The sequence below is a fragment of the Panthera pardus genome, unplaced genomic scaffold (assembly GCF_024362965.1).
Source record: "Panthera pardus isolate Hobbes unplaced genomic scaffold, ASM2436296v1 HiC_scaffold_1, whole genome shotgun sequence".
Classification (NCBI taxonomy): Eukaryota; Metazoa; Chordata; class Mammalia; order Carnivora; family Felidae; genus Panthera; species Panthera pardus.
In genome coordinates, this window is record NW_026526654.1 from 6,879,595 (window position 1) to 6,951,683 (window position 72,089).

The 72,089-nt window shown below is 36.4% G+C and overlaps 2 pseudogenes; both read left to right on the forward strand.

The window, feature by feature from the left end:
* Positions 1–15,520: 15,520 nt before the first annotated feature.
* Positions 15,521–16,395, forward strand: LOC109257151 (olfactory receptor 2M3-like; annotated as a pseudogene).
* Positions 16,396–23,629: 7,234 nt separating this feature from the next.
* On the forward strand, positions 23,630–28,032 carry LOC109257152 (olfactory receptor 2M3-like; annotated as a pseudogene).
* Positions 28,033–72,089: the final 44,057 nt, after the last annotated feature.

A 72,089-nucleotide genomic window follows, 5' to 3' on the forward strand; every position in this document is an offset into this window, starting at 1 on the left:
GTGTCAGTTATTTTTTTCTAATTTTTATCTGTTCTGGAAAATAACTGATAGTATATAATATGGAGTTCAATTTTCATTTTCCCAATGACTAATAATGTTGAGCATCTTACCTTATTGATCATTTGTGGCATTGATTTATATTTCCCTAATATCCAGTTATGGAAAACCTACCACCCTTGTAAGGCATGCAGCATAATTTATTTAACTCTTTATTTTTTTTGTCATAGAATTTACAGTATACATATTATATGCATTAGAATTTATCTTTGACTAACATTGTATCATTTTGCATGTAGTAGAATAACTTTATAACAATATAATTATTTTTATGAAATTACTTATACTAACTGTGTTGGTTAATTTTATGTGTAAACTTAATGGAGTTAGGGATGCCCAGATAGCTGTTAAAACATTTGTCAAAGTGTCTGTGTGTTTCCAGAAGAGAGTACCATTAGAGTATGTGAACTGAGTAAAGAAATTTCCCTTACCAATGCAAATGTACTTCAATTCAGGGACTGAATACAATGAAAATGCAGAAGGGCACATTTGTATGTGCATACACTGGTATATTCAATATCTCTTACCCGTGGACATTATTGTTCCTGATTCTCAAGCCTTCAGACAGAGACTTACACAGTTGCCTCCCCCTGACTCTCAAGTCTTCATGTTTGAACTGGAAGTACAGCATCTGCTATATTGGGTGTTCAACTTGGAGACAGCAGAACTTGGTACTACCATAGTCACATGAGCCAATCACACATAATAAATTTATTTCCATCTAAGTATGTATCTATATTTATGTTGATATATTCTATTGAACCTGTTTTTATGTAGTACCCTTACTTACATTATAAACTGTGAAATGCATTATTTTTGCTTTAGGGAATCAATTACATAGAGTAACTAAAAATTACATAGTTGTCATAATATACTTACATTTATTTTTGTCCATTTCAGGAGATTTTGTGTTTTTTTTATATGGACCCAAATTCTCATGCTTCTAGGAGGTATTAAAGTAGCAAGTGTGGGACATTTCTTGAGTGATTACTAGAGTGTTATGTTCTGTGTCCCAGTAGAGTGTTTTGAGTTGTTAAACACTCTTATTGGTATATATTTTGCCTTACTTGAAAAGCATGCTAAGGATCCAATTCCACTTGTAATCTACCAGCTCCTGGTGATAAATACAGATCAGAGATTGCAACTCTATGGGGTATATTTGCTTTTCACTTTTACCAGATTCATTTCCCCCCTCAAGTTACACTATAACTTAAACCCATTGATTGACCTAATTTCCAAGAGGGGAAATTGAGGTATATCATAAAGAAGCATATGACATTTTGGGCAGTAGAAGCCTGTGCAAAACCTCTGATTAAGGGAAGATTGATAGGTATTGAAGGAGAGTGGACCTGTTTAGTACCTTAAGATGGTTTAAACAAATATAGGGACACAATAAATTCAGGAGTGTTTTCCTGTAATGTAGGACTCATTTTTTCCTACCCATGGCCTTGGTATAGCAGACCTTCCTTGATTGATAACACAACTTCATTGGAGCTCCACTACTTGCTCTATTAGATACTTGGCCTTGGCTTCAATTTTCTCTGATCTCCCACTGCAGAAGATGAGCCATTCCAAAGGAGCCCCTCTGGCTTTCACATTTAGCTTTCAAATGATAATTAATTAATTTCTTCTTTTGCTTATTCTTCCAGATCATCAATTGACTTAGTGATAGATATCCTATTCAGTTACAGTTACTATTTTCCCCATGTTTCTCAAAAACCTGATACATTGCACAAGTTATTGAATGCCCTTCTATGTATTATCTCACTTCTCCATTCCCTGTTCTAAAACTTGGACCCCTACTTTGAAGCAAGGAACCTGTGCTCTACATACATGCAAGGATGTAGCCCACATTAACTTCTGCATGGCAAGTGACCCAATTTCTAGTTTTATAAAACAGTTTTGGCTTACCCAGTAAGGAAGTACACAGTTGGAATAGCCCTTTGGATTTGGCCTGAGTTGGTGGACATGAATGGATTTTCACATTCCCACACTGATCATGAATTATTCCCTTCCTTAGGCAAATAGAGAGAGAGAGAAGAGAGAGAGAGAGAGAGAGAGAGAGAGAGAGAGAGAGAGAGAAAGAGAGAGATAGGTGGGGGGGGTTATAATTTTACACTTTAGGAGTTTGAGCCTGAGGGTGGGAGGAGTCCCTCTCTCTCTCCTCTCTCTTCTCTCTCTCTTTCCCCCCGCTTGCTCTCCCTCTCGCTCTCCTCTCTCTCTCTTCCTCTCTCTCTCTCTCGAGAGGAGAGTGAGAGGGAGAGTGAGATCTCTCTCTCTCCTCCCCCCCCTCCAGTCAGTTTACTGTCCCACTTCAGCGCAGGTTATGATCTTACAATTCAGGAGTTTGAGCTGGGGGGGGGGAAGCTTATGAGTTTATGGGTGAGGGGGGATTATGATTTTACACTTTAGGAGAGAGAGAGAGAGAGAAAGATCTTGCTCTCTCTCTCTCTCTCTCCCCCAACTTGCTCTGCCTCTCGCTCTCCCTCTCTCTCTCTTTTCCTCTCGAGAGAGGAGCTATCTAAAGGTGAAGGAATCCCTGAGGGGGCATATAGATGAAAGCTGTCTGCTAACAGTACTTTTAACAGCTGAACCATTAATTATTTAGGAAACAGAAAGCCACCAGGTTCACATCATCAGTGTTCCATTTTCATTACTGAGAGAAAAGTCTGCTCCAAGTGACATCTCACAGATGGAGGAAGTTTGAGGAAGACTGCATAGGGATTCATCTGGACTCTGTCTTTTCTCCTCAGTATCCTACTGTGTATCCTATTTCATTATAACAAATCTTACCTGTGAGTAAGTTCTATGATGAAACCTCTGAGTAATTCTTGAGAAATTCTGAAAAAATGGATGGTTTTGAGGACACACAAAACAAAAATTATTTATGGTAATAACACAAACAAAAAAGCCGTGGAATTTTGTTCCATCAGCACTCAGAATATAAAAATGGATTGAACTGGTTAGGTCATTCTCCAGCAGGTGCAGGACAATGGAATTTACAGCATTGGAAATGAAAAAGATTGAATATGTATCATGAGTATAAATTTGTTAATAGAAAAGAGTTAAGTCAGGAAGGGTTGATGAGGGCAAGTAATGAATGAGAAGTACTCATGAGATTAAATAAAATTATAAGTATGCTTGGAGAATGTTTAATATTGTCAATTTGGAAAAGTAGCTTTTGGGTTTTGATGAATAAATCAAATGTCATAATTTTATTTTTATTTTCCTGATATTTTCTACTATTTAATGTGTGCTTAATTTTGGAAAAGAGGATTGAGAGTTAAAAGCATCAGTTCATTAGGTCATTTCCTAGAACTAGCAAGGGCTAATCAGATTTATGTCAAATAAAGAAGCATGGAGCTTCAATCTGATTTATCAAAGAAAACAAACCATAAAAATACTGCTTTGTCCATATTAATGCACCAATTTAAAATAACAGATAAGAAGTTTTCATTAATAACAATAAAACTTGTACTTATTTTTAGAATGTTATCATCAAATAATTCCAGAAGTAGTAGTGGAAGTAACCATTTATAGTATCAACAATATCCTGTATTACAGAAAATCCAAATGCATATTTGGTGCTATTAATATTTTATTGAAATAGAGTATGTCAATGCATATTTAATGATACATTTCCATTGTTACAAAAAGGATAGTTTTTGTTTGTTACAATTTTTTATTTAAATTCTAGTTAGCTAACATGTAGTGTAATATTGGTTTCGGGAGTAGAATTTAGTCATTCAGAAGGAGGTGCCAAGATGGCGGAATAGCATATAAGTTTTTTGTGTCTCTCGTCAATGAAATACAGCCAGATCAACACTAAACCATCCTGCACACCTAGAAAACTGATTTGAGGATTAACACAAAAATCTTCACAACCTGAACCAGAGAACTTAGCAGGTATGCAGCATAGAGAAGTGAACTGGGGGAGAAAGCTGCGGAGGGCAGGGAGCTGGTTTTGCTTGCAGAAAGAGGACAGAGCCAGGGGTGGAGAGTGTGGAAAGCATTACCCCCGCCTGAAAGCATCTGGAGAGAAAAGAAAGAGTATGCAAGGGATTGATCAAAAAACGGAGAAAAGAGAGTGTTTAAGTTCCATTAAGACTTTACAAACAGGAGGAGTGCAGAGTCTGAAACTGTAGATCCATACCTGGTGGTGCTCTGGTGGGAAGTGCAAATCCTCACAAGCAGAGAGGGAGGTCCTTGGGGTCCTTGAGAAACAGGGGGAGAGACAGTTCTGCTGGGAGGACATTTGGTAGAGGCTGTGTGGTCTCCCCATAGGCAAAGGTCCTAATGGAGCCCAGAGAACAACCACATTCACTGGTGCTGGAACAAAGACATTAAGGGGGAAGCCTGGCACCAGATGTGAGTTGTGATTTTCCATAATCCCTGAAACACTGATGTTACACAATTGTGTGAACTTTTTCTGCGGCGGGCTGATGCTCTGGGCATCAGCAGCAGCACGGTCTCCCAAACATTCTTGGGAATGGGCCGGCACCCAGCCATTGGTCAGTGAGACATTCGCCAAGAATGTTTGAGCGGGACAAAGCCACAGTCCCTCAGAAGTGAGGGGTTGGGAAACACAGCCACGTGTGAGATAAAACTCAGGAGGGAGGTGCCACCTGGAAACTTGATTGGTTGGTCACAGACAGTGTAAAAGTGGGAGTGGACAGAAGCTGGACAGAAAGGAAAGGTGCAAGATTGCTAATCAGGAAGAGCACAGAGTTCTGATACTAGAGACTGGGTAGCTGGGTGATGCCATTTTCACCCCTCCTGTGCATGTGCATACACACCTATAGCTGCCACAACAATCCACCCCAGTAATCTAAGCACCACCATCTAATGTACAATGGTGCCATTACACTAAGCCATGCTCAACTGGGCCAACCTCCCTCTTCAGGAACAACACAAGTCTTTCTGCTTACTTAGTTTACAGACTATAAAGTGCTTCATAGTTCGACTTGTAGCAGAAACCGATGTAATTTCAATCATACTTCGGTCTGTTTGCTTGTCCATCTATCCATTTTTTTTTCTTTTCTTATCCTTGAATACAGAAAGAGGAAAAATTATTTTTACTTTCCATTTATATTAAAAATAATATTATTTAATTGTTTTCTACTATATTTTTATTGTTTGTAACTTTTTAAAATTCTATTTTTTACTTCCATCATTTCATTTTATACTATTTCACTGTATTCATTTTTTCAAATTTTCAGAAATTTTCCTTTCTTTTCTTTGCTTTTCTTTTCCTTTCTTTTATTTTATATCTTTCCCTTTTTTCTCTAATTTCTCAAGCTCCTTTCAACAAACACCAGGACACACCTAGGATCTAGATTACTTTATTTGATTTTTGTGGAGTTTTTAATTTTTCAATTTTAAATTGTTTACCTTATTAATTGCTTTTCTCCCTCAAAATGACAAAATGAAGGAATTCACCCTGAAGGAAAGAATAGGAAGAAATGATATCCAGGGAATTTACAACACAGATACAAGCAAGATGTCCGAATCAGAATTTAGAATCACGATATTAAGAATATTAGCTGGGGTTGAAAACAGATTAGAATCATTTTCTGCAGAGATAAAACCTAGTCGGGATGAAATAAAAAATGCTATAACTGAGCTGTAATCTCAAATGGTGGATGAGGCAGAACAGAGAATCAGCTATATAGAGGACAAACTTATGGAGAACAATGAAGCAGAAAACAAGAGGGGATATAAGGCAAAAGAACACAATTTAAGAAATAGAAATATCAGTGACTCATTAAAAAAGAACAACATCAGAATCATAGGGGTCCCAGAAGAGGAAGAGATAGAAATAGGGTAGAAGGGCTATGTGAAGAAATCATAGCATAAAACTTTCCTAACCTGGGGAAAGATGCAGACATCAAAATCCAGGAAGCACAAAGGAATTCCATTAGATTCAACAAAATCCAACCATCAAGAAAGCATATCATAGTCAAATTCACAAATACTCAGGCAAGGAGAGAATCATGAAAGCAGCAAGGGAAAAAAAACAAAACAAAACAAAACAAAAAACAGTCCTTAACCTATAAGGGAAGATAGATCAGGTTTGCAGCAGACCTATCCACAGAAACTTGGCAGGCCAGAAAGGAGTGGCAGGGTATATTCAATGTGCTGAATCAGAAAAAATATGCAGCCAAGAGTTCTTTATCCAGCAAGGCTGTCATTCAAAATAGAAGGAGAGATAAAAAGTTTCCTAGACAAACAAAAATTAAAGGAGTTTGTGACCACTAATCCAGCCCTGCAAGAAATTTTATGGGTGACTCTCTGAGGGGACAAAAGATGAAAAAAATAAAAATAAATAATAATAAATAAAGACCAAAAGCAACAAAGCTTAGAAAGGACCAGAGAACACCACTAGAAACTCCAACTCTACAAGCAACATAATGGCAATAAATTCACATCTTTCAGTACTCACTCCAAATGTCAATGGACTAAATGCTCCAATAAAAAGACATAGGGTAACAGAATGGATAAGAAAACAAGATCCATCTATATGCTGTTTACAAGAGACCCACTTTAGACCTAAAGTCACCTTCAGATTGAAAATAAGGGGATTGGGAACCATCTATAATGCTAATGGTCGACAAAAGAAAGCTGGAGTAGCCATGCTTATATTAGACAACCTAGACGTCAAAATAAAGACTGTATCAAGAGATGAAGAAGGGTCTTGTACTATAATTAAGGGATCTATCCACCAAGAAGACCTAACGGTTGTAAACATTTATGCACCAAATGTGAAAGCACCCAAATATATAAATCAATTAATCACAAACATAAAGAAACTCATTGATAGTAATACCAGAATAGTAGGAGACATCAACATCCCACTCACAGCAACTGACAGATCATCTAATCAAAAAATCAAGAAAGAAACAATGGATTTGAATGACACACTAGACCAGGTGGACCTAACAGATATATTCAGAACATTTCATCCTAAAGCAGTGGAATATACATTCCTCTCCAGTGCACATAGAACATTCTCCAGAATAGACCACAGACTGGGACACAAATCAGCCCTCAGCCAGTACAAAAAGACTGAGATCATACAGTGCATATTTTCAGACCACAATGCTATGAAAGTCGAAATCAACCACAAGAAAAAAAAAATCTGGAAAGGCAACAAAAATTGGAGACTGAAGAACATCTTACTAAAGAGTGAATGGGCCAACCAAGAAGTTAAAGAGTAAATTAAAAAGTATATGGAAGCCAATTAAAATTATAACACCACAACCCAAAGCCTCTGGGACACAGCAAATGTTGTCATAAGAGGAAAGTACATAGCAATCCATGCCTTCTTAAAGAAAGAAGAAAGACCTCAGATACACAACCTAATCTTGTGCTTTAAAGAGCTGGAAAAAGAAAATCAAATAAAACTCAAAACCAACAGAAGACAGGAAATAATAATGATTAGAGCAGAAATTAATGCTATTGAAACAAACAAAACAAAACAGTAGAACAGATCAACAAAATGAGAAGCTGGATCTTTGAAAGAATTAACAAAATTGATAAACCACTAGCCACTTTGATCAAAAACAAAAAGGAAAGAACTCAAATAAAATAAATCAAAAAGGAAAGAGGGGAGACCACAACCAATACAGCAGAAATAAAAACAATAATAAGAGAATATTATGAGCAATTATATGCCAATAAAATGGGAAATCTGGAAGAAATGGACAAATTCCTAGAGACATATATACTACCAAAACTGGAAAAGGAAGAAATAGAAAATTTAAACAGACACATACCAGTAAATATATCAAATTACTAATCAAATACCTCCCAAAGAACAAGTCCAGGGCCAGAAGTCTTTCCAGGGCAATTCTACCAAACATTTATGGAAGAGTTAACACCTATTCTCTTGAAGCTGTTCCAAAAAATAGAAATGGAAGGAAAACTTCCAAACACTTTCTATGAGGCCAGCATTACCTTGATTCCAACACCAGAGACCACACTAAAAAGAAGTATAGACCCATTTCCCTGATGAACATGGATGCAAAAATCCTCAACAAGATATTAGCCAACTGGATCCAACAATACATTAAGAAAATTATTCACCACGACCAAGTGGGATTTATGCCTGGGATGCAGAGATGGTTCAATATCCACAAAAAAAATTAACATGATCTGTCACATCAATAAAAGAAAGGACAAGAACCATATGATCCTCTCAATAGGTGCAGAGAAAGCATTTGACAAAATACAGCATCCTTTCTTGATAAAAACTTTCAAGAAAGTAGGGAAAGAAGGATCATACCTCAAGATCATAAAAGCCATATAGGAATGACCCAACGCTAATATAATCCTCAATGGGGAAGAACTGAGAGCTTTCCCCCTAAGGTCAGGAATAAGACAAAGATGTACACTCTCGCCAGTGTTATTCAACATAGTATTGGAAGTCTTAGCCTCTGCAGTCAGACAACACAAAGAAATAAAGGCATCCAAATTGCCCAGGAGGGGGTCTAAGTTTCACTCTTTGCAGATGACATGATACTGTATATGGAAAACTCAAAATATTCCACCAAAAACCAGCTAGAACTGATTCATGAGTTCAGCAAAGTTGCAGCATATAAAATCAATGCCAGAAATTGGTTGCATTCTTATTCAACAACAATGAGGCAACAGAAAGAGAAATCAAGGAATTGATCCCATTTACAATTACACCAAAAACCGTAAAATACTGAGGAATAAATCTAACCAAAGAGGTGAAAAATCTATACACTGAAAAGTATAGAAAGCTCGTGAAAGAAATTGAGGAAGACACACAAAAAAATGGAAAAATATTCCATGCTTCTTGGTAGGAAGAACAAATATTGTTAAAATGTCGATTATACCCAAAGCAATCTACATATTCAATGCAATCCCTATCAAAATAACACAAGCATTCTTCACAGAGCTAGAACAAATAATCCTAAAATTTGTATGGAACTGGAAAAGACCCGAATAGCCAAAGCAATCTTGAAAGAGAAAACCAAAGGAGGAGGCATGACAATCCTGGACTTCAAGTTATACTACAAAGCTATAATCACCAAGACAGTATGGTACTAACCCAAGAACAGACAGTAAGATCAATGGAACAGAATAGAGGACCCAGAAACAGACCCACAAATGTATGGCCAACTGATCTTTGACAAATCAGGAAAGAATATCCATTGGAATAAACAGTCTCTTCAGCAAGTGGTGCTGGGAAAACTGGACAGCGACATGCAGAAAAATGAACTTCGACCACTTTCTTACACCATACACAAAAATAAACTCAAAATGGATGAAAGACCTAAATGTAAGACAGGAAACCATCTAAATCCTTGAGAAGAAAGCAGGAAAAATCCTCTTTGGTCTTGGCTGCAGCAACTTTTTACTCAACACGTCTCTGGAGGCAAGGGAAACAAAAGCAAAAATGAACGACTAGGACCTCATCAAAATAAAAAGCTTTTGCACAGCAAAGGAAACAATCAGGAAAACTAAAAGGCAACCGACTGAATGGGAGAAGATATTTGCAAACAACATCAGATAAAGGGTTAGTATCCAAAATCTATGAAGAATTTGTCAAACTCAACACCCATAAAAACAAATAATCCAGTGAAGAAATGGGCAGAAGACATCAAAAGACGCTTCTCCAAAGACATCCAGATGGCCAACCAACACATGAAAAAGCCTCAAAATCACTCATAATCAGGGAAATACAAATCAAAACCACAATGAGATACCGCCTTACACCTGTCAGAATGGCTAACATTAACAACTCAGGCAACAACAGACGTTTGTGACGATGAAGAGAAAGAGTATCTCTTTTGCATTGTTGGTGGGAATGCAAGCTGGTGCAGCCACCCTGGAAAACAGTATGGAGTTTCCTCAAAAAATTAAAAATATAACTACCCTACTACCCAGCAATTGCACTACTAGGTATTTATCCAAAATATACAGGTGTGCTGATTTGAAGGGACATATGCAATGTTTATAGCAACACTATCAGCAATAGCCAAACTATGGAAAGAGCCCAAACGTCCATCGATGGATGAATGGATAAGGATTGGTGGTATATACACTCACACACACACACACACACACACACACACACACACACACACACAATGGAGTATTACTTGGCAATCAAAAAGAATGAAATCTTGCCATTTGCAACTACATGGATGGAAGTGGAAGGTTATGCTAAGTGAAATTAGTCAGTCAGAGAAAGACAAATATATGACTTCACTCATATGAGGACTTTAAGATACAAAACAGATGAACATAAGGGAAGGGAAACAAAAATAATATAAAAACAAGGAGTGGGAGAAAACATAAGAGAGAATAAACAGAAGGTTACTGGAGGGTTGTGGGAATGGGGGATGGCCCAAATGGGTAAGTGGCATTAAGGAATCTACTCCTGAAATCATTGTTGCACTATATGCTAACTGATTTGGATGTAAATTTAAAAAATTTAAAAAAAATTAAAAAGCTGAATGAACAACATTCCATTGTATAAGTTCTGGATGTCCTATGTATAGCATGTTGACTGTAGTTAGTTTTCACAACTGTATTATATACTTAAAATTTACTATGTGTGCAGATCTCAAATGTTCTCACTACACAATAATAATGGTATTGGAAGTGATAATTATGTCAATCAACTTATTGTGGAAGTCATTTCACAGTGTATTCATACATCAAAATATCAAGCTGAATATCTTTTTTTTTTTTTTTTTAATTTTTTTTTCAACGTTTTTTATTTATTTTTGGGACAGAGAGAGACAGAGCATGAACGGGGGAGGGGCAGAGAGAGAGGGAGACACAGAATTGGAAACAGGCTCCAGGCTCCGGGCCATCAGCCCAGAGCCTGACGCGGGGCTCGAACTCACGGACCGCGAGATCGTGACCTGGCTGAAGTCGGACGCTTAACCGACTGCGCCACCCAGGCGCCCCTCAAGCTGAATATCTTAAATATGTGTAATTTATAATGGTTAATTATACTTTAATAAAACATAAAAATCGAACTGATGCTAGCATTGGAATATCCCGTCTTTTGTTCATTAGCTTGAACAGTTTGCCATTACCTTGGACAATTTCCTTAAGCAGTTTTATTATGGAAGAAAAGAAAAAAATAATAATAACAGTACCTGATACATGCAATGTTTGTAAATGTCTGTGAGTTCACATACATCCTGCTCAGTGTCAACCATATAGGAAGCACTCAATATGGTTTTCCTGTTATTGTTATGGATGTGAGGTGGAGCAGAAAATTTCAGTGAGTTCACACTAATACTTTAAGAAGGAGACATAATCATCTACCCAGAGTAACTATTTTCAAAAAGCATAAAAGCTAATTTTTTTCATTGTCCTAGGAGAGGAGATGAAAAACAATGAAAGCTATTATAATTAAAGACAAGGGAATGGAATCTCCAGAGGGGTAACACATTAATTTTCCATCTTCTTCCCATGGTCAGACTGGGTAGGGTTTATCTAGGAATAAAAATTCTTTTACTTTAGACTGATGATTTGTGTCTTCCAGGGAAGTTAAAGAGAGTGAGATTTCAATAAAATAATTCAGAGCAGGTATGATGCCACATTCTATGAGTGCTTCTAGAATAAAGTGAAAATATATTCATAATTTTCTGTTTCAAACATTTTAAAAGAAAGTTATATTTTGACAGGTATATGTGTATTCATGATCAAGGATGTACCATACACATGCAATTAGAGTAATGCTGATTCTCTGGGATGTTAAATAATATAATAAACTGAGAATGATATTTAAATGAGTGCTGTTATGAAGACTTTGGACCCTTTCATGATTTCTATGAGTAGCTCTCATGATTACTAGGGGTTACTACGAGTATCCCTAGATGTGTTTATTTTCTCTAGTTCTTTAGTATGTTTTCCATTTATTAGTAATGATAAAGTTTCCAATTGTGTGTGAAGTGTTTCTTTTTTATTATGTAGATAAAAACATGCAAAACATGTAATTTTCTTTTTCTGTAGTGTAATATCTCATTGAAATTATATGCTATTTAGACTCCTACTAAGAGACAGTATAAATAATCAGGTAAGAGTGTTTGCAAGTTAATGCCAAACGTTCTGTTGAAAATGGAGATCTGGAGATAATTGGTTTCATTTCTTAAGTGATTTTAGTCCTAAGCACTTTATGTGATTCTTTCATTTAATCTGTGAATTTTTTTTCGAGGAATGTGATAGTACTCTGTAAGAATATGAGAATTGTGGCAGGTGTTAAGTACTTGCCTCAGCTCACACATGGAAGAAATTGGGTAAAAATCCATGTTTTATTTTCATATAATGCTGAGAATAAGAATATGAGAATAGAATGAGAATAAGAATATGAGTGCATCATTTGAAATGCAATTTGAGACCTCATTGTCTTTTCTTTTAGTAAGCACAGCTCACACTCACAGAACCTGTACACTTGTTATGTTTTCTTCTAAGACCTTTATATGTATTTTTAAATAGATTCATATAACTTCAGATTTAACAACAAATTTATTATGTATAAAGCACTTTTGTAAAGGCTTTACAATAACATTACCAATGTTTTTTTGGAAATCAGTCTGACACTCTCTAATTATATAACCTCCTGATTTGGTTATAATAATAACCATTATTTCGATACTGCTCTACTTCTTAAATAATGTATCATCTGTATTTAAATTTCATATCATAGAATTTGTGAGTTAACTGTGATCTGTTAATTCAACATTTCATTATTGAGGCTCATTAATTATAGTATAGCTATCAGAGAGTGTAGCTATGCTCTTAAAACGGGAATTAATGTACTTTAAGGCTGTATTTTGCTATTGGAAAAAGGGTTACTATGGAAATTTTTGCTCATGAAATTTTTTTCCTGTTCTCACCTATTTTTTTTCTGACCATTCCTCTACAAACGAGTATAATTAGTTTAGCATCCAGAATTGATTACATCAATATGTAGCCTGGCATCATTTCGCATACTGTTTTGCTTAATTTTTCTGGTCAAATCCTGGCCAGTGTATATATCAATTAATTCGTTCAGTGATTCTTTTCTCAATATCTGGGAATGGTTTCCATGATTTATGGGTTGAACTTGTTATAGACACATACACAGAAAATCACTGTCACGGAATCAAGTCACTCTTCTTTGAGACTTAATGAGATCAAAATACAGAGAAGTCATTCTGGTAGATTAGTATTTGTAGGTCGTGATCATTCATGAATTGAAATTTTAAAATATTTTTAGGTTTTTCTCTTTCTTACTCACAGTATCATTCACAATTTGTATACACGATTACAACTTAAAGAACTACATACCCTCTTTCAAAAAATGAAAAATAAATTCAAACTCATGAGGCTGGATTCAAGGTTCTAGCTTCCTGTCAGCTACATTTTTCCTTGCTACTTAAGTTTTTGCTGTTGTTGTTGTTGTTTTGGTTTGGTTTGGTTTGGTTTGGTTTGGTTTGGGTTTTTTACCTCTTCAAAAAATGTGATGCATGGATTAATAAAAGTATATTCATGTTAATTGTTATATTCATCAGGCTAGTCTTTTTGTTTATGACACTGTTTTTATTACCTGGAATGACCTGCTTCATATACAAACTTTTATCATACATAAATAATCACATCAAAAATAAATTTTAAATGCTACAGTGAACATGAAACATTAACTTAGCAATATCTGTTTTTCTAAAATCTTGTATATATGTAAATTTTTCACCCATGTTCCACTTTGTGGAATTTATGCATGGATTGTTCTTTATTATGATGTGCTGTCTTTTTTTTAACTTACCCCTAGCATTTAGTCAAATACTACCAGATAAGTAAGGTCCCCCTGAGTACTCTCTTCAAAATGGAACACTCCATTTCAATTATGTTTCCACACCTTCATAGTGGTGTCTTTTTTGTTTTTGTTGTTGTTTGTTTGTTTTTGTCTCTATTGGTAAGGGTAAGTTTCTTTGTTGTTGTTTGTTTGGTTTTGTTTAGTTTTTGTGCCTGTTGTGATTGCTGCTTTACTCCCCGGTGCCCAACACATAGAACTTCAGAAACATTTTTTGAATGTTTGGACATTGAGTTTCTGTGAATTTCTGTTTTTGTATGTAGTAATTATTTAGAGGACATTTTGGATATATTGGTTTCCTAGAAAATCATAACAAGGTACCACATGGTGGTTGTCTTAAAATGACACAAATATATTATCTTACAGTAATGGAGACTACTACAAGTAAAAATTGAAGATATTGGCAGGGGTGGTTACTTCTGGGGCTTGTAAGAAAGAAGCCAAACCTCTCTCCTAGCTTCTGGTGAGGACCAACAATAATTGAAATTCCTTAGTATGTAGATGTGTCACTTCAATCTCTGCCTCTAGTATCATGCATTCCACTTGTGTCTCTGTCGTCACATGGCTATCTTCTTATAAAGATACTAGTCCTATTGGAGTGGTATTTGCACAAATCATTCAGTATGATCTCATCTCATCTTTACTAATTATTTTGAAAGTAGTTTACTTTTGGAGATGCTGGGGTTGAGGACTCAACATATCCCTTTTGGAGGGATATCACATTGAGCTAAAGAAAAATTGTACAACAGTTTTATATTTGTATAATTAAAATATTTTCTCATCTCATTCACTTGGTGTATAGAATATTTGTTGTAAGTACAAATGAAACACTCTAAACTGTAAAGAAATTGGGGCGCCTGGGTGGCTCAGTCAGTGGAGTATCTGATTTCAGCTAAGGTCATGATCTCACAGCTCATGAGTTCGAGTCCTGTGTGGGGCTCTGGCTGAAAGCTTGGAGCCTGGAGCCTGCTTCAGATTCTGTGTCTCCCTCTCTCTCTGCTCCTTCTATGATTGTGCTCTCTCTCTTTATCTCTCTCTCTCTCTCTCTCAAAAATAAATAAACATTAAACTGTAAAGAAATTGACAAATGTAAAGGTTTTGTTAACACTGATAGAAAAAAAATTTCTAGCATCTTGAGAGCAAAGGTTCATATTGTATTCTTTATCTCTAATATATTTTTCTTCCACATGCTGACTTAAGCTTAATTTCTCTATCAACATATCTGTAAAGGACTTCTAATATTACCACACACTGTCTGATTTTTTAGGGGAAGTTTCTTTTTCTAAGAAACATTATCAATTATATAAAATGTATATTATTATCTTAATTTTCCAAGGAAGACAAAGCATAGTTAGAAGATGAACTTAAATGTTTCACACTTTTATAAACTAGACAGTACTAACAGAAAATATTTTTTCTGATATTATACATTTTGATCTTTGAAAGTCCTAATCCTGGTGATGTCATCTTAATCATTCACCTGTAGAATTACCACAATCACAAGCTTTTGTAAGCCACTGGGTACATGTTTGCCAAATTAATTAATTAGCATCAATTTTTATTGTAATAGATAAAGAACACATTAATCATAGCATGGGACAATCAGATTTTACCTCTGATTTCATCCTTTTGGGAATCGTTGATCAAAGCCCTATGACATCTTCCTCTTTTCTTTGGTCTTTGGTATCTTCATGGTGGCCTTCACGGGAAACACTGTCATGGTTCTCCTTATCTACCTGGACACCCAGTTCCACACACCCATATACTTCCTCCTCAGCCAACTGTCCCTCATGGATCTCATGCTCATCTGCACTACTGTACCCAAGATGGCCTTCAACTACTTGTCTGGCAGCAAGTCCATTACTGTGGCAGCGTGTGCCACACAAATTTTCTTCTATGCATCACTAATAGGTTGTGAATGTTTCCTGTTGGCAGTCATGTCTTATGACCATTATGTTGCCATTTGCCATCTTCTAAGATATCTCAATCTATGAGCCCTAAAATTTGTGGAATTATGGCTGCATCTTCTTGGATCCTGGGCTCTACTGATGGTATCATTTTCCTTCTCCTATTGTGGGTTCAGGGAAATAGGCAACTTCTGTGATTTTCCTTCCATGCTATTCGTCTCATGCAATGATACCTCAACATTTGAAGTTCTTTTTTACCGCTGTATTGTAAAGATTGTTATCCCTGTAACAACCATCATTGCATCCTATGCTCGTGTCATGCTGCCTGTCATTTGCATGGGTTCTGGAGATGGTCGCTGAAAAGCTTTTGCCACCTATTCCTGTCACCTCAGGGTGGTGGGAATGTACTATGGAACAGTATTGTTCACATACATGCTGCCACTTCAGATCGTTCTCCCATCCAAGATAAAATGATCTCTGTTTTCTACACCATCCTTATGCCCATGCCAAATCCCCTTATCTATAGACTCCACAACAAGTGGCCAGAGTATTCATGAAGATGTGGGGAAGGGCAAGTCTGGAGAATAAATTGCTGAATTATTTTAATGTTTTGACAGAATCTCCTTAGTGTCCCTCTTCTTTGCATTCAGCTCTAACAATTGACACATACACGTTTTTGGAATGTCATTTTCCTGGCCAAAAACACAATTTAATTGTTTGTTTGTTTGTTTGTTTGTTTATTATTTCAATTCTTTAATTTATTTTTTTATTTTTTTAAATATATGAAATTTATTGTCAAATTGATTTCCATACAACACCCAGTGCTCATCCCAAAAGGTGCCCTCCTCAATACCCATCACCAAAACTCCCCTTCCTCCCACCCCCCATCAACCCTCAGTTTGTTCTCAGTTTTTAAGAGTCTCTTATGCTTTGGCTCTCTCCCACTCTAACCTATTTTTTTTCCTTCCCCTCCTCCATGGGTTTCTGTTAAGTTTCTCAGGATCCACATAAGAGTGAAAACATATGGTATCTGTCTTTATCTGTATGGCTTGCTTCACTTAGCATCACACTCTCCAGTTCCATCCACGTTGCTACAAAAGGCCATATTTCATTTTTTCTCATTGCCACGTAGTATTCCATTGTGTATATAAACCACAATTTCTTTATCCATTCATCAGTTGATGGACATTTAGGCTCTTTCCATAATTTGGCTATTGTTGAGAGTGGTGCTATAAACATCGGGGTACAAGTGCCCCTATGCATCAGTACTCCTGTATCCCTTGGGTAAATTCCTAGCAGTGCTATTGCTGGGTCATAGGGTAGGTCTATTTTTAATTTTCTGAGGAACCTCCACACTGCTTTCCAGAGCGGCTGCACCAATTTGCATTCCCACCAACACTGCAAGAGGGTTCCCGTTTCCCCACATCCTCTCCAGCATCTATAGTCTCCTGATTTGTTCATTTTGGCCACTCTGACTGCTGTGAGGTGATATCTGAGTGTGGTTTTGATTTGTGTTTCCCTGATGAGGAGCGACGTTGAGCATCTTTTCATGTGTCTGTTGGCCATCCGTATGTCTTCTTTAGAGAAGTGTCTATTCATGTTTTCTGTCCATTTCTTCACTGGGTTATTTGTTTTTCGTATGTGGAGTTTGGTGAGCTCTTTATAGATTTGGACACTAGCCCTTTGTCCGATATGTCATTTGCAAATATCTTTTCCCATTCCGTTGCTTGCCTTTTAGTTTTGTTGGTTGTTTCCTTTGCTGTGCAGAAGCTTTTTATCTTCATAAGGTCCCAGTAATTCATTTTTGCTTTTAATTCCCTTGCCCTTGGGGATGTGTCGAGTAAGAGATTGCTACGGCTGAGGTCAGAGAGGTCTTTTCCTGCTTTCTCCTCTAGGGTTTTGATGGTTTCCTGTCTCACATTCATGTCCTTTATCCATTTTGAGTTTATTTTTGTGAATGGTATGAGAAAGTGGTCTAGTTTCAACCTTCTCCAAGTTGCTGTCCAGTTCTCCAAGCACCGTTTGATAAAGAGACTGTCTTTTTTCCATTGGATGTTCTTTCCTGCTTTGTCAAAGATTAGTTGGCCATATGTTTGTGGGTCTATTTCTGGGGTTTCCATTCTATGCCATTGGTCTATGTGTCTGTTTTTGTGCCAATACCATGCTGTCTTGATGATGACAGCTTTGTAGTAGAGGCTAAAGTCTGGGATTGTGATGCCTCCTGCTTTGGTCTTCTTCAAAATTACTTTGGCTATTCGGGGCCTTTTGTGGTTCCATATGAATTTTAGAATTGCTTGTTCTAGTTTAGAGAAGAATGCTGGTGCAATTTTGATTGGGATTGCATTGAATGTGTAGATAGCTTTGGGTAGTATTGACATTGTGACAATATTTATTCTTCCAATCCATGAGCAGGGAATGTCTTTCCATTTCTTTATATCTTCTTCAATTACCTTCATAAGCTTTCTATAGTTTTCAGCATACAGATCTTTTACATCTTTGGTTAGATTTATTCCTAAGCATTTTATGCTTCTTGGTGCAATTGTGAATGGGATCAGTTTCTTTATTTGTCTTTCTTTTGCTTCATTGTTAGTGTATAAGAATGCAACTGATTTCTGTAACATTGATTTTGTATCCTGCAATTTTCCTGAATTCATGCATCCGTTCTAGCAGACTTTTGGTGGAGTCTATCGGATTTTCCATGTATAATATCATGTCATCTGCAAAAAGCGAAAGCTTGACTTCATCTTTGCCAATTTTGATGCCTTTGATTTCCTTTTGTTGTCTAATTGCTGATGCTAGAACTTCCAATACTATGTTAAACCACAGCGGTGAGGGTGGACATCCCTGTCGTGTTCCTGATCTCAGGGAAAAAGCTCTCAGTTTTTCCCCATTGAGGATGATGTTAGCTGTGGGCTTTTCATAAATGGTTTTTATGATGTTTAAGTATGTTCCTTCTATCCCGACTTTCTGAAAGGTTTTTATTAAAAAACGGTGCTGGATTTTGTTAAAGGCCTTTTCTGCATCGATTGACAGGATCATATGGTTCTTATCTTTTCTTTTATTAATGTGATGCATCACGTTGATTGATTTGCAAATGTTGAACCAGACCCGCATCCCAGGAATGAATCCCACTTGATCATGGTGAATAATTCTTTTTATATGCTGTTGAATTCGATTTGCTAGTATCTTATGGAGAATTTTTGCATCCATATTCATCAGGGATATTGGCCTGTAGTTTTCTTTTTTTCCTGGGTCTCTGTCTGGTTTAGGAATCAAAGTAATACTGGCTTCATAGAATGAGTCTGGAAGTTTTCCTTCCCTTTCTATTGTTTGGAATAGCTTGAGAAGGACAGATGTCATCTCTGCTTTAAATGTCTGGTAGAATTCCCCTGGGAAGCCATCTGGTCCTGGACTCTTATTTGTTGGGAGATTTTTTATACCGATTCAATTTCTTCTCTGGTTATGGGTCTGTTCAAGCTTTCTATTTCCTCCTGATTGAGTTTTGGAAGAGTGTGGGTGTTTAGGAATTTGTCCATTTCTTCCAGGTTGTCCAGTTTGTTGGCATATAATTTTTCATAGTATTCCCTGATAATTGTTTGTATCTCTGAGGGATTGGTTGTAATAATTCCATTTTCATTCATGATTTTATCTATTTGGGTCATCTCCCTTTTCTTTTTGAGAAGCCTGGCTAGAGGTTTGTCAATTTTGTTTATTTTTCAAAAAACCAACCCCTGGTTTCGTTGATCTGCTCTACAATTTTTTTAGATTCTATTTTGTTTATTTCTGCTCTGATTTTTATTATTTCTCTTCTTCTGCTGGGTTTAGGCTGCCTTTGCTGTTCTGCTTCTATTTCCTTTAGGTGTGCTGTTAGATTTTGTATTTGGGATGTTTCTTGTTTCTTGAGATAGGCCTGGATTGCAATATATTTTCCTCTCAGGACTGCCTTTGCTGCGTCCCAAAGCGTTTGGATTGTTGTATTTTCATTTTCATTTGTTTCCAGATATTTTTTTAATTTCTTCTCTAATTGCCTGGTTGACCCACTCATTCGTTAGTAGGGTGTTATTTAACCTCCATGCTTTTGGAGGTTTTCCAAACTTTTTCCTGTGGTTGATTTCAAGCTTCATAGCATTGTGGTCTGAAAGTATGCAAGGTATGATTTCAATTCTTGTATACTTATGAAGGGCTGTTTTGTGACCCAGTATGTGATCTATCTTGGAGGATGTTCCATGTGCACTCGAGAAGAAAGTATATTCTGTTGCTTTGGGATGCAGGGTTCTAAATATATCTGTCAAGTCCATCTGATCCTAGGTATCATTCATGGCCCTTGTTTCTTTATTGACCATGTGTCTAGATGATCTATCCATTGTTGTAAGTGGAGTGTTAAAGTCCCCTGCAATGACCACATTCTTATCAATAAGGTTGCTTATGTTTATGAGTAATTAATTTATATATTTGTGGGCTCCCGTATTCGGCGCATAGACATTTATAATTGTTAGCACTTCCTGGTGGATAGACCCTGTAATTATTATATAATGCCCTTCTTCATCTCTTGTTACAGCCTTTAATTTGAAGTCTAGTTTGTCTGATATAAGTATGGCTACTCCAGCTTTCTTTTGGCTTCCAGTAGCATGATAAATAGTTGTCCATCCCCTCACTTTCAATCCAAAGGTGTCCTTATATCTAAAATGAGTCTCTTGTAGACAACAAATAGATGGGTCTTGTTTTTTTATCCATCCTGATACCCTATGTCTTTTGGTTGGTGCATTTAATCCATTTACATTCAGTGTTATTATAGAAAGATACGGGTTTAGAGTCATTGTGATGTCTGTATGATTTATGCTTGTAGTGATGTCTCTGGTACTTGGTCTCAGGATCCCCCTTAGGATCTCCTGTAGCGCTGGTTTAGTGGTGATGAATTCCTTCAGTTTTTGTTTGTTTGTTTATCTCTCCTCTATTCTAAATGACAGACTTGCTGGATAAAGGATTCTTGGCTGCATATTTTTTCTGTTCAGCACATTGAAGATCTCGTGCCAATCCTTTCTGGCCTGCCAAGTTTCAAAAGAGAGATCAGTCAGGAGTCTTATAGATCTCCCTTTATATGTTAGGGCATGTTTATCCCTTGCTGCTTTCAGAATTTTCTCTTTATCCTTGTATTTTGCCAGTTTCACTATGATATGTCGTGCAGAAGATCGATTCAAGTTACATCTGAAGGGAGTTCTCTGTGCCTCTTGGATTTCAATGTTTTTTTCCTTCCCCATTTCAGGGAAGTTCTCAGCTATAATTTCTTCAAGTACCCCTTCAGCACCTTTCCCTCTCTCTTCCTCCTCTGGGATACCAATTATGCGTATATTATTTCTTTTTAGTGTATCACTTAGTTCTCTAATTTTCCCCTCATACTCCTGGATTTTTTTATCTCTCTTTTTCTCAGCTTCCTCTTTTTCCATAACTTTATCTTCTACTTCATCTATTCTCTCCTCTGCCTCTTCAATCCGAGCCGTCGTTGTTTCCATTTTGTTTTGCATTTCGTTTAAAATGCTTTTCAGCTCCTCGTGACTGTTCCTTAGTCCCTTGATCTCTGTAGCAAGAGATTCTCTGCTGTCCTCTATACTGTTTTCAAGCCCAGAGATTAATTTTATGACTAATATTCTAAATTCACTTTCTGTTATATTATTTAAATCCTTTTTGATCAGTTGATTAGCTGTTGTTATTTCCTGGAGATTCTTCTGAGGGGAATTCTTCCGTTTGGTCATTTTGGATAGTCCCTGGAGTGGTGAGGACCTACAGGGCACTTCCCCTGTGCTGTGGTGTATAACTGGAGTTGGTGGGCGGAGCCACAGTCAGACCTGATGTCTGCCCCCAGCCCACCGCTGGGGCCACAGTCAGACTGGTGTGTGCCTTCTCTTCCCCTCTCCTAGGGGCGGGATTCACTGTGGGGTGGCGTGGCCCATCTGGGCTACTTTCACACTGCCAGGCTTGTGGTGCTTGGGATCTGGCGTATTAGCTGGGGTGGGTAGGCAAGGTGCAGGGGGGCAGGAGGGGCAGGCTTAGCTCACTTCTCCTTAGGTGGTCCACTTCAGGAGGGGCCCTGTGGCAGAGGGAGGGAGTCAGACCAATGTTGGAGGGGTGGCTCCACAGAAGCACAGTGTTGGGCATTTGCGCAGAGCGAGCAAGTTCCCTGGCAGGAACTGGTTCCCTTTGGGATTTTGGCTGGGGGATGGGCGAGGGAGATGGCACTGGCGAGCGCCTTTGTTCCCCGCCAAACTGAGCTCTGTCATCCCCGGGCTCAGCAACTCTCCCTCCCTTTGTCCTCCAGCCTTCCTGCTTTCCGAGCAGTGCTGTTAACTTAGGACCTCCCAGGTGCTAAGTGGCACTTGCTGTCTAAACACTCTCTGTCCGGCCCCTCTGCTTCTACTAGCCAGACTCGGGGGCTCTGCTTGGCTGGCGGGCTGCCCCTCCGCCCTGGCTCCCTCCCGCCAGTCCGTGCAGCACACACGGCCTCTCAGCCCTTCCTACCCTCTTCCATGGGCCTCTCGTCTGCACTCGGCTCCGGAGACTCCATTCTGCTAGTCTTCTGGTGGTTTTCTCAATTCTTTTATTTAAAGAAAATTATTTAAATATTTATCATTATTTTGTATTTAACTTATTAGTACATTTATGGCATTTTATTGAATAAGGACATTATAGTTTGTTTAAAAGGTATCAGGAATTTTGTGGCATATGTCCACGTAACAAAGATTCTTTTTTCTGTGTTGGAAACCCAAATATGTATTCAGTCACTTGGAGTCACTTTGATTAAGATTTGGTGCACTGGGCTTTTTACATTTACTTAGTGTTTTATATTTTATTTTTATTCTTCATTTTCATTTTTCCAGGCTTGAAAAATAAAGCAATGTAGTACTTGAAATAAGATGATAATTTTTGGGGTGCCTGGGTGGCTCAGTTGTTTGAACACCCAACTTTGACTCAGATCATAATCTCACAGTTCGTGAGTTCAAGTTCCATGTCAGGCTCTGTGCTGACAGCTCAGAGACTGGAGCTTGCTTCAGATTCTGTGTCTCCCTCTCTCTGTCCTTTCCCTGCTCATACTGTGTTTCCCTGCTCTCTCTCTGTCTTTCAAAAATGAATAAACATTATTTTTTTTTAAAAAGGAAAGAAGATGATGTTTTTAAATCACACTTTCTATTTTCTTCATCACAAATATGAAATTTTTATTTAATATTCCAGATCCAAACTCCTTTTCTTAAAAGATTTTTTTAATATTTATTGATTTATTTTTGAGAGAGAGAGAGCTCTCATGCCTGTGTGAGAGGGGAAGGGCAAAGAGAAAAAGCTAAAGAGGAAATTTAAAGCAGACTCCACCAGTCAGCACAGAACTCAGTTCAGGACTGGAAACTCAGTAATACTGATATCATGAACTGTGCTGAAAACAAGATTTGGATGCTTAGCTGAGATAATCACCTAGGCACCCCTTCAAGTGGTAAAGACTCACCTAATCTCCATGCATCAATTCAAAAAAGAAACGACTTTACTATTCAGATCCAAAGGAATTGAAAAATTACCAGCGGTCATCAATTAGGCATGGATACTTGTAAATTTTATTAATGATTATAGGTCTTACGTTGAAATTCAGGATATAAACTTATTGTTTTCTAAGAAAGCATATTATTATGTAATAGTAAGTATAAAATATTTATAACTCTGTTGCAGTCATATTTCTTTCAATGGAAATAATGTAATTCTAATTGCATAGGCTTTATTGGACCACTAAAACACAAGTGTATGAAATGTACTTAAACTGGTGAATGAGCATACCAGTTAAAGAATGGGTCCATTTGACCATGAGAAGAGAGATATTTGCAGCATTGTTTCTGTGAGTCAGATTCTCCCATTTCCCCAGGGAGAGCAAAATATCCAATGGCCCAACTATCCAGATGGGAGTCTCAGCCAAAGATTTGTGTCATACAGCCAAGAAGTTTCATTTGATGGTACCCAATAAATACATAGGTGTTACAATCAATCAGTGCCAAACAAGTCATGTTCCCTTAATATATCAGAATGACTACACAACCCCATGGTATTCATCCCATATTTCTAGTACAGTGGGTTTATTCTGTTTAGAGTGATTGTTCTGTTCCCAACATAGGGATCCCCAGGTACTCAAATGCCCATAACCCAGAGCACCCCACGTTAACCCATCCCAAATTTGAGCACAATCACCAAATCCTCTGGTGGTGGTATTTCCAGGACCTTATTTTCTTTTAAAAACATATTTAAATTCCATTATTTAACATAAAGTGTAATATTATTTTCAGGTGTACAATTTAGTGATTCAACACTTACATACAGCACCCTGTGCTCATCACAAGTGTACTCTAAGACATTTTGGCTTAGCAAACTAAGGACACTTTTTGGGATCGGCACTGGCTGTCATATGTAAGAGATGAATCACTGGGTTGGTTCTACTCCTTAAGCCAAAACTACACTCTATGCTAACTAACTTGAATTTTAAGAAAAAAAAAAAAGATCAACAAACATAAAACACTCAATATATTTCTATGTTTCAGCAAAAACAAAGAAAAAGTAATAGAAAAATACAAAAAGAAAAAAAAATTAAAAATAAAAAATAAAAAAATAAAAAATAAATTAAAAAATACAAAAGAACAATCAAATGTAAAACATTCAGGAGCTTTTCTATCCAACAAAGTGAATAACTTTAAAAACAACAATTTTGTGGGTGGTAAAACACATGGAGGAAAATATTGATGGATTGAGAAGTATGTAGGGAACTTCAAGATATTAAAAAATGTCAATTCTTCCCATTAAGAGACTCACATCTTGTATTATATTGGAAGACAGGAAGCAAGGGAGAGTAAAGTTGCAACATTTTATAATTTCTGGATCTCTAAATGTATAGCATGGTGACCAATGTTAGTTAACACAACTGTATTATATACTCAAAATTTACTAAAAGTGTAGATATCAAGTGTTCTCCCTACACAAGAATAATGTTATTAGAGGTGCTAGTTATATTAACTTATTTTGAATGCCACTTCACAATGTATACATATATCAAAATATCAAGGTGAATATCTTAAATATATGCAATTTTTACTGGATAATTATACCTTAATAAAGCAGAAAAATGGAGCGGATGTTAACATTGGAATATCTTGTCTCCTACTTTTCAAAACCATTACTTTGGACAATTTACTTAAGTAGTTTTATTATTGAAGAAATTAAACAAAAAAAAATTATCGATAAGAATACCTGACACATGCAATGTTTGTAAGTGTCAGTGAGTTTAGACATGTGCTTGCCACAGTTCCAATTTAGTATGTTTTTTCTCTTACTGTTATGTAAGTGATGGGGAGCAGAAGTTTCAGTACTCCACTAGTACTTAAGGAAGGAGATGTAATTATCTACCCAGGGTAAGTATTTAAAAAAAAAAAGTGTTTTCATTTATACTGCTGCTTTTTGTCTTCCTGCGAAATTACAGAGGGTGAGATTTCAATAAAACAATTAACAGCAGGTATGACACAAGTTCTTATGAGTGTTTCTAGAATTTAATTGAAAATACACTCATAATTTTCAGCTTAAAATCTTTAAGAAGATATATTCTCAGAACTATATACATATTAATATTAATGGATATACCATAGCCCTATAATTAGAATACTGATGTTTTTTCTGGGAGGTTAAATAATATAATAAACTGAAAAATTATATTTAAATACATGGTGATATGAAGACTTTGATCCCTCTCATGATTACTATGAGTAACTATCCTTAAATGTGCATCTTGTTTATACTTCATTAGTATATCTTTCCATTCATTTATCAATAATGACACAATTTCCAATTGTGTATAAGGTGCTGCTTTTATTTTTTATTGTGGAGACACAAAAACATGCAATATATGTAGTTTTCCTTTGCAGTAATGTACTATTTCATTGGAATTATATACTACTTAGACTCATACTAAGAGACAGTATAAACAATCAGGTAAGAATATTTGGAAATTAATGTCAAATTTTCTGCTGAACATGAAGCTACAGATATAATTGGTTTCATTTCTTATATGATTTTTGTCCTAAACATTTTATATCATTCTTTAATTTCATCTGTACAATATTATTTTGAGGAAAATAGTAGTACCCTGTTTGTAAGGATATAAGAATTGTGGCAGGAGTTAAGTTATTTGCTTCAGCTCACAGATGGGAGCAGTTTGTTAAAAGTCCATGATTTTTTTCATATAATGCTTGTATTATTAAAAAAATAAGTTTATTTTTGACAGAGAGAGAGAGAGAGAGAGAGAGAGTGGGAGAGGAGCAGAGAGAGATGGAAACACAATCTAATACAGGCTGCAGGCTCTAAGCTGTCAGCACAGAGCCCATTGTGGAGCTCAAACTCACAAACTGTGAAATCATGACCTGAACCAAGGTCAGACCCTTAATTGACTAAGCCACCCAGGTGCCTATCAATTCTTCCAATATCTGCCTCTATTATCATGAATTTTACCTGTGTCTGTCTTTACTTGACCTTCTTCTCATAAGGACATCAGTCATATTGAATTGGGGTTTGCCCAACTCCATCCAGTATGATTTCATCTTAACTAATTATTTTCAAATTAGTTTACATTCAGAGGTGCTGGGGTTGAAGACTTGACATATGTTTTGGTGAAACACAAGTCACCCTATAACACTGGGCTATTTTAGTACAAAGCTTCTACTAAGTACAAAGCTTCCATATTTGTATAATTAAAATCTTTCTCAATTCATCAACTACTGGACAGAATATTTTCTATAAATACAAATGAAACACTCTAAACTGTAAAGTAATAGATAAATGTAAAGGTTTTGTTAATACTGATAAAAAAAGTGCCTAGTATCATGAGAGCAAATGTTCATATTGTATTCTTTATCTCTGTTACTTTTTCTGCCACAGGCTGACTTAAGCTGAATTTTTAAATCAACTTATCTTTAAAGGACTTTTGATATTTCCACATACTATTTAATAGCTTTGGGGAAGTTTCCTTTTTGAAGATGCATTATAAATTATGTAAAAATGTATATTATTTGCTTAATTCTCAAAGGGCGACAAAGGGTCCTTAGAAGCTGAACTTAGCAAATGTTCAACACTTTTACAGATTGACAATACCAACAGACATATTTCTTTTCAATATTATAGTTCTTGAACTTTGAATTTCCTAATCCTGGTGAAGTCATCTTAATCATTGACCTGTGAATTTACCACAATCACAAGGTTTGTAAGACCCTGGGTACATATTTATCAAATTATGAAGTAATGTCACTTTTTGTTGTATTAGGTCAAAAAAACATTCATCACGGCACAGGACTATCAGATATTTAATACTGATATCATCATTCTAGGAATCTCCAGTCACAGCCCCAACCACATCTTCCTCTTCTCTTTGGTGTTGGGCATCTTCACAGTGGCCTTCACGGAAAACAGTGTCATGGTTCTCCTCATCTACCTGGAAACCCAACTCCATACACCCATGTACTTCCTTGTCAGCCAACTGTCCCTCATGGACCTCATGCTCATCTGCACCACTGTACCTAAGATGGTTTTCAACTACCTATCTGGCAGCAAGTCCATTTCTGTGGCAGGGTGTGACAGAAATTTTCTTCTATGCATCATTAATAGGTTGTGAATATTTCCTGTTGGCAGTCATGGCTTATGACCGTTATATTGCCGTTTGCCACCCTCTAAGATAAACTGATCTTATAAGTTCTAAAATTTGTGGACCTATGACTGTGTCTTTCTGGATCCTGGGTTCTACTGATGGTCTCATTGATGTTGTAGCTACACTTTCCTTCTCCTATTGTGGGTTCAAGGAAATAGCCAACTTCTGTGATTTTCCTTCCATGCTAATCATCTCATGCAATGATACTTCAACATTTGAAGAAGTTATTTTCTACTGTTGTATCATAATGATTGTTTTCCCTGTAGCAATCATCTTTGCTTCCTATGCTCATGTTATTCTGTCTGTAATTTGCATGGGTTCTGGAGAGGATACCCACAAACTTTTGCCAGTTGTTCCTCTCACCTCATGATGGTCATAATGTACTATGGAGCAAATTTGTTCATATACATGTTGTCCACTTCGACTGTTCTCCCACTCAGCATAAAATTGTTTCTGTTTTCTACACCATCCTTACTCCCATGCTAAATCCTGTCATCTATAGCCTCTGCAACGAATAATTGGCCAGACTATTCATGAAGGTGTTGGGGAAAGAGAATTCTTCCAAGTATGGAGAATAATTTGCTTAATTACTTTCATGCTTTGCCAATATCTCTTTAGTGCTCCTTTTATTTTCATCAGTTGTAAAATGTGACACTTATGTGCACATTTTTGGAATAACACATTCATGGGCAACACACAAATCCTTGATTTTAAATAAAACTGTTTCAAATTGTTATTATTATTCTATATTTAATTACATTATGATTAAATACAGTTTATGACCTTACAGTTATGACCTTTTCTTGAATAAGGACACTATAGGTTGATTTAAAGTTATCAGGAATGTTCTGACTTATATCTGGGTAACAAACAAAGCTTCTTTCACCATGTGGTAAACCCAAAACTTAATGCAGTCACTTTAGAGTCATTTTAGGTGAAGATTTCATACACTGGGATTTTTAAATTTATACAATGTTCAATATAGAGTGCAAGCAGGGGAAAGGAAGAAGGAGAGAGAGACACAGAATCCAAATCCAGGCTCTGAGGTGTCAACACAGAGCCCATTTGTGGGACTCAAACTCACGAACCGTGAAATCATGACCTGATCCAAAGCTGGACACTCAACCAACTGAGCCACCCAGGCGCCCCTACACTGTCTTTTTAAAATAATGTTAAGAGTTAACTGGGTTTCTGTAATGCCTAGTTGAATTATTTTCAGGATTTTGGGGAATTCTGTTTCCATGAGAAATCCAATTATAATCACATACTAATGTGTATTTTTTTTTATTCTGGATCATCATAGATGGACATATTTTCTCATATATTTCAAGTCACCTTCTTTCTTTCAGTGAATCTTCATAACTCCTAGTCAATTAAGGTAACTTCACATAGATTTTGAACAAAATTGAGGACTTTTCACACATCTTTGCTCTTGTTTCTAATGTTTTGCCATGGAAAAAGAGATCCTGAATTATCTGTTTATTCTGTCTGCTTAACCAAATTGTCTTCGGTGAGTCTGCAGTATATTTATAGAAAAGTCTACAATGGACCTTATATATATAAGCATTCCCAATTTTTTATGTCTTTTGTGGGTTAACATCCTTTAATCACATTCAACCTATGCTCTGATTGCCAAGGAATACTTAACATTATGTATAGATTTATTCATTTTTTTCTTGTCCCTTTTTTTTCAAACAACCAAAACAAACAAATGCACTGTACTATATGTGGAAACTGACAATTCTTCCTGTTTTCTTCCTTCTTCCTTCTATGTTTTCTTATATCTTAAAAGTCTCCAATCTTGTTCATTGATTATCTTAGAACTTTGGCTTGGCACTAATATTCCCTACCCTCTTACAATGGAAAGCAGATCCCTGTGTATCCTGGATGCTGGTGCCTATCCATATTGTCTCTGTAAGCCCTGATATAGGGTGGAAGGAGTTGCCTATGGACCAGAGGTCAGACCAATCACATTCTAAGAAGTTGGGTTCACATTCTGATCCAAGAAAAAATCATTTATATAACAAAAAAAAAATTGCAAGATCTAGCTATTATATATTGATAGACTCCAGGAGGACATGCTTGCCCTATATTCTCTAGGTACTACACAAAAGAGGGGAAAATATGACACTAGATATAGCTAAATTAATTTATATGGGCTCAATGCTATCTTAATTCAACCATTCCCCATTTGGTCTGAAGTGACTATACATAAAAAAATGAAATCTCAACCCTTTCAAGATTACTAAACATTGGTTCCAAATAATTCTGATTTCTAATGACCTCAAATACCAATATGGTTGGCAAGTCAAAGTAAGGCTTATGGTGTTCTTGGGGCCATGACCTATACTTCCTGTTGTTCCTTCAGTACTGAATGTATAATTGGAATAAATATACTTGACAACCAGGAGAATCACTAGATCAATATTTAATCTATAGGATGAGGATATTATGGTTAAAAGAGCAATGTGAAAGGCTTCATTTTATCCAATTTAGCCCATATGGTAAAACAGAAACAATACTACATCCCCGAGGGAAGTGCAGAAATTAATACCATCATCAAAACATGAAAAATGCAAATTAGTGATAACTACTAGATTCCCATTTAATTCATTAGTTTGGCCTGTACAGACTCAGATGAATCTCAGAGTATAACTATGTATTATCAGGAAATTAATCAAGGGATAAATCTAATTATAGCTGCTGTCCTGATATATCATCTCTGCTGGAGACAATTAGCACAACTCCTGGTATTTAGTGTACATCTATTAACATGTTTTTTTTCTTCCTATACTACTTTGTAAATACCGCCTGAAACAGTTTGTTTTTACCTGTTTTGGTCAACAATGTACCTTTACAGTTTTGCTTCAGGGCTGCATCAGTTCTTTGCCAGAACATTGCCCATTGAACCTTGGTTGTTTTGATACTGCACAAATCCTCACACTGCTCCACTTATTGATGACATTGTGCCCATTGAACCTATTTAGCAATAACTAAATAGGTTATTGTATAGCAATATACAATAGCAAGTCTTTTTTTCTTTCTTTATTTCTTTTTTTCCATGTTGAGAACATTTTATTTTTATTTCATTCATCATCATTTTTCCCCCCTCAGGTTTACTGAGACGCAATTCAAACTCAGCACTGCACAAGTTTAAAAAGTACAGCATAGTTATTTCAGTCACACATATTGTGTAATAATTACCACAAATTTGAGTTAACATTTATCTTTTTGTATAAATTGAAATAAAAACCAAAAGAAGAGACTTATTTTTTTCTTGTGATGAGAATTCTTAGGATCCACCCATTTAATTTTCTTTGTCTTTTTTATCATCTTAACTTTCATATATAGCCATAGCAGTACCACAGTTTTTACTACAGTCATTATGTATTATATTGCATTCCTAATATTTATTTGGAAAAAAAATATCTAAACTCTTTATTTTATTTTATTTTATTTTATTTTAATTTATACCCAAATTAGTTAGCATATAGTGCAACAATGATTTCAGGAGTAGATTCCTTAATGCCCCTTACCCATTTAGCCCATCACCCCTCCCACACCCTCTCCAGTAACCCTCTGTTTGTTCCCATATTTATGAGCCTCTTATGTTTTGTCTCCCTCCCTGTTTTCATATTTTTTGTTTCCCTTCTCTTATGTTCATCTGTTTTGTCTCTTAAATTCCTCATATGAGTCTGATCTCTTTTCTAAGATATATATATATATATATATATATATATATATATATGTGTGTGTGTGTGTGTGTGTGTGTGTGTGTGTGTGTGTATCGGTTCACATACAAGGGAAGTCATACAATATTACTTTGTTTTTCTTAATTGTTTTACATAAATGATGTCTTCAAATTCCATTTGTGCTGTAACAAATGAAATAATTTCATCATCATATTATGGCTGAAAAATATTTCAATAGATATATACACAACACAACAGTTTTATCTGTTCATCTATCCGTGGACATTTACATTATTTCCATGTCTTATATATTTTGCATAATGCTGCTATAATTATAGGGTTGCAGATACATTTTTAAATTAGCATTTTCATTTTCTCTGGGTATATTCTCAGAAGCAGAAATACTGTAACACGTGGTACTTCTATTATTTTTTAATTTGTTGAAGTTCCTCTACATTATTTTACATAGTGTCTTTACCAGCTTACAACCCCACCAAAATTCCCCTCTTTTCACACTCATGCCACTTTTTATCATTTCTTGTCTTTTGATGATGACCTTTCTAATAGGTTTGAGGTGAAATGTCATGGTGGTTATAATTTCCCTATTCTTAAACACTGCTGATGCTATCTTTTCATATAACCATTGGTAATTAATATATATTCTTTGGAAAAATTTATAATCAGGTAATTTGCTTATTTTTTAATTGAAATATATTTAGCTATTGAGTTGTATGAGGTTATTTTTTGCATATATGTTGGATACTCAACCCTTATCAGAAATACGGCATGAAAAAATAGATTTCATATTGTGTAGGTTGACTTTTAACTTTGTGTTTACTCATGTTGTTTTGCAGAAGCCTTTTACTTTGATATGATCTCATATTTAAAATTTTTAGTTATTAAGCTTTACGTGTTACATCCAAAAATATCATATCTAAAAGTCAAGTTAAAGAGGTTTATTATTCTGTATTTTCCTTCAGGGGTTTCATGATATGAGGTTTTAGATTTAATTTTTAATTCATTACATGTTAATTTTGGTGAGTGGTAAAAGATAGTTTAATTTTATTCTTATATATGTGAATATCCAATATTCCCACCAACATTTGTTGAAGGTATTGTCTTTTTCCATTGAGTATTCTTGACTCTTTTGTCAATCATTAGGTGAAGGTATATACTTGGGTTTATTTCTGAGCTCTTAATTCTATTGCATTGATCTATTTGTCTGTTTTTACAATAAGACAATAATCTTTTCACTAGCATGATTTATAATATATCTTGAAATGAGGAAGTATGGTGCCTCATCTTTGTTCTCAGGATAGCTTTGGCTACTTCAGGTATTTTGTGCTCTACATAAATTTTTAGATTATTTTTTCTATTCTGCAAAATGTGCCATTAAAATATTGACAGGGATTTCATTGAATCTATAGATGGCTTTTGATAGTATTGACATTTTAACAATATTAATTTTTCTAATTCTTGAAAATGAGTTATATATCCACTTGTCTATCTTAAATTTTGCAACCTGTATAATGTAGTTTTCAAGGTAAAGATCTTTTGCTCCTTTGGTTAAGTTTACTTTTAAGTATTTTATTTTTATTTTTTTGTAAATTGTATGTTTTTATTTATTGCTTTTTTTTCAGATAATTTGTTATAGGTGTGGAGATGTACTACTAAATGCTGTATATTGATTTGTATGCAGCACCATTACTGAAATCATGGATTACACTTAAAAGGTTTTTTTTTTTTGTGGAGTATTAAGGATTTTCTATGTAAATAACAACATGTCATTTTCATATAGAGACAATTTTACTCCTTTTCAAATTAGGATGCATTTATTTATGTCTCTTGTCTGATTACTCAGACAAGGACTTCAGTAAAAATACTGAATAGGATCAATGAGAGTATGCACTCTTGTCTTATCCTTGATCATAAAGAAAAGTTTCCAGTTGTTGATTATTGAGTACGATGTTAGTTTTGGGCTTGTCATATATTGTCTTCATTATGTTGAGATATTAATTATTTCTATACTTAATTATTAAGAGTTTTTAATCACAAACAGATGTTAAGTTTTTTTCAAACTATTTTTCTCCATCTATTAAAATGATCATAAGGGATACAGAAGATGGTGATGGACTAGGAGGACACATAGCTGGTGTCATACCATAAACACAAGTAGGTACCTATTAAATCATCCCACATATATCAAAAGTAGCCCTGAAGATTGAAAAAAACAAACTTCACAACTACAGGGAGAGAAGAGACCACACCAAAGAGGGTAGGAAGCGTGGAGACCGAGTTTAGGGGAGAAACAGATCACAGGAACTAGGGAGGACAGGGAGTCATGGCCACAGAGGAGGGTGAGAGAAATAGAGCAGTACACAGAGACGTGCACAAGGAGATCATTTTTTTCCAAAGCCATTATCTTGGGAAAATAAAGGAGGTGAATATCATGAGTTTTTGCAACATATGTGTTTTATTTTTAATTTTTCTTAATATGAATTTTTTTGTCAAACTGGTTTCCATACATCACCCAGTGCTCATCCCAACAGGTACCCTCCACAATACCCATCACCCACCCTCCCCTCCTTCTAACCCCCCATCAACCCTCAGATTCTTCTCAGTTTCTAAGCATACAGTTATAGAGGTCAGCAAGTGATGACCAGATAGAGCCCAGAGTGCACTCACTGCCCTGCCCCTGGAGAGACTCAAACAACCTGGGGGCAGATTGCATGAAAATAGCAATCTGAAGAATATCTGGGGAACACAGGGTAAAGATTATTTGCTCTTTGCAAGGTGTTTCCCTGAGTGGCAGCTTTCATTGAGATGACTCTCTGGGAACAAAAGAGTTGGTTGGCAATTTTCTCTTCCCTGCCACTAGTGTTAACACAGTGCCACCTGCAGGAAGAATCAGGACCAAACAGGGTTGTCTAACTTTTTACATCAAGCCCTGCCCTCAAGATATCTGATATCTCAGTCAAGCTTGGCTAATACCAACATGGTGAGCCCCTCGTTCAGAAGACCAGCAAAAACATCTCCCCACACCAGGTGTCCTGACCAGAGAGTTCTGCAGAGCCTGAGTCCCAGTGCAGGTGGTGTCAGGTCTCCTTTCACAAGCATAACAGAGAACACCAAGTTAAAACCACTTTTAAGCCAGAGATCAAAAACTCCACAAATCATCCCAGGAGAGCTTTTGCAGATGACTGTCTTGAAGGATAGTGTAGCCAAAACACTATAGTAGAGTGAATACAACTCACACCAGAGGCACTACTTAACCACTAGATCTGGGGCAGTACATGACCTCTTCTTCATATTGCCATTACTTTCATGAGCAGGAAACATAACTCCCTTTCTAAAACAGGGGAAAAGACAGAGAATTAGACAAAATGTAATTATGGAGTAATTTATCACAAATGAAAGCACAGTATAAGGCAACATGAACAGAACTAAATAAATCAGATGTAAGTAATATGTCTGATGGATAATTTAAAACAATGATCAAAGGACACTAGTTGTGCTTGAAAACATCATAAAGGACATCAGTGCAAATATCCCAGAGAGAGATAAAAGATATTAAAAAGAATCAATCAAAGTGGAAGAATGCAAAAGTAGAGATGAAAAACAGGCTTGATGCAATGAGCAGCAAGCTACAAGAAACAAAGGAACAAATTAATGACACAGAAGCCTGGAAAGCAATGAAATATGGAACATGAGAATTGAATTAAGGAATTCAGTGAGTTAATCAAATGTAATAAATTTTATGTTGGAGGCATCAAATAAGAAAGAGCCACCTGGGTGGCCCAGTTGGTTAAGTGCCCAATTTCATCTCATGTCATTATCTCACAGTTCGTGAGTTTGATCCCCACATTGGGCTCTGTGTCATATGCAGCCAAAGCCATCTTGAAAGGGAAGCTTAAAGCAACACAGGCTTACTCCAAGATGTAAGAAAAATCTCAAATAAATGACCTAACTTTACAAATAAAGGAGTTAGGCAAAGAACAATAAACAAAGCCTAAGACCAGCAGAAGAAATAAAATAATAAATATTAGAGTAGAATTAAATGATATAAAAATGAAAAAAAGAAAAATAAAGAACAGATGAATGAAATAAGAAACTTGTTCTTAAAAAAATCAATAAAATTGCAAAAGCTATACCTGTACTTATCAAAAACAAAAGCAAAAGAACTCAATAGAATAACAAATGAAAGAAGAGCAATAAGAACCTACAAAAAGTACTACAACCAATTATAAGAGAGTTTTATGAAAAACTGTATTCCCGTAAATTACACAACCTGGAAAAAATGGATAAATTTCTAGAAATATATATACTACCAAAATGAAAACAAGAAGTAGAAAACTTGAACAACAAAGAATGATAACCAACAAAGACATTAAGTGATCAAAAACTCCCAGTGAACAAATTTCATGAACAATGTCTCCAAGGGGGTGCCTGGGTGGCTCAGTCAGTTAAGCCTCTGACTTCAGCTCAGGTTGTGATCTCACAATTCTTGAGTTTGAGCCCCATGTCATGCTCTGTGCTGACAGCTCAGAGCCTGGAGCCTGCTTCAGATTGTATGTCTCCCTCTCTCTCTGACCCTCCCCTGCTCACAATCTTTCTGTCTCTCTCTCTCTAAAAAATTAATAAACATTAAAAATTAAAAATACAAATAAACTTTAAAAATATTAAAAAAATGGCTTCTAGTGGAAATATTACCAAAGATATAAAGAAGAGTTGATACCTATTACCAAACCGTTTAAAAAATAAAAAAGAAGAAAGAAAAAGAAAAAGAAAAAGAAAAGAAATGCAAAGAAAATCCACGAAATTCATTTTATGAGGCCAGGATTATCCTGATACCAATATCAGAAAATGATGATAATCATACTACTAAAACAACAACAACGGCAACAACAACAAAGGCTAATATCCTTGATAAACTTAGATTTAAAAAAATAATCAATAAAGTACTATTAAACTGTATCCAAAAATGCATTTAAAAAATCCTTCACTACAATCAAGTGGCGTATATTTCTGGGTTGCAAGTGTGGATCAGTATTTAAAAACCAATCAACATGATACATCATATTATTTTTTTAAAAAAGATAAGAACCATATGATAATTTCAATAGATGCAGAAAAAGAATTTGGCAAAACCCAACATTCATTCATGGTAAAAACCCTCAAGAATGTACTTTTAGAGGGAACATACCATTACATAATAAAGTCCATATATGAAAAACCCACAACTAATATCCTCCTCAAAGGGGATAATGTGAGAGCTTTTTCTCTGAAGTCAGGAACCAAGAGAGGGATATGCAGTATCACCGCTGTTATTTAATATAGTACTGTAAGTCCTAAATGCAGCAACCAGATAATAAATACATACATACTTACATACATATATACATACATACATAACATCCAGATTGGGAAGATAGAAGCCAACATTTCACTGCTTGCAGATGACATGATACTCTGTATAGAAAACCTGAAAGGCTCCCCCAAAAAAACTCCTGTATCTGATAAACAAACTCAGTAAAGTCACAGGACGAAAAAAATCAACGTACATAAATGTGTTTCATTTCTATAGACCAATAATGAAGGAGCAGAAGAGAAATTAAGGAATAAATCCTATGTTGCACCACATTGCACCAAAAAAACATAAGAAATCTAGGAATAATCCTAACCAAAGAGATAAAATAACTGCCCTGAAAACTATGCAACATTGATGAAAAAATTGAAGATAACTCTAAGAAATGGAAAGACATTCAATACTCATGGATCAAAACAGATATTGTAAAAATGTCTACACTTTCCAAAGCAATCTGCACATTCAATGCAATCCTTATCAAAAATTCCAACAGCACTGTTCACAGAGCTAGAACAAAAAAAAATCCTAAAATTTGTACAGAGTCACAAAAGATGGAGATAATCAAAGGAAACTTGAAAAAGAAAAGCAAAGTTGGGGACATCACAACTCCAGACTTCAAGCTATACTATAAAGCTATAGGGATCAAGATAGTATGGAACTGGCACAAAACAGACACATAGATCAATGGAACAGGAAAGAAAATCCGGAAATGAATCCCCACCAATATAATCAATTAAACTTTGACAAAACAGGAAATAATATTCAATGGAAAAAGACCATCTCTTCACCCAATGGTTTGGAAAAATTGGGCAGAAACATTCAAAAGAATGAAACTGGAAAACTTACACCATACAAAAAAGTGAAGCCCAAATAGATTAGAAATCTAAATGTGAGATTTGAAATGGTAAAAATGCTGGAGGAGAACATAGGCAATAAATTTGTCCCTTTTGGCAGTAGCAAATTATTTCCAGATGCATCTACTGAGGCAATAAATCAAAATAAAAAAATTAACTATTGGGACTACATCAAATTTAAAAACTTGTGCACAGTGAAGGAAACAACAAAACTGAAAGCAACCTATGCACTGGGAGAAGATATTTTCAAATTACAAATCTGGTAAATGGTTATTATCTAAAATGTATAAAGAACTATTAAACTCAGACCCCAAACTCAAATAATCCAATTAAAAATGGGCAGCATAGATAAATAAATATTTTTACAAAGAAGACCTACAGATGGCCAGAAGACCCATGGAAAGATACTCAATATGATGATCATGTAGGAAATTCAAAAAAAAAATACAATGAGATATCATTTCTCACCAGTCAGAAGGGCTAAAACCAACAACACAAGAAATAACAGGTGTTGGTGAGGAGGTGTAGAAAGAGGAAAATCCCTGCACTATTGTTAGAAATGTAAACTGCAAAACAGTATGAAGGTTTCAAAAAAGTTAAAAATAGATCTACCATATGATTAAGCAATTACACTACTAATTAATTACCAAAGAAATATAAAAACGGTAATTCTAAGGGAAAATGCACCCTTATCTTTATATAGCAGCATTATCTACAATGGCCAAATTGTGGAAATACCAAAAATGTCCATTGACTGATGACTGAATAAACGAGAAGTTTGTATTTCTGATGGAATTTTGCTCAGCCATAAAAAAAAAACAATTAAATCTTGCCATTTGCAACGATATTGATATCCCATATGAATGGCACTTGATCATGGTGAATAATTCTTTTAATGTGATGTGAATTAAAAAGCTAATTTTATTGTTGTTATTGTTGCTGTTGTAGAATTTTTGCACTGAAATTCATTAAGGATATTGTCTGTAGTTTTCTTTCCTGGTAATGTCCTTTTCTGTCTTTAGTTTCAAAGTTAGGTGGGTCTCATAAAATGATTTTGGGAGTCTTATCTCCTTTTTTATTTTCTTGAAGAGATGGAGAAATATTAGGATTTATTCTCTTTTTTTTAAATATAATGTCAAATTTGCTTCCATACAACACCCAGGGCTCATCCCAACAGGTGCCCTCCTCAATGCCCATCGCCCACTTTCCCCTCTCCCTTACCCCCTAACAACCCTAAGTTTGTTTTCTGTATTTAAGAGTCTCTTGTGGTTTGCCTCCCTCCTTATCTGTATGTAACTTTTCCCCCCTTCCCCTCCCCATATTCTTCTGTTAAGTTTCTCAAGATCCATATATGAGTGAAAACATATGGTATTTCTTTCTCTGAATGACTTATTTCACTTAGCATAATACCCTCCAGTTCCATCCATATTGCTTCAAATGGCCAGATTTCATTCTTCTACTTGCCAGTTAGTATTCCATTCTATATATAAACAATATCTTCATTATCCATTTGTCAGTTGATGAACATTAGCCTCTTTCCATGATTTAGCTATTGTTGAAAGTGCTGCTATAAACATTGGAGTTCATGCACCCCTATGCATCAGCACTCCTGTATCCCTTGGGTAAATTCCTAGCAATGCTACTGCTGGGTCATAGGGTAGTTCTACTTTTATTTTTATTTTTTTTAGAGAAACTTGCACACTGTTTTCCAGAGTGGCTGCACCAGTTTGCATTCCACCAACAGTGCAACAGTGCAGTGTTTCTCCACATTCTCACCACCATCTATAGTCTCCTGATTTGTTCATTGTAGCCACTCTGACAGGCATGAGGTGGTATCACAGTGTGGCTTTGATTGGTATTTCTCTGATGATGAGTGACATTGAGCATCATTTCATGTGTCTGTTGACCATATGGATGTCTTCTTTGGAAAAGTGTCTATTCATGTCTTCTGCCCATTTCTTCACTGGATTAGTTTTTCAGTGTGGAGTTTGGTGAGTTCTTTATAGATTTTGAATATTAGCCCTTTATGTGATATATCATTTTCAAATATGTAATCCCATTCCGTTGGTTGACTTTTAGTGTTGTTGATTGTTTCTTTTGCAGTTCAGAAGCTTTTTATCTTTATTAGGTCCCAATAGTTCATTTTTGCTTTCAATTCCCTTGCTTTGGATATGTGTCATGTAAGATGAATGGGAAAAAAATGTGGTTTATATATACAAAGGAATACTACTTGGCAATGAGAAAGAATGAAATATGGCTTTATTTAGCAACGTGGATGGAACTGGAGAGTGATATGCTAAGTGAAATAAATCACAGAGAGAAACGTACCATATGTTTTCACTCTTATGTGGATCCTGAGAAACTTAACAGAAGACCATGGGGGAGGGGAGGGGAAAAAAGTTAAAGAGGGGGTGAGACAAACCATAAGAGGCCCTTAAAACTGGGAATAAACTGAGGGTTTATGGGTAATGGGAGGGAGGGGAAAGTGGGTGATGGGAATTGAGGAGGGCACCTTTTGGGAAGAGCACTGGGTGTTGTACGGAAAACAATTTGACAATAAATTTCATATTAAAATAAATGCTGCAGCTGAGATCAAAGAGGGTGTTTCCTGCTTTCTCCTCTAGGGTTTTGATGGTTTCCTGTCTCACATTCAGGTCTCTTATCCACTTTGAGTTTCTTTTTGTGAATGGTGTAAGAAAGTGGTCTAGTTTCATTCTTCATGTTCCTGTCCAGTTCTCCAATCACCATTTATTAAAGAGATTGTCTTATTTCCATTTGATACTCTTTCCTGCTTTGTCAAAGATTAGTGGGCCATACATTTTTGGGTCCAATTCTGGGCTGTCTATTCAATTCCATTGTTCTATGTGTCTGTTTTTGTGCCAGTACCATACTGTCTTCATTAGTACAGCTTTGTAGTAGAGGCTAAAGTCTAGGATGGAGATGTCTGCCACTTTGTTTTCATCCTCAATATTATTTTGGCTATTCTGGGTCTTTTGTGGTTTCATGCAAATTATAGGATTGTTTGTTCTAGCTTTGAGAAGAATGGTGGTGCAATTTTGATTGGAATTGCATTGAATGCATACATTGCTTTGGATAGGATTGACATTTTAACAATGTTTACTCTTTCAAACCATGAGCATGGAATGTTTTCCCCTTTCTTTATGTCTACTTCAATTTCCTTTATAAACTTTCTATAGTTTTCAGCATACAGATCTTTTACATCTTTGGTTAGGTTTATTCCTAGGTGTTTTACGGTTCTTGGTGCAATTGTAAGTGGGATAAGTTTCTTTATTTCTCTTTCAGTTGCTTCATTGTTTGTGTATAAATATGCAACTGATTTATGTACATTAGTTTTGTACCTTGAGACTATGCTGAATTCATGTATCAGTTCTAGTAGACTTTTGGTGGAGTCTGTTGGGTTTTCCATGCATGGTATGCTGTCATCTGAAAAAAGCTAGAGGTTGACTTCATCTTTGCCAATTTTGATGCCTTTGATTTCCTTTTGTTGTATGATTGCTGATGCTAGAACTTCCAACACTATGTTAAACAACAGCGGTGAGAATGGACATTCCTGTAGTGTCCCTGATATCAGGGGGAAAGCTCTCAGTTTTTCCCCATTGAGGATTATATTAGGTGTAGGCTTTTCATGAATGGATTTTATGATGTTTAGGTATGATCCTTCTATCCCGACTTTCTCAGGGTTTTTTATTAAGGAAAGATGTTGTATTTTGTCAAATGCTTTTTATGCATCTCTGACAGGATCATATGGTTCTTATCCTTTCTTTTATTAATGTGATGTATCATATTGATTGATTTGCCAATATCGAACCAGTCCTGAAGATCAGGAATGAATCCAACTTGATCATGGTGAATAATTCTTTTCATATGCTGTTGAATTAGATTTGCTAATATCTTGTTGAGAATTTTTGCATCCATATTCATTATGGCTATTGGCCTGTAATTCAATTTTTTGATGGGTCTCTATCTGGTTTGGGAATAAAAGTAATGCTGGCTTCATAGAATGAGTACAGAAGTTTTCCTTCCATTTCTATTTTTTTGGAACCACATGAGAAGGATAGGTATTATCTCTGCTTGAAATATCCGGTCGAATTCCCCAGGGAAGCTATCTGGTCCTGGACTCTTATTTGTTGGGAGATTTTTGAAAACTGATTCAAAATTTCACTAGTTATGGGTCTGTTCAAATTCTCTATTTCTTCCTCTTTGAGTTTTGGTAGTGTGTTTGTGTGCGTGTGTGTGTATATGTGTGTGTGTGTGTGTGTGTGTGTGTGTGTGTGTTTAGAGTTTGTCCATTTCTGCCAGGTAGTCCAGTTTGTTGGCATGTAATTATCCATAGTTTTCTTTGATAATAGCTTGTATTTCTGAGGGATTGTTTCTAATAATTTCACTTTCTTTCATGATTTTATCTAGTTGGGTCATCTCTCTTTTCTTGTTGAGAAGCCTAGCTAGAGGTTTATCAATTATGTTTATTTTAAAAACAATCTCTTAGTTTCATTGATCTGTTTTACTATTTTTTGTGGGGGTTTTGTTGTTGTTGTGTCTGTGGATTTTTTTTTGGATTCTATATTGTTTATTTTTGCTCTAATCTTTATTATTTCTCTTCTTCTGCTGGGTTTGGTGTGTATTTGCTTTTCTGCTTCTAGTTCGTTTAGATGTGCTGTTGTATTCATATTGAGGATTTTTCTTGTTTCTTGAGATAGCCTGGATTGCAATGTATTTTCCTCTTAGTACTGCCTTTGCTGCATCTCAAGGGGTTGCATTGTTGTGTTTTCATTTTCTTTTGTTTCCAAATATATATTTTTAAATTTATTCTCTAATTGCCTGGTTGACCCATTCATTCTTTATTAGGATGTTCTTTAACCTCCATGCTTTTGGAGGTTTTCCAGATTTTTCCCTGTTGTTGATTTCAAGTTTCACAGTATTGTGATCTCAGAGTGTGCATAGTATGATCTCAATTCTTTTACATTTATTGAGGGCTGTTTTGTGACCCAGTATGTGATATATCTTGGAGAATGTTCCGTGTGCACTTGAGAAGAAAATATATTCTGCTGTTTTAGGATGTAGAGTTCTAAATATATCTGTAAAGTCCATCTGATCCAATGTATCATTCAGGCCCATTGTTTATTCACTGATTCTCTGTCTAGATATGTCCATTGTTGTAAGTGGAGTATTAAAGTCCCTGCAATTACCATATTCTTACCAATAAGGTTGGTATGTTTGTGATTATTTTTTTTATATTTGTGTGCTCTGGAATTCGGTGCACAGACATTTATAATTGTTATTTCTTCCTGAAAGATAGACCCAGTAATTATTATATAATGCCCTTCTTCATCTCTTGTACAATCTAATTTAAAGCCTAATTTGTCTGATATGAGTATGGCTTCTACAGCTCTCCTTTGACTTCCAGTAGCATGATAAATATTTCTCCTTCCCCTCACTTTCAATCTGAAGGTGTCCTGAGATCTAAAATGGGTCTGTTGTAGACAATAAATGTATGTATCTTGTTTTTTTGTTTAATCCATTCTGATACCCTATGTCTTTTGATTGGAGTATTGGTCCATTTACATTCAGTGTTATTGTTGAAAGATATAGGTTTAGAGTCATTGTGTCATCTGTAGGTTTCTTGCTTGTAGTGATGTCTCTGGTCCTTTGTGGTCCTTACAACATTTCACTCACAGAGTCCCTCTTAGGATCTCTTGTAGGGCTGGTTTAGTGGTGATGAATTCCTTCAGTTTTTGTTTCTTTGGGAAGACCTTTATCTCTCTTTCTATTCTGAATGACAGTCTTGCTGGATAAAGGATTCTTGGCTGCATATTTTTCCTTTTCATCACACTGAAGATTTCCTGCCATTTCTTTCCGGCCTGCTGAATTTCAGTAGACAGGTCTGCCACTACTCTTATGGGTCCACCTTTGTAAGTTATAGCCTGTTTATCCCTAGCTGCTTTCATAGTTTTCTCTTTTTCCTTGTATTTTGCCAGTTTCAGTATGATATGTCATGCAGAAGATTGATTGAAGTTACATGTGAAGAGAGTTCTCTGTGCCTCTTGGATTTAAATGCTTCTTTCCTTTCCCAGATCAGGGAAGTTCTCAGCAATGATTTGTTCAAGAACACCTTCAGCCCCTTTCTCTCTTTTATTCTTCCTCTGGAAAACCGATAATACAGAGATTGTTCTGTTTGATTGAATCACTTAGTTCTCTACTTCTCTCTTCATGATCCTGAATTTTTCTATCTCTCTTTTTCTCAGCTTCCTCTTTTTCAATAATTTTATCTTCTAATTCATCTATTCTCCCCTCTTCCTCTTCAATCCATGTGGTGGCCACCTCCATTTTATGTTGCACTTCATTTACAACAGTTTTTAATTCATCATGACTATTTTTTTTAGTTCCTGGATCTCTACAGCAATAGATTCTCTACTGTCTTCTATGCTTTTTCAAGACAGAAATTAATCTTATGACTGCTATTCTAAATTCTTGTTCAGTTATGTTGCTTAAATCTGTTTTTGATCAATTCTTTATCTGTCACTTCTTCCTGGAATTTCTTTTCATGAGAATTCTTCCGTGTCTTCATTTTGGATAGTTTTTTGTCCCTAATGAGTTTTAAAAGCTTGTTATGTACTCTGCACCTGCAAGCACTGCTATATTACTGTACACTGTCCATGCCCAGGCCCTTCACGAAGTGTTTTTTGGAGAGTGTTACTTCATTTCTGTTGTTGTGATTTTGGTTATTCTATTTCTTTACTTGTAGTGATGTTTTGGACCCTCCACCGGGTGGGCTTTGATTTGTTCCTTGAAGTAGCCCTAGAAAGGAAAAAAAAAAAACAGGCAAACAAATAGGAAACAAAAACACACAAACACTCAAACAAATGAAGCAAGCAAACAAACAAACAAACAAGTCCAAAAGCATAAAACCAGAAACACCAGTTACAAGAACATGGTGGAGATGGTGCTGATGGACTAGCACATATAAAGAGAGAAATTACAGGGAAGGGAAAAAGAAAAAAATAAACAATGTCCATGCTCAGAGACTAAAGAGCTTAATCTGGAAGTAGAAAAAGGAAAATAATGAAGGAGGTGGGGAAAAAGAAAAGAAGTTAGTTACCCAGAGAAACTATGTGACTTGATTATTCCAGAGAGAGAGAAAGAAAAGGAAAGGAGTATAGAACATGTATCAAGAGAATGGATTAAACATGTCTGCTTAGGGGCGCCTGGGTGGCGCAGTCGGTTGGGCGTCCGACTTCAGCCAGGTCACGATCTCGCGGTCCGTGAGTTCGAGCCCCGCGTCAGGCTCTGGGCTGATGGCTCAGAGCCTGGAGCCTGTTTCCGATTCTGTGTCTCCCTCTCTCTCTGCCCCTCCCCCGTTCATGCTCTGTCTCTCTCTGTCCCAAAAATAAATAAATGTTGAAAAAAAAAATTAAAAAAAAAAAAAAAAAACATGTCTGCTTAAAAAACAACAACTAGAGTAACCAGGCTAGAGGAAGGAAGGATAAGGAGAAAAGGAAGGAAGAATATACCTAAGTAACAAGAATTGTCCTAGAATTCATCCAGACAATGCAGCAAAGCTGGTCTGGAAGATGGGGCAGTCTGATTCCTCAGTATCTATCCCACTCCAGTAGATTTGCAGTCACCAGGTGCAGAGGGGCATGGTTTGGTATATGCAGGTCCTGCCTCCACTGTGGGCCTTGAGGACCAATCCCTGAGGCCCCGCCTTGGTGGTGGTGGCAAGAAAAATGGCGAACCTTTAGTCTCTTCTCCAGGGACCTGTGTCCCAAATCGCTCAGTTTGAGCTGTCCTCACTGTGTGGGGGGTGTAGATGAGGCTGTCTTGCTCCACCAACTCCCATGCCCAGGTGCTTGGCTGGGATTCAAACTCCCACTCTGTGCAGCCAGGTACTGGGGAAGGGCCACTAGGGACCACCAGATATGTGGCAGGCTTTTCCCCACAGTAGTCTAGGGAGGGGATAGCTTTCTCCTACTGCAGACTGCACCCCCTACCTACCACCAAACCTCGGTGTGGTGCCCTTCTTCCCCAGGTGCGCAAACAGGGCAGCTGGCCCTAGTCCAAAAAAGCCTGGCAGTAAGAGATGGGCTCCTTCTCCATCCCAGTCCGAGGTTTTGCTTTTGTCCAGACACAGTCCTACACTTCCCCAGCCACCCCCTCTCTACCCTTTGTCTCTCTGCAGAAGGGGATCCCTCCCCTCCATGATACATGACCTGTTTTATCTCCCCCAGTTTGAAATCACCCACCTACGGCCTGTCAGGTTTTCCCGGTGTCTCCCTGGTAGACTCAGTCTCTTTTCCTCACAGTCTCTTGGGGTTGAAAGTCTCTTGGCTTCAATGCATTTTTGTTTGAGAGACGCAGGAATATGGAACCCCTTACTTCTCTGCCATGTTGGCCCCTCAGACGATTAGAAATTTCATCTCTGCCCTGCATTCTGTAGGAAGGAGAAAGGGACTGGAAATGAAGTTAATAATCGATCACACCTGTGTGATGTAGCCTCCATAAAATTTCCAATCATATAGGGCTTCGAGAGCTTCTGGATTTGTGAACAAATTTCAGATTTATTTTTTCTTAAAATGTTGGGTAAAATTCAACAGTGAAACTATCTGGTCTTCACTCAGCTTTAGAGATGTTGGAATACTAATTGAAACTCCTTATTAGTAAAATATCTATGTAGACATTTTATTACATTGCTATGTAGTTATGTTAGTTTGTATGTTTCTTAGCATTTGTCCATTTGTTGGTTGTCTAGTTTGTTGGCATTTCATTGTTCATAGTATCTCTTCGGACCTTTTCATCATATAATCCTTTGTATATTGAAAAGGTATCATTTGTAATATCTCCTTTTTTATTTATAATGTTATTGATTTGGATCCACTTTTTTTCCTTGATTAGTTGAGGTAAATGTCAATTTTGTTTATGTTTTCAAAGAAATAATTGCTAGTCAGGTGAACCTTGTTTTTACATTTTCTGTTTTATTTGTTTTTGTTCTAATCTTAATTATTTCCCTTTTTTCTGCTAACTTTATTTTCATTATGTTCTTCCTTTCTAGTTCCTTAAGGCATAGTGTTAGTATGTTTATTTGAAATCTTTCTTGTATTTTAATGTAGGCATGTATTGCTCCAAACTTACACTTCAAAATGATTTTTCTTCATCCCATAAGGTTGGTATTTTGTGCTTCCATTTAATTTATTTCAAAATACTCTTTTCAAAATTTGTCTTATTTCATTACGTCCTCATTTGTTTAGAAGACTTTTATTTATTTTTTAAAATTTTTTGTTAACATTTATTCATTTTTTTCAATATATGAAATTTATTGTCAAATTGGTTTCCATAAAACACCCAGTGCTCATCCCAAAAGGTGCCCTCCTCAATACCCATCACCCACACTCCCCTCCTTTTAAAAAATAATCAGTGTTAATTTTTCAGTTTTCTTCTTGTTATTCATTTCTAGTTTCATAACACTGAATTCACAGAAGACACTTGGTATGTCAGTCTTCTTGACTTTGCTGAGATTTCTTTTATGATCCAACATATGTATATCATAGAAAATCCATCATGTGTACTTGAGAAAAGTGTTTATCCACTTATTTTCAGTATTTTGTATATATATTTTAGGTCCTTTTGTGTACACTGTTTTTGAAATCCATGGTATTCTTATTTTTATCTCTTTTGTCTGGATGATCTTTTGAGTGTTGGGAACATGGTATTAAACTTCCTATCATTTTGTTGGGTTTTATTTCTCCTTTTAGCTGTGTTACTTTTTTAGCTTTGTTTATTTAAGTGCTCCATTGTTGCATTCTTGCATGTATAACTATTACAATTATTTCCTTGATTAATTGTCCCATTTATATTTATTTAAAGAATTTATTTGTCTCCATTATTTTTAGTTTTAAGTTTATTATTTCTGATAAAAGTATAGCCATCCTTCCTTTTTTTTTCCCACGTGCTTTAAATATCTCCCTCCTGTCTTGGTCTATGTGTATCTGTAAGAATATAGTCAGTCTCTTGTAAGCAGCATATTATTAGCCCCTGCTTTTTTTCAAACCTTTAAACCATATTGTATTTTTGATTGGATGATTGAATTCATTTACAAATGAAAATATTGTTAAATGAGAAATTACTGTTGGCATTTTAATTGTATTCTTCTTTTGTATTCCTTTTTTTTTCTTGTAATTTATCCTTCTAACTATTTCTGTATTTTGGTGTCATGTGGGGCAGTATGCTTTGACTTCATCATGCTCTTTTATACTACTACCACAGATTTTTTCCTTTGAGCTTACCATGAGTATTAAATGAATTATTGGTGGTCTGGTGGTGAAGATTTCACTCAGTGTTTGTCTATCTTTTTTCATTTCTTAAGGGAAACTTTGGTATAGTATTCTTTGTTGAAAGTTGTTCTTTCAGAAGGTAGGAAGATGGCAGCGTAGGAGGATGCTGGACTCACCGTGTCCTGCTGATCACTTAGATTCCACCCACATCTGCCTAAATAACCCGGAAAACCACCAGAAGACTAGCAGAAATGATTTTCCGGAACCAAGCATAGACGAGAGGCCCACGGAAGAGGGTAGGAAGGACAGAGAGGTGCTGCACGCTACATGGACTGGCGGGAGGGAGCCAGGGCAGAGGGGCAGCCTGCTGGCAAAGCTGAGCCCCTGAGTCTGTCTTGCAAAGCAGAGGGGCCAGACACAGTTTGTTCTGACAGCAAGCGGGACTTAACATCGGGAAGGTTATAAGTTATCAGCTCTGCTCAGAGAGCGGGAGGGCTGGAGGACAAGGAGAGAGAGAGTTGTTGAGCCCCAGATGACAGAGCACAGTTTGGTGGGGAACAAAAGCACTCGCCAGCACCATCTCCCTCGCCCATCACCCAGCCGAAATCTCAAACGGGAACCAGTTTCTGCCAGGGAACTTGCACCGCACAAACACCCAAGGCTATGCTTCTGTGGATCCATCCCTCCGGTGGCAGGTCTCACTCCCTCTGGGGGTCACAGGGCCTATCCTGAAGCAGATCTCCTAAAGAAAAGTGAGCTAAGCCTGCCCAACCCGCCTCTGTGCAGCTTGCCAATCCACCCCAGCTAATACGCCAGATCGCCAGAACCACAAGCCTGGCAATGTGCAAGTAGCCCAGATGGGCCACGCCACCCCACAGGGGATCCCGCCCTAGGAAAGGGGAAGAGAAGGTACACACCAGTCTGACTATGGCCCCAGCGGTGGGATGGGGGCAGACATCAGGTCTGACTGCAGCCCTGCCCACCAAAGCAAGTTATTCAAGACAGCACAGAGGAAGTGCCCTGCAGTTCCACACCATTCCAGGGACTATCCAAAAGGACGAAACGGAAGAATTCCCCTCAAAAAAAAAGTCCAGGAAATAACGACAGCTAATGAACTGATCAAAAAATATTTAAACAATATAACAGAAAGTGAATTTAGAATAGTAGTCATAAAAATAATCGCTGGGATTGAAAACAGTATATAGGACAGCAGAAAATCTATTGCTACAGAGATCAAGGGAGTAAGGAACAGCCAGGAGGAGCTAAAAATGCTACTAATGAGCTGCAAACTAAAATGGAGATGACCACGGCCATATTGAAGAGGCAGAGGGGAGAATAGGTGAACTAGAAGATAAATTTATAGAAAAAGAAGAAGCTGAGAAAAAGAGAGATAAAAAAATCCAGGAGTGTGAGGGGAAAATTAGAGAACTAAGTGATGCACTAAAGAGAAATAATCTACGCATAATTGGTATTCCAGAGGAGGAAGAGAGAGGGAAAGGTGCTGAAGGGGTACTTGAAGAAATTATAGCTGAGAACTTCCCTGATCTGGGGAAGGAAAAATGCATTGAAATCCAAGAGGCACAGAGAACTCCCTTCAGACGTAACTTGAATCAATCTTCTGCACGACATATCAGAGTGAAACTGGCAAAATACAAGGATAAAGAGAAAATTCTGAAAGCAGCAAGGGATAAACGTGCCCTAACATATAAAGGGAGACCTATAAGACTCATGACTGATCTCTCTACTGAAACTTGGCAGACCAGAAAGGAATGGCAGGAGATCTTCAATGTGATGAACAGAAAAAAAAATATGCAGCCAAGAATCCTCTATCCAGCAACTCTGTCATTTAGAATAGAAGGAGAGATAAAGATCTTCCCAAACAAACAAAAACTGAAGGAATTTGTCACCATGAAACCAGCCCTACAAGAGATCCTAAGGGGGATCTTATGAGCCAACGTACCAGAGACATCACTATAAGCATGAAACCTACGGACATCACAATGCCTCTAAACCCATATCTTTCTATAATAACACTGAATGTAAATGGACTAAATTCGCCAAGCAAAAGACATAGGGTATCACAATGGATAAAAAAACAAGACCCATCTATTTTAGACCTGAGGACAATTTCAGATTGAAATTGAGGGGATGGAGAAGTATTTATCATGCTACTGGAAGTCAAAAGAAAGCTGGAGTAGCCATATTTATATCAGACAAACTAGACTTTAAATTAAAGGCTGTAACATGGGATGAAGAAGGGCATTATATAATAATTACAGTGTCTATCCATCAAGAAAAGCTAACAGTTATAAATGTCTATGTACCGAATACGGGAGCCCCCAAATATATAAAACAATTACAAACATAAGCAACCTTATGGACAAGAATGTGGTAACTTCAGGGGACTGTAATACCCCACTAACAACAATGGATAGATCATCTGGACACATGGTCAATAAAGAAACAAGGGCCCTGAATGATACACTGGATCAGATGGACTTGACAGATATATTTAGAACTCTGCATCCCAAAGCAACAGAATATACTTTCTTCTCGAGTGCACATGGAACATTCTCCAAGATAGATCATATACTGGGTCACAAAACAGCCCTTCATAAGTTTACAAGAATTGAGATCATACCATGCATACTTTCAGACCACAATGCTATGAAGCTTGAAATCAACCACAGGAAAAAGTCTGGAAAAACTCCAAAAGCATGGAGGTTAAAGAAAACCATACTAAAGATTGAATGGGTCAACCAGCAATTAGACAAGAAATTAAAAAAAAATTGTGGAAACAAATGAAAATGAAAATACAACAATCCAAATGCTTTGGGATGTAGCAAAGGCAGTCCTGAGATGAAAATGCATTGCAATCCAGGCCTATCTCAAGAAACAAGAAAAATCACAAATACAAAATCTAACAGCACACCTAAAGGGAATAGAAGCAGAACAGCAAAGAAACCCCAAACCCAGCAGAAGAAGAGAAATAATGAAGATCAGAGCAGAAACAAACAATATAGAATCTAAAAAAAATATAGAGCAGATCAATAAAACCAAGAGTTGGTTTTTTGAAAAAATAAAAATGATAAACCTCTAGCTAGGTTTCTCAAAAAGAAAAGGGAGATGACCCAAATAGATAAAATCATGAATGAAAATGGAATTATTACAACCAATCCCTCAGAAATACAAGCAATTATCAGGGAATACTATGAAAATTATATGCCAATAAATTGGACAACCTGGAAGAAATGGACAAATTCCTAAGTACCTACACACTTCCAAAACTCCATCAGGAGGAAATAGAAAGATTGAACAGACCCATAACCACTGAAGAAATTGAATCACTTATCAAAAATCTCCCAACAAATAAGAGTCTGGGACCAGATGGCTTCCCAGGGGAATTCTACCAGACATTTAAAGCAGAGATGACATCTGTCCTTCTCAAGCTATTCCAAACAATAGAAAGGGAAGGAAAACTTCCAGACTCATTCTATGAAGCCAGTATTACTTTGATTCCTAAACCAGACAGAGACCCAGGAAAAAAAGAAAACTACAGGCCAATATCCCTGATGAATATGGGTGCAAAAATTCTCAATAAGATACTAGCAAATCGAATTCAACAGCTTATAAAAAGAATTATTCACCATGCTCAAGTGGGATTCATTCCTGGGATGCAGGGCTGGTTCAACATTCGCAAATCAAGCAACGTGATACATCACATTAATAAAAGAAAAGATAAGAACAATATGATCCTGTCAATTGATGCAGAAAAGGCCTTTGACAAAATTCAGCATCCTTTCTTAATGAAATCCCTCGAGAAAGTCGGGATGGAAGGAACATACTTAAAGATCATAAAAGCCATTTATGAAAAGCCCACAGCTAATATCATCCTCAAAGGGGAAAAACTGAGAGCTTTCTCCCTGAGGTCAGGAACACAACAGGGATGTACACTCTCACCGTTGTTGTTTAGCATAGTGTTGGAAGTTCTAGCATCAGCAATCAGACAACAAAGGAAATCAAAGGCATCAAAAATTGGCAAAGATGAAGTCAAGCTTTCGCTTTTCGCAGATGACATGATATTATACATGGAAATTCCTATAGACTCCACCAAAAGTCTGCCAGAAGTAATATATTAATATAGCAAAGTTGCAGGATACAAAATCAATGTACAGAAATCATTTGCATTCTTATACACTAATAATGAAGCAACAGAAAGACAAATAAAGAAACTGATCCCATTCACAATTGCACCAAGAAGCATAAAATACCTAGGAATAAATCTAACCAAAGATGTAAAAGATCTGTATGCTGAAAACTATAGAAAGCTTATGAAGGTAATTGAAGAAGATATAAAGAAATGGAAATACATTCCCTGATCATGGATTGGAAGAATAAATATTGTCACAATGTCAATACTACCCAAAGCTATCTACACACTCAATGCAATCCCAATCAATATTCCACCAGCATTCTTCTCGAAACTAGAACAAGCCATCCTAAAATTAATATGGAACCACAAAAGGCCCCGAATAGCCAAAGTAATTTTGAAGGAGAAGACCAAAGCAGGAGGCATCACAATCCCAGACTTTAGCCTCTGCTACAAAGCTGTAATCATCAAGACAGCATGGTATTGGCACAAAAACAGACACATAGACAATGGAATATAATAGAGCCTCCAAAAATGGACCCACAAAAGTATGGCCAACTCATCTTTGACAAAGCAGGAAAGAAAATCCAATGGAAAAAAGACGGTCTCTTTAACACATGGTGCTGGGAGAACTGGACAGCAACATGCAGAAGAATTAATCTAGACCACTTTCTTACACCATTCACAAAAATAAACTCAAAATGGATAAAGGACCTGAATGTGAGACAGGAAACTATCAAAACCCTAGAGGATGAAACAAGAAAATACCTCTCTGACTTCAGCCGCAGCAATTTCTTACTTGACACATCCCCAAAGGCAAGGGAATTAAAAACAAAAATGAACTATTGGGACCTCATCAAGATAAAAAGCTTCTGCACAGCAAAGGAAACAATCACAAAACTAAAAGGCAACCAACGGAATGGGAAAAGATATTTGCAAATGACATATCAGACAAAGCACTAGTATCCAAAATCTATAAAGGGCTCACCAAACTCCACACCTGAAAAACAGATAATCCAGTGAAGAAATGGGCAGAAAACAAGAATAGACACTTCTCTAAAGAAGACATCCAGAAGGCCAACAGGCACATGAAAAGATGCTCAATGTCACTCCTCATCAGGGAAATACAAATCAAAACCACACTCAGATATCACCTCATCCCAGTCAGAGTGGCCAAAATGAACAAATCAGGAGACTATAGATGCTGGAGAGGATGTGGAGAAACAGGAACCTTCTTGCACTGTTGGTGGGAATGCAAATTGGTGCAGCCGCTCTGGAAAACAGTGTGGAGGTTCCTCAAAAAATTAAAAATAGACCTACCCTATGACCCAGCAATAGCACTGCTAGGAATTTACCCAAGGGATAAAAGAGTACTGGTGCATAGGGGCACTTGTACCCCAATGTTTATAGCAGCACTCTCAACAATAGCCAAATTGTGGAACAAGCCTAAATGTCCATCAACTGATGAATGGGTAAAGAAATTGTGGTGTATATACACAATGGAGTACTACGTGGCAATGAGAAGGAATGAAATATGGCCCTTTGTAGCCACGTGGATGGAACTGTAGAGTGTGATGCTAAGTGAAATAAGCCATACAGGGAAAGACAGATACCATATGTTTTCACTTTTATGTGGATCCTGTGAAACTTAACAGAAACCGAGTGGGAGAGAGCCAAAGCATAAGAGACTCTTAAAAACTGAGAACAAACTGAAGGTTAATGGGGGGTGGGAGGGAGGGGAGGGTAGGTGATGAGGATTGAAGAGAGCACCTTTTGGGATGACCACTGAGTGTTGTATGGAAACCAAGTTCACAATAAATTTCATATAGTAAAAAATAAATAGATAAATAAATAAATAAATAAATAAAACTGAGTATAACCTAAACATAAAAAAAAGAAAGTTGTTCTTTCAGTATTTGGAACTTGTAAACCAGTATTTTCTGTCATGAAGGATGCATGTTGAACAATCCATCAATCTTTTTATGGGGTTCTCTTATATGTATTTTTTTGTTGTTTTCTATTATTGCTTTTAAAATTCCTCAAAAAGCTAAAAATAGGACTACCCTATAACCCAGCAATTGCACTACTAGGAATTTAACCAAGGGATACAAGTGTGCTGTTTTGAAGAGACACATGCACCCCCATGTTTATAACAGCACTATCAACAATAGTCAAAGTATGGAAAGAGCCCAAATGTCCATCATTCGATGAATGAATAAAGAAGATGTGGTGTGTGTGTGTGTGTGTGTGTGTGTGTGTGTACACAATGGAGTATTACTTGGCAATCAAAAAGAATGAAATCTTGCCATTTCCAACTAGTGGATGGAACTGGAGGGTATTATGCTAAGTGAAATTAGTCAGTCAGAGAAAGACAAAAATCCTATGACTTCACTCATATGAGGACTTTAAGAGACAAAACAGTTGAACATAAGGGAAAGGAAACAAAAATAATATAAAAACAGGGAGGGGGACAAAACATAAGAGACTCATAAATATGGAGAACAAACTGAGGGTTACTGGAGGGGTTGTGGGTGGGGTGATGGGCTAAATGGATAAGGGGCACTAAGGAATCTACTCCTGAAATCACTGTTGCACTATATGCTAACTAATTTGGATGTAAATTTAAAAAAATTAAAATTAAAAATAAAATAAATAAATGATAAAATAAAATAAAATAAAATAAAATAAAATCCAACCAGACAATACAATGGTCGGAGAGGAACCTAAATGAATTGGTAATGAATAAAAACAGATCATTCAAAGCAAAATAATAATAACAATAATAATAATAATAATAATAATATAAATATAAATAAAATTCTTATTTGTCTTTGACCTATGATTTTAATTATAATGGGTACTGATGTAGCTGTAGTCAGACTCAATCTATTTGGTATCCTTTGGTCGTTTTGGATATGGAGATCTATTTCCTTCACTCGCTGTAGCTTTAAATATATTTTCTTTTCTTGTTTTCTCTTCTCCTTCTGGAATTCTTGTAATGTGAGTATTGTTTGTTTCTTTTAGAGTCCTGTAGTCCGTCCCCTATGCTCTGCATATTTAGCCTTCAACGCTAGCATTGCTGCATTAATCATCTTCCAGGTGTTCTCACTGGACCTTCCTCTCACCTAAGGCAGGGGCCACACTCTTTGGCCACTGGACTATGAGTCAGCTCTCCTACCTTGGCAGGACTGGGACGACCCACTTATGGGAATCCCCAAACTTTCCCAAATAAGCTTTTCAGTCAGCATGAGCCAAGAGCTATGCTCTATAGTGTGTGTGTGGAGCCATACTTCTCAATTCAACACTTGACCCAGGCAGACCTGCACCCTAATAAATTCTCTGGCCATACTGCATCTCTGTACTTCTGCAGATAGCAAAACCACTGGTAGGAACTTCTGCTTAGACCCTGCAGGTAAGAACCTAGTCTGCCAAAAATTGAGTGGTGGTTTTTGGAATCCCCTCCCTCCTTCTCCCTCACAATCAGATTCCCAGTGGTTGAGCCCTGCACATTTCCATTATACTGAGGGATGAAACTAAAGTGGAGGCTTCCATGAAGTGATCTTCAATGGTGAGGGTGGGGATGGGTATTTTCCCTGGTTTCTCTTTTCCTACTGAACAACGGTAGGTTTAGGAAGAATTCATCTGCATGGGGGTGTGCTGGACAGGGAAAGGATTAATGAGGTCATGATGTAGACATCCCTATTATTATTCTTTTTTTTACTTTTTTTTACATTTATTTATTTTTGAGAGACAGAGACAGAGTGTGAATGGGGGAAGGTCAGAGAGAGAACCTGAAGCAGGTTCCAAGCGCGGAACAAGCTGTCAGCACACAGCCTAACATGGGGCTCAAACCCACGAACCTTGAGATCATGACCTGAGCCGAAGTTGGACACTCAACCAATTGAGCCACAAGGCGCCCATCTCTGTTACTATTCTTGTCTGTCTTAGTTTCTGTGGCACGGGGGTGTTCCTTGGCCTTCCTCTTGTGTTTTAGGATTGTCTCAGTGGTGTCTTGTCTATGTATAGTTGTTAGTTGTTCTCTCGTGAAGCACAGCAAAGTCAAGAATAATTTATGTTGCCTTATGTGGTCTGTCATTTTCTTTTCTAGACATTAAGAAATTAAGATTTTCTATTGAAGTGACTTAAAATTTTGGTAGGATGTAAAAATAATATAATGTTGTATATAATAGATTTATCAATTGAATTTGGTAATGTTTTTAGATATAAACCATATAATCAATTCAGTTTTATTTATTTCACCAAATTAAGTTACAAAAGTATAACTCTTTGCCACAAAGTCACAAAACATCACTTACTAAAGTATAAATAAAGTTCCAAGCCCCTTAGATGTATCTCTGTATGTAAGGTATAGCAGAGACAACAAACACATAGCAAATTACAGCTTATGTAGGTTACATAGAAGCACATGTTGCCAATTACCAAATTAAGCAAATCAAAACACAGAACAGCTGATAAATTTAAATACTAGATAAACAGCAAATACTTTTTAGTGTAACTTTGCCACAAATATTGTGTCATGCATCTTACATTAATAATGATTATTAGTTGTCTGATATTCAAAATTAATAGGCTACACTATATTTTATCAAGCAAGAATATTCAAGCTATAAATTGAAAACTTGTAAATTATTTACATACTATGAAATTATTTAGTTATTCTAAAATTATTATTATAAAATTATAAAATAAAATTCATTATAATTTTTCTGCAGTATTTATTTCTCTCCTGCTTAATTAAAATTATTGAAATCAGAAAAAAAATATAGTGCTCACTTTTTTTTAAATTTAAGGGTCACAATTATACATTTATGTTATGTTATGTTATGTTATGTTATGTTATGTTATTTTTTGAGTTTCTATACTGGATCCTCTTTTTATTTTATTGTTTTAATCCAAGTTAGTTAACATACAGTGTAATAATGGTTTCAGAAATATAATTTAGTGATTCATAACTTACATAGAAGATCCACAGTGCTCACTTGTAGCCCCTTTAAAAAAGTGCATTGTTTATCATGTAGTTTGCATTTAATGAATATTTGAATTAATGACTAAGTAATAAGAAAGGAGATGACTCCAAAGGATGAGGATCCCAGTAAATTATGACTGATTTCAGTTATAAAGCATCACATGTGAAAACCCAATGGGAAACTATAAGTACAGTATTTTAGCACATGCTGATTTTTATTATAATAATATGTAACTGAGGTAAAATATGCAATAGGGATAATTTCACCTATGAAAGAATAGAACTGTATCAAAAAGAAAAGTCAGTTAGCAAACTAAAACCTAAATGATCTAAATACTTGAGGTATAAAAGCTAAAAAAAATAAAAATGTATATTTATCAAAGCTATGTGAATGTGAATAAAGCAAAATTAATAAATACATATTTAGGAGTGGGTACCTGTTTGTGGAGAGACAAGAAGATAAAGAGAGTTTGTGTAAATGTAGTATTGTATTTGGACAAAAGAAAAACCTCTCCAGACCATGGACTGGGGAATGAGAAATATGTAGAGAGCCAGTTTCTACTTGCAAACAGCCTTAGCAGCTGAAAATAGGAGTTTTCAGGGATGCACATCTTTCTCCTGACCACATCTTTCTCCTGCCTGCATGTGCATGGGGGATGGAAGCCAGGCCTGGGTCAAGGTAGTGATCTCAGGGGCACACTGGGAGACAACTGTCCCTTCCCTCAAGTACTGTGGGAAGAGTTTATTGCCCACCTCCCCCCCCGCCCTCGCTCCACCAAGGACAATGGTTGCCAGCACCAGTCACAGGCCCTTTGTCAGCTTCATGGAGTAGCACTACCCCAGAACCAGGTCCACATGGTTTTGGATCCCTTAAGACAATGGGTTTTGAATCCCAGCTGAAGCACCTAGGAGGTCTGGGAGACTGTGGAGCAAGACAGGCTGAGTGCCCACGCTACTCTGCTGCCTGAACAGTATGGTCTGAGAGACCTGGTGTGGGGAAGAGAGATTGGGATGTCACATTTTTCTCCCCATCACCAACACAGTGGGGTTTCAGAAAACAGGACAGCAGCCCCCAGTGGAGGCGGGACCTACTTACACCAAACCCAGTTCTTCCATGCCTGCTAACTGCCTATCTACCAGAATGGGATTGATGCTGAGCAAACCAAATGGCCTCTCCTCCAGATCCACACAGCCACCAGTCCCAGGCACCAATGGACAACGGTCCTGTGATTTTGTGTGTTAGTCTGTTTTGTTATTATTATTACTATTATTATTTTCTCTCTTCTTTCCTTCTCTTCTCTTTTCCCTTCTTTTTTTTTTTCTTTTTACTTTCCTCCTTTTTTTTCCTTTTCTTCCCTTTGGAATTTTAGTATATCTATATCATCTATATCTATATCTATATCTATATCTATATCTATATCTATCGTCTTTCTTTCTTTCTTTAACTTTCTCTCTTCTGGTTGTTTGTTTAATCACGCATTTTTACTCTATTTTTTACACCTTTTCCACCTCTCCTTCTTCTTTATTTTCCTCCCTCTCTTTATCTCTGGATTAAGCCTTATAGTTTCATGATTCCCTGCCTGGCATTTTTTCTTGCCCCTTTCATTTCTCTTTTTGTATGGGATAAGGTTTCTCTTCCCCTTTTTTCTTCTTTTTCAGGGTTACTTCAACAAACATATCAAACCACATCTAGTGGAAGGTCCAATCCACCACTAAGAGCAGTGAGATAGAGCAGCCAAAGATGCAACAACAGAGTGTACACAACCCACTCCAAAAACACTTCCTAAAGTGCCAGACCCTGGACAGTGTATGACCCTTTTTAAATACGGTAGTACTCACAAGTGCAGGATATATAACAATCTATTACAACTCGTAAAAGACATAAAACTAGCCAAAATGCCAAATGGAAGTAATCTACTCAAAAGAAATTCCAGGAAGAAATGACAGACAGAGAATTGCTCAAGACAGATATAAACAATATATCTGAACAAGAATTTAGAATAATAGTTATAAGACTAATGGCTGGGCTTGAAAAAAGCATAGATTACAGCAGAGAATCGATTGCTGCAGATATCAGATACCCAAGTAGTAGTCACAATGAATTAAGAAATGCGGTAAATGAGATGCAAAGTAAATTATACATAGTGAAAAGGATGTGAGAAACAGAGGAGAGAATGGGTGAAATAGAAGATAAAATTATTGAAAATAATGAAACTGAATAAACGAGGGAAATGAGATTACTAGATCACAAGGGGACAATTAGAGACCTAAGTGACTCAATGAAACCTAATAATATCTGTATCATAGGAGTTCCAGAAGAAGAAGAGAGAGAAAAGGGGGCAGAAAATATATTTGAACAAATTATAGCTGAGAACTTCCCTAATCTGGGGAAGGAAACAGACATCCAAGTCCCGGAGGCACAGAGAATCCCCCTCAAAATTTACAAAAACAGGTTAACACCATGACATATACTGTAAGTATCAAATTACAAAGATAAAGAGAGAATTCCCAAAGCAGCTAGGAACAAAAGGGTGGTGGACACATGAGGTTAGTAACAGATGTATCCACTGAAACTTACAGGTCATAGAGCAGTGGCAGGAAATATTCAATATGCTGAATAGGAAAAAAAATGCAGCCATGAAGCCTTTATCCAGCAAGGCTATCATTCGAAATAAAAGGAGAGATAAAGGCTTTCCTAGACAAACATAAACTAAACGGGTTTATGACCACTAAACTATCCCTGCAGGAGATTTTAATAGGGACTATATGAGAGCACCAAAGACTACAAAAGACCAGAGATAACCATAAGCACAGAACCTAGAGATAACACAATAACACTAAATCCATATCTTTCAATAATCACTATGAATCTGAATGGACTAAATGCCCCAATCAAAATACACAGGATAGCAGAGTAGATTTTTTTTTTTTTAATCTGTCTATATGCTGCATACAAGAGACTCATTTTAGACCCAAGGACACCTGCAGTTTGAAAGTGAAGTGATGGAAATATCACATTACTGGATGTCAAAAGAAAGCCAGAGTAGCCATACTGATGTCAGAGAAACCAGATTTTAAAACAAAGACTGTAACGAGACATGAAGAAGGACATCCTATCATAATTAAGGGGGCTAACATTCAAAAAGAGCTAAGAGTAAATGTTTATTCCCCCAATGTGGAATTTCCAAATATATAAATCAATTAATCACATACATAAATAAATATGTAGATAATAATACCAGGATTGTAGGGGACTTTAATACTCCACTTACTGGGGCGCCTGGGTGGCTCAGTTGGTTAAGCATCCGACTTGGGCTCAGGTCATGATCTCACGGTCCGTGAGTTCAAGCCCCGCGTGGGGCTCTGTGCTGACAGTGCAGAGGCTGGAGCCTGTTTCAGATTCTGTGTCTCCCTGTCTCTCTCTCTGACCCTCCCCCACTCATGCTCTCTGTCTCAAAAATAAGTAAACGTTAAAAAAAAAATTTAATACTCCACTTACAACAAAGTGCAGATCATCAAGGCAGAAAATCAGTAAGGAAACAACTCTTTGATGACACTTTGGACCAGATGGACTTAACGGATATATTTAGAACTTTTCATCCAAAGGCAGTAGAACACACATTCTTTTTTTTTTTTTAACATTTTTTAAAAGAATAATGTTTATTCATTCTTGAGAAATAGAGACAGAGCATGAGTGGGGGAGAGGCAGAGAGGGAGACACAGAATCCGAAGCAAGCTTCAGGCTCTAAACTGTCAGCACAGAGCCTGACACTGGGGTTGAACCCGCAAACAGTGAGATCATAACCTGAGATAAAGTCGGATGCATAACTGACTGAACCATCCAGGGGCCCCTAAAATACACATTCTTCTTGAGTGCAAATGGAATAATCTCCAAAACAGATCACATACTGGGTCACAAAATAGTCTTCAACCAATATTAAAGGATTGAGATCATACATGCATATTTTCAGGTCACAGTATGAAACTTAAAATTAAGCAGAAAAAAACTTTAAATTCCCCAAATATATGTAGGTTTAAAAATATCCTATTAAAAATGAATGGGTTAACCAGAAATTAAAGAACTTCAAAAATATATGGATGCAAATGAAAATAAAAATACAACAGTACAAATCCTTTTGGAATTAGCAAAGGCAATCCTAAGAGAAATATACATTGTAATCCAGGTCTATCTCAAGAAACAAGAAAGGTTCTAAATACAGAACCTAACCTCACACATAAAAGAATAAAGGACAGCAGCAGAGAAAGTCCAACACCAGCAGAAGAAGAGAAATAATAAAGATTAGATAAGAAATAAACAATATAGAATCAAAAAAATTAGAACAGGTTACTGAATATAAGATCTGGATTTTTGAAAGAATAAACAAAATTTATAAACACCTAGCTGACTTCTCAAGAAGAAAAGAGAGAGGACCCAAATAGATAAAAACAAGAATGAAAGAGGAGAAATCACAATCAAAGCCAAACAAACAATTATTAGAAATACAAACAACTATTAGATAATACTATGAAAAATTATATGTCAATAAACTGGACAATCTGGAAGAAATGGACAAATTCCTAGACTATCCACACAATACCAAAACTTGAAAGGGAAGAAATCGAAAATTCAAACAGACCAATTGAATCAATTTTCAAAAATCTCCCAACAATTAAGAGTCCTAGGTCAGATAGCTTCCCAGAGGAATTCTACCAGACATTTAAATCAGGGTTAATACCGATTCTTCTCAAGTTGTAGCAAAAAATAGAAACAGAAGGAAAGCTTCCAGACTCATTCTATGAAGCCACCATTATCTTGATTTCAAAACCAGACAAAAACTCCACTAAAAGTAGAATTACAGGCCAATATCTCTCATGAACATAGATGCAAAAAATTTCAAAAAGATACTATCAAATCAAATTCAACAGTGTATTAAAAGAATTATTTGCTATGATCAAGTGGGATTCATTCATGGGCTGCAGGGCTGGTTCAATATTAGAAAATCAATCAACATGATACATCACATTAATAAAAGAAAGGATAAAAAGTATATGATCCTGTAAATAGATGCAGAAAAAGCATTTGATAAAATATAGCATTCTTTCTTAATAAAAACCCTCAAGAAAGTTAGAAGGAATATACCTTAACATAATAAAAGCTATATATGAAAGGCCCACAGCTAATGTCATCCTCAATGGGGAAAAACTGAGTGCTTTCCCCTTGAGACCAGGGATATAATAGGGATGTCCACTCTCATCACTATTGTTTAACATAGTGTTGGAAGTCCTAGTCTCAACAATCAGACAACAAAATGAATTAAAATGCATCCAAGTCAGTAAGAAGGAAGCAAAACTTTCACTTTCGACAGATGACATGATACTCTACATGGAAAACTGCATGCAAAGACTTCACCAAAAAGCTGCTAAACTGATATATGAATTCAGCAAAGTAATGGATATAATAAAATCAATGTACAGAAATAAGTTGCATTCTTATACACCAATAATGAAACAACAGAAAGAGAAATGAGGGAATTGATCCTATTTAAAATTGCACTAAGAGGCATAAAATGCCTCTATTACTATAAAATGCCTCTATTACTTTTAGAATAAAAGTAATCAAAGAGGTTAAATATCTGTAGTATAAAAACTATAGAAAGCTGATTAAAGAAATTGAAGAAGACACAAAGTGGGAAAAGATTCCCATGCTCATACATTAGAAGAACAAATTTGTTAAAATGTCGACAAGACCCAAAGAAATCTACATATTCAATGTTATGCTAGTCAAAATAGCCCCAGCATTCTTCACAGAGCTAGACAAGCAATCCTATTTTTTTTTATGGAACCAGAAAAGTCACCAAATAGCCAAAGTAATCCAAAGTTGTTGCTGGAGATTTGAAGTTGGATCATTTGTCACCCATAATTCAATTAGGTCCCTGTCATTGGATATATGTAGAGAACTGAATCCCTGCTACAAGGTTCAGGTTCAAGTTTTAAAACAATAAACAGTGAGAGTAATTACACTACTTGGTATTTACAAAAGTAATTCAAAATATATGTGGTATCTGGGTGGCTTAGTTTGTTGAGCATCCAACTCTTGATTTTGGCTCAGGTTATGATCCCAGGGTCATTGGATAGAGCCCTGTGTCAGGCTCTGTGCTCAGCATGAAGCTTGCTTAAGTTTCTCTCTCTCTGTATGTCTCTGTTTCTGTCACTCTCCCTCTCTCCCTTTGCCCATCTTTCTTACAGCCTCTCTCTCTCTCTCTCTCTCACTCTCCCAAATTAAAATTAAAGACATAAAAAGATATATGCACTCGTATGTTTATTGTAGCATTATTTACAATAACCAAGAAATGGAAACATACCAAGTATCAATCCATAGATGAATGAATAAAGAAGATATGATGTGATATATAGATAGTAGGTAGATAGATATGATATATGATATGACATGACATTATAGAGATATATAGAAATATATAGAGATATGATATATATCATATGATTTCATTCATATGTGGAATTTAAGAAACAAACAGATGACCATGGGGGAAGGGAGGGGAGAAAATAATTACAAACATAGAGGGAGGGAGCAAACCATAAGAGACTCTTAAATACTGAGACAACAAACTGAGGGTGGATGGGGGGTGAGAGAGAAGGAAAATGGGTAATGGGCATTGAGGAGGGCACTTGTTTGGATGAGCACTGGATGTTGTATGTAAGACAATTTGACAATAAATTATACACACACACACACAGACAAAACAATAAAAAACAAACAAAAACAGATAAACAAAACAAAAAACCAGACTCTTAAGTACAGAAAACAAACTGGTGGCTGCCAGGGAGAAGATGGGTAGGGAAATGGATGAAGTAGATAAAGGGCAAAAACTCTGCATCCCAAAGCAACAGAATATACTTTCTTCTCAAGTGCACATGGAATATTCTCCAAGATACATCACATACTGGGCCACAAAACAGCCCTTCATAAATGTGAAAGAATTGAGATCATACTGTGCACACTTTCAGGCCACAATGCTATGAAACTTCAAATCAACCACAGGAAAAAGTCTGAAAAACTCCAAAAGCATGGAGATTAAAGAACACCCTACTAAAGAATGAATGGGTCAACCAGGCAATAAAAGAAGAAACAAAAAATATATGGAAACAAATGAAAATGAAAATACAACAATCCAAATGCTTTGGGATGCACTGAAGGCAGTCCTGAGAGGGAAATACATTGCAATCCAGGCCTATCTCAAGAAACAAGAAAACTCCCAAATACAAAATCTAACAGCACACCTAAAGGAAATAGAAGCACAACAGCAAAGACACCCCAAACCCAGCAGGAGAAGAGAAATAATAAAGATCAGAGCAGAAATAAACAATATAGAATGTAAAAAAAAAAACAGTAGAGGAGATCAATGAAACCAAAAGTTGATTTTTTGAAAAAATAAACAAAATTGACAAACCGCTCGACAGGCTTCTCAAAAGGAAAAGGGACAGAACCCAAATAGATAAAATCATGAATGAAAATGGCATTATTACAACCAATCCCTCAGAAATACAAGCAACAATCAGGGCATACTATGGAAAATTATATGCCAACAAACTGGAAAACCTGGAAGAAATGGACAAATTCCTAAGTACCCACACACTTACAACACTGAAACAGGAGGAAATAGAAAGCTTGAACAGACCCATAACCAGAGAATAAATTGAAGCAGTTATCAAAAATCTCCCAGCAAATAAGAGTCCAGGACCAGATGGCTTCCCAGGGGAATTCTACCAGACATTTAAAGCAGAGATAATACCTATCCTTCTCAAGCTATTCCAAAAATAGAAAGGGAAGGACAACTTCCAGACTCATTCTATGAAGTCAGCATTACTTTGATTCCCAAACCAGACAGAGACCCAGCAAAAAAAGAGAACTACAGGCCAATACCCTTGATGAATATGGATGTAAACATTCTCAAAAAGATATTAGCAATTCGAATTCAACAGAATAGGAAACAAATATTCACCACAATCAAGTGGGATTCATTCCTGGGATGCAAGGCTGATTCAACGTTCGCAAATCAATCAATGTGATACATCACATTGATAAAAGAAAAGAAAAGAATATTATGATCCTGTCAATCGATGCAGAAAAATCATTTGACAAAATTCAGTATCGTTTCTTAATAAAAACCCTCAAGAAAGTTGGGATAGAAGGAACATTTTAAACATCATAAAAGCCATTTATGAAAAGCCCACAGCTAATATCATCCTCGATGGGGAAAAACTGAAAGTTTTCTCCCTGAGATCAGGAACATGACAGGGATATCCACTCTCATGCTGTTGTTTAAGATAGTGTTGGAAGTTCTAGCATCCGCAATCAGACAACAAAAGGAAATCAAAGTCATCAAAACTGGCAACGATTAAGTCAAACTTTCACTTTTTGCAGATGACATGATATTATACATGGAAAAGCCAATAGATTCCACAAATATCTGCTAGAACTGATACATGAATCCTGAAAAGTCACAGGATACAAAATTATTGTACATAAATCATTTGCATTCTTATACACTAATAATGAAGCAATAGAAAGACAAAGAAAGAAACTGATCCCATTCACAATTGCACCAAGAAGCATTAAATGCCTAGGAATAAACCTAACCAAAGATGTAAAAGATCTGTATGCTGAAAAGTATAGAAAGTGTATGAAGGAAATTGAAGAAGATATAAAGAAATGGAAAAACATTCTGTGCTCATGGATTGGAAGAATAAATATTGTAAAATGTCAATACCACCCAAAGCAATCTACACATTCAATGAAATCCCAATCAAAATTGCACCAGCATTCTTCTCGAAGCTAGAACAAATCATCCTAAAATTTGTGTGGAACCACAAAAGGCCCCGAATAGCCAAAGTAATATTGAAGAAGACCAAAGCGGGAGGCATCACAATCCCAGACTTTAGCCTCTATGACAAAACTGTAATCATGAAGACAGCATATTGGCACTAAAACAGACACATCGACTGCTGGAATAGAATAGAGACTCCAGAATTGGACCCACAAAAGTATGGCCAACTAATCTTTGACAAAGCAGGAAAGATTATCCTATGGAAAAAAATATAGTCTCTTTAACAAATGGTACTGGGAGAACTGGACAGCAACATGCCGAAGAATGAAACTACACCACTTTCTTATACCATTCACAAAAATAAACTCAAAATGGATAAAGGACCTGAATGTGATACAGGAAACCATCAAAACCCTAGAGGAGAAAACAGAAAAAACCTGACTTCAGCCGCAGCAATTTCTTACTTGACACATCTCCAAAGGCAAGGGAGTGAAAAGCAAAAATGAACTATTGGGACCTCATCAAGATAAAAAGCTCCTGCACTGCAAAAGAAACAATCAACAAAACTAAAAGGCAACCAATGGAATGTGAAACGATATTTGCAAATGACATATCTGACAAAGGGCTAGTATCAAAATCTATAAAGAACTCACCAAACTCAACACCTGAAAAACTAATAATCCAGTGAAGAAATGAGCAGAAGACATGAATAGACACTTCTCTAAAAAAGACATCCAGATTGCCAACAGGCACATGAAAAGATGCTCAACGTCACACCTCATCAGGGAAATACAAATCAAAACCACACTGAGATATCACCTCATGCCAGTCAGAGTGGCTAAAATGAACAAATTAGGAGACTATAAATGGTGGAAATGATATGGAGAACGGGAAACCTTTTTCACTGTTAGTGGGAATGCAAACTGGTGCAGCCACTCTGGAAAACAGTGTGGAGGTTCCTCAAGAAAATTAAAAATAGATCTACTCTATGACCCAGCAATAGCACTGCTGGGAATTCACCCAAGGGATACAGGAGTGCTGATACATAGGGGCACTTGTACCCCAAAGTTTATAGCAGGATTTTAACAATAGCCAAATTATGGAAATAACCTAAATGTCCATCAACTGATGAATGGATAAAAAGTTGTGGTTTCTATATACAATGGAATGCTATTTGGCAATAAGAAAAAATGAAACATGGTCTTTTGTGGCAACGTGGATGGAACTGGAGAGTGTTATGCTAAGTGAAATAAGTCATACAGTGAAAGACAGATACCATATGTTTTCACTCTTATGTAGATCCTGAAAATGTTAACAAAAGACCATGGGAGAGGGGAAGGAAAAAAGAAAAGTTAAAGAGGGAGAGAGCCAAACCATAATAGACTCTTAAAAACTGAGAATAAACTGAGGGTTGATGGTTGGTGGGAGGGAGAGTGAGATGGGTGATGCGCATTGAGGAGGGCACCTGTTGGGATGAGCATTGGGTGTTGTATGGAAACCAATTTGACAATAAATTTCATATTAAAAAAACATAAAAAGCATAATTTAATGTTTGTTTTGGTAGGGATATATTTTACTCTAAGAATTACATCAACACATGCATTAGTATACTGTAGTCTGCGTGTCAGCAGGGTCATTTTTAGTATTACACTGAAATACACTTTTGATCTAATCAACACAAATGGATGTTTATCACTTCAAATGTGTTGTTTTTGTATTTTCCAATGTAACATTATGTAATGTGTTTCTTTGAATATGTAATGTAGACAAGATGAGTTACAGTGGCCCCTAGATTCATAATTAGTAATTAAATTCACATACTTATTTTGTAATTTATCATTATTTTACCTTTTTAAAATTTTCTTTCCTTTACTTTTTTAATTAAATCAAAGTTAGTTAACATAAACTGTAATACTGATTTCAGGAATAAATTTTAGTGATTCATCATTTACATTTAACACCCAGTGGTTGTCCCAACAAGTGCCCTTAATTCCCATCAGACATTTAGCCCTTCCCTCCGCCCCCTACCAAACACCCCACCAGCAACCCTCAGTTTGTTCTCTGTATTTGAGAGTCTCTTATGGCTTTTCTCCCTCTCTGTTTTTATATTATTTTCTCTTCCCTTATTTTCATCTGTTTTGCATTTTAAATTCCCCATATGGGTGAAATCGTATATTTGTATTTCTCTACCTGTCTTATTTTGGTTTGCATAATAAAGTCCAATCCCATCCACGTTGGTGCAAATAACAGGATTTCATTATTTTTGATTGATGAGTAATATTCCAATGTGTGTGTGTGTGTGTGTGTGTGTGTTATATCAAATCTTCTTTATCCATTCATTAGTCAATGGACATTTGGGCTCTTTCCATACTTTGACTAATGTAGACAGTGCTGCTACAAACATTGTGGTGCATGTGCCCCTAGGGATCAGCACCCCTATATCCTTTGGATACTTAGTGAAATTGTTGATTTGTATTATAGTTCTATTTTTTACTTTTTTTTATGAACCTCCATATGTTTTCCAGAGTGGCTGCACCAATTTTCACTTCCTTCAATAGTGCAAAAGGGTTCCTTACCCCCCCCCATCCTTGTCAACATCTGTTGTTGCCTGATAATTTTAGCCATGCTGACAGGTAAGAGGTGATATCTCATTGTGGTTTTGATGTATTTCCCTGACGATTAGTGATGCTGAGAATTTTTTTATGTGTCTGTTGGCCCTATGGATGTCTTCTTTTGAAAAGTGTTTGTTCATGCCTTTGACTATTTCTTCAGTTGGTTATTTGTTTCTTTGGGCGTTGAGTTCTATAAGTTCTTTATAGATTTTAGATACTAACCCTTTATAAGATTATCATTGGCAAATACCTTCTCACATTCCATCAGTTGCCTTTTAAAGTTTCGTGATTATTTAATTCACTGTGAAGAAACCCTTTATCTTGATGAGGTCCCAATAGTTCATTTTTGTTTTTGTTTCTCTTGCCTCCAGAGACAAATCAAGCAAGAAGTTGCTGCAGCCAAGGTCAAATAAGTTGTTGTTCATTTTGTCTTCTGGGATTTTGATTGTTTCCTGTCTTACATTTAGGTGTTTCATGCATTTTGAGTTTATTCTTGTGTATGGTGTAGCAAAGTGGTCTAGGTTCATTCTTCTGTGTTTCGCTGTCCAGTTTTTGCAACACCATTTTCTGAAGAGACTGCCATTTCTCCTTTGGATATGCTTTCCTACTTTGTAAAAGAGTAATTGGCCATACATTTGTGGGTCCATTTCTGGTTCCTCTATTCTGATCCATTGATCTTTGTGTCTCTTTTTATGCCAGTGCCATACTGTCTTAATGATTACAGCTTTGTAATACAGCTTGAAGTCCAGAATTGTGATGTCTCCGGCTTTGTTTTTCTTTTTCAGGATTGTTTTGGCTATTCAAGGTCTTTCCTAGCATACAAATTTTAGGATTATTTATTTTACCTCTGTGAAGAATTCTGGTGTTGATTTGACAGGGATTGCATTGAATATGTAGATTGCTTTGTGTAATATTGACATTTTAACAATATTTATTCTTCCAACTCATGAGCATGGAATGTTTTTCCATCTGTGTCTTCTTAAATTTCTTTCATAAGATTTCTATAGTTCTCAGTATATAGATTTTTCATCTCTTTAGCTACTTTTATTCCTAGGTATTTTATGGCTTTTTAATATGTTTTTTCATTCTTTTTCAATAAGTCACTTAGTTCTCTAAGTCTCATATCATGCTCTTTTGCCTTTTTTCCCTCTTTTTTCTGCTCCATTATTCTCCATAAGTTTGTGTTGTATATTGCTGATTTGCTTCATCTACCCTTGCAGTCATGGAATTTATTCAAGATTGCATCACAGTAATAGTATTTTTTTTTTATTTCTTCCTGATTAGATTTTATTTCTATTATCTTCCCCCAAAAAAAGATTCTATTATTTTTTCAACCCCAGATAGTATTCTCATTTTCATGGTTCTAATTTCTGGTTCAGACATCTTGGTTACATCTGTGTTGACTAGGTCCCTGGTGTCATTTCTTACTGTTTTATTTTTTTTTTTTTGAGGGGGGGAATTTCTTCATTTTGTCATTTTGGAGGAGGAAAAGATAAAATTAAAAATTAAAATTAAAAAAAATTAAAAAGAAACATAAAATCAACTAAAGAAAGCTAGACCCTAGGTGTGTTTGGTCTTCTTGTTGAAAGAAGCTTGATAGAATAGTGAAAAAATGGAAAGTAAAGGGAAAAAAAGGTAAGAAATTATTTACACATTAAACATATATACACATAATAAAATAGAATAAATGAAATAAATAAAATGAAATGGAATAAAAAATTAAGTAAAAAAATAAATTTTTCTCTTTCTGTATCCCAGAAAGATGAAGAAAAGAAAAAAAAAAACAATTTAAGCAAAAACCGAAGCAAGGAAAACAAATAAATAAACCAGCCAACAGAATGAAATCTGAATGAAGTTACATCCAGTTTCCCCAAAACTGAAACTATGAAGTTCTTGATGGTCCTTAAATTATGCAAGTGGAGTGGCTAGTGCTGGTCTTCTACGGGACGTGCTTGGAGGGCTCAGTTGGGTGCGCCTTGGTGTAACAGCTCCATTCTCCACTAAGTGGTGCTGCTTAGCTTATTGGGGTGGATCAGCGGGATGCACGTGCATACATGTGGGTGCACAGGAAAGGTGGAAATGGCTTCACTGATCTCCCTAGTTTCTGGCACAAAAACTTCACTCTCTCAGTGGCCTGAGATCAAGTGCCCCTCTTTTGTCACAGGCCTCCACTCCCCGCCTCTACACTGCTCATGTGCAAGCTGTTCTCCTGACAGGTGGCACCTCCCTCCAGAGTTTTATATCAGATATTGTTGTGTTTTAAAATTCCACATTTCAGAAGCCCCTGCGGGTTGGACCTGCACTGATTCTCTGAGGGAAGGTCTCACTGAGCAATGGCCAGGTGCTGGCTTGCCCCAGAAAACCAGGTGATCACACAGTGGCAGAGGTTCAAAGATTATGGCAACTCACAACACACTTCTGGCACCAGGTTTCACCACACTCTGCCATCTTTGTCCCAATACCAGCAAATGTAGCTGTTTTCTGGGTTCTGCTGGGAACTTTTCCTGCGGGGAGGTTGTAGAGCCTCTACCAAATGCACTCCACACAGGGGGATTGCTTCTCCTCATGTGGCATATGGACCCCACAGACCCCACTGTCTGCTCCTGGGGATTTTCCCTACTTCCTCACCAGAGCACTGCCAAGCACTGAGCTCTGAAACCTCAGACTCTTGGATCCACTGTTTGTAAAATTCTGGTGGTATAGAAACCCTCTCCTTTTTTCTCATTAATTGTTTTGGGGAACAGATTTCTTGTCTAATCCCCTGCAAGTGTTTTCAGTCTTTATCTCTCTTTATAGATTCTTTCAGAGGAGTGCTTTTCTTGCAGGATCCCATTGTTCCACACTCTCCCTCTTTCTTTTTCTCTAACCTCTTTTCACAAAAACAGCTCCCTACCCTCCTTGGCTTTTCTCTCCCCCAGTTCATCCCTCCCCACAATGTACTTGCAGAGTTCCATGGCTCAAGTTATGCAGATTGTTGTACTAACCCTCAGATAAATTTCCTAGGCATTCAAAATGGTTTGTTGCTGATCTAGCTTCATTTCAGGGATGAGACAAGCTCGGGGTATCCATGTTGCTCTGCCCTTTTAACTTCTCCCAGAAATACCAAAAATATTTTCCTTTTTAAAAAAGTATTTATTTATATTTAACTTAGGTAACACAGTGTACTACTCATTTCAGAGATAGAAGTTAGTGATCCATCATGGGAAAGACAGTGTCTTAAGCAAATTGTGCTGGTAAAACTGGATGTTGACATGCAGAAGAATGGAATTGGGTCACTTTCTTACACCATACAATAAATTAAAAGAAAAAGGATGAAAGTCCTAAATGTGAGACAGAAAACCATCAAAATTGAGGAGAAAAAAGGCAGCAACCTCTTGGACTTTGGCTGCAGCAACTTCTTACTAGATATGTCTCTGGAGGCAGGGAAATAAAAGCAAAAATTAACTAGTGGATCTTCATTAAGAGAAAATCTCCTGCACAAGGAAGGAAGCAATCAGTCAAACTAGAAGGCAATTGATGAAATGGGAAAAAAGTATTTGCGAATTACATATCAGATAAAATGTTAGTATCCAAAATCTATAAAGAAATTATCAAACTTAATACCCCAAAAAACAAGCCAGTGAAGAAATCTGCAGAAGAAAATATTTTCTAATTTAAAAAATTGTGGACAAATTTAGATTACTATAACAAGGATGATTTTCTCTTTCACAAACAATTTTTGCTAAAAAAAAATACAAAGCAAAACAAAACAAAATAAAACAAAACAAAAACACAAGCTTTTAC